The sequence below is a fragment of the Vicia villosa genome, linkage group LG3 (assembly GCF_029867415.1).
Source record: "Vicia villosa cultivar HV-30 ecotype Madison, WI linkage group LG3, Vvil1.0, whole genome shotgun sequence".
NCBI classification, from domain to species: Eukaryota; Viridiplantae; Streptophyta; class Magnoliopsida; order Fabales; family Fabaceae; genus Vicia; species Vicia villosa.
Window position 1 is genome coordinate 63,215,835 of NC_081182.1, and position 72,089 is coordinate 63,287,923.

The 72,089-nt window shown below is 37.6% G+C and overlaps 1 non-coding gene and 1 pseudogene across 1 annotated transcript; both read right to left on the minus strand.

Annotated features, from left to right (window-relative positions):
- Nucleotides 1–13,880: 13,880 nt before the first annotated feature.
- Nucleotides 13,881–13,997, minus strand: LOC131593664 (U5 spliceosomal RNA). The gene has a single exon (XR_009281054.1). It is a non-coding gene; the product is annotated as a U5 spliceosomal RNA (small nuclear RNA).
- A 1,207-nt stretch (nt 13,998–15,204) lies between these two features.
- LOC131661671 (TMV resistance protein N-like) lies at nt 15,205–41,221 on the minus strand (annotated as a pseudogene).
- Nucleotides 41,222–72,089: the final 30,868 nt, after the last annotated feature.

Here is a 72,089-nt window from a genome sequence, read left to right on the forward strand (position 1 = left end):
CCGAAATGTCATCCGAAGACGATAACTATTCTCAGTGGGATCCATCATTAGAAGTAGGAGACACTTAGAGCATACATTGGCAAGTTTACTAAGGAAACTGTTGACATAGGAAGTAAACATGGAAATTGGGCAGGTTGAGGATAGATTTTTAAACATACATTTCAAGTAATAAAGTATAAATCAAAATGTCAATGTATTAACCAAACAATTAATATTCTAAATTATCAAAAATATTCTAAATTATAAATGTTGCGGGTTTGAAGACGGGTTTGGATTGATTCTAAGTTTACTAAGGTAGTTGGATGAAAGTCAATAGATTAAGTAAAGAGTATGAGAATGGAGTGATACAATATCTTGATTTCACCGGAAAAAAACCTTCATAAGAATAATGGAATATTTTGGTTTCCTTGTAAAAAATGCTTTAATACGAAAAAAAAACATCCAAAGATAGATATATCCAATCATTTAGGTTGTGATGGAATTATTCCAAATTACATGAAATGGGTATGGCATGGTCAAGTGATAAAAAAGAGACCTCTGTCACATACATTTGAAGAAGAAGATGAAGAATTTATGAATGATACTTTAGAAGACATGATTCGTGATATTGGAGTAGATGCTTTCAAGAAGGATAATATGGTTAGAGACTTTGCAAATAGACACGGTAGATTCGTTGTATCTGAGATGTCAAAGTTTTACAAGAATGTAACCTGTGTTAAGACTATTTAATCTTAAGGCAAGATGTGGATGGACGGATAAAAGTTTCATTGAATTGCTTGAATTATTGAAAGAAATGTTTCTAAAAGGTAACACGTTGTCGAACCTTGGTTATGAGGCCAAGAAGATATTGTGTCCAATGGGTTGGACTATTTAAAAATACATGCATGTCGTAATGATTGCATATTATATAGGAAACAGTTTAAAAACTTGAATGAGTGTCCGAGGTGTAAGGAGTCACGCTCCAAGCAAAAGGATAATGGTGTTGATGACGATGATGGTGTAACTAGCAAGGGTGTTCCTTCCGAGGTGATGTGGTACCTATTGATAATTTCAAGGTTCAAGATATTGTTTTCTAATATTAATGACGCAAAGAATACTAGATGGCATGCAGATGAAATAGTGTGTGATGGAAAAATTTGCCATGTAGCTGATTCATTGCAATGGAAGAAGATTGAATCCTTTTTTTTCCAGATTTTTCCCTTAAACCGAGGAACCTTAGGCTTGGACTTGCCATCGATAGAATGAACCCTTTTGGTAATTTGACTACTAACCATACGTCATGGCTCATTCTTCTCGTAATTTATAACCTATCTCCATGGTTGTGCATGAAGCCCAAGTATATGATGCTATCAATGATGATTTCAAGTCAAGACAACCAGGTAACGACAAAGATGTTTATTTAACGCAATTGATTGAAGATTTAAGACTTTTATGGGAGGAAGGTGTTGATGATGATGATGATGATGATGCGTATACAGGTGATAGATAACTTTAAGTTGTGTGCCATGTTGTTTTGTATAATCAATGACTTTCCTGCATATGGTAATTTGTTTGGGTACATCGTCTAGGGACATAAAATGTGTCCTATATGTGAATTTGATACATGTCACCACCAATTACAAAAAGTAAAAAAGATAGTTTATCTTGGGCATCGAATATTTCTAAGACCTAATCATCCATACTGTATATTGCGGAAGGCTTTTAATGGAGAGCAGGAGTTTGGTATAGTTCCAAAGCCGTTAACCGGGAATAAAGTTTATAAAAGACAACAACACATTAATGTTGTCTTTGGAAAAAAACATAAAAAGCCCGCGAAGAAAAATATTTAGAGAGGTCGGTTTTGATCTTCCATACTGGTCTAGTGTAGATGTAAGATATTGTCTCGATGTGATGCACGTGGATAAAAATGTATGTGGTATTTTGCGAAGATATGGTTGTAATGGGTATACAACAAGAGTTATCCCCAAAAGAAATATGAAATAGAAACTATTTTCTCCCAACATGTCACACTCTGGCTAAAAAGAAAAAAAGTTTTTGCGAATGTTTGTAGAGTATCAAAGTTCCCCAAGGGTACTCATCAAATGTGAAGAAACTTGTGTCAATGAATGATCTCAAGTTAATTAGCTTAAAATCTCATGATTATCATGTCTTGATGCAGCAACTTCTACTAGTGGCTATCTGTGGCATTTTACCAAGAAATGTAAGGGTAACTATAACCAAATTGTTCTTATTCTTCAATGCTATATGTAGTAAAGTTATTGATCATGGAAATTAAGATGAATTAGAACATGAAGCTGCAATTATCGTATGCCAACTAGAGATGTTTTCCCCCCATCATTCTTTGACATTATGGTTCACTTAGTTATCCACCTAGTAAGGGAGATTAGAATTTGTGGTCCAGTTTATTTACGATGGATGTACCTGGTAGAGCGATAAATGAAGATTTGTAAAGGGTATACAAAGAATTATCATCATCCGGAAGCTTCGATTATTGAAAGGTACATCACAAAAGAAGTTATTAAGTTTGTACAAATTATTTGTCAGAAGCGAACTCTATAGGAATTCCAGAGTCTCGTCATAATGGATGTTATGATGGTAGAGGTATTCAAGGTTTAAATATTAAGACATTTGAATGAGAAGTAGTTCTTCAAGCACGTTTGTATAATATTGAATAACCTTAATGAAGTTCAACCTTACCAGACCTCTCACAAAAGTCTTATAAAGGAAAAATTCCCCCAGATGAACGAAATATGATTATTGATAGAGCATAACAAAACTTTCGTAACTTGGTTTAATGAAAGTATTTCTAAAGAGAGTGGTACATCATATACAATTTAATGGTTGTCACGTATGCCTAAGTTTGATGTATTTACTTGGAGTGCATACAACATTTCTAAATATTAATTCTATACAATATATAAGGATGATCGTAGCACCATGCAAAATAGTGGGGTTATGGTTGAGGATGAATCCATGTACTTTTCTAGTTCCAAAGACAACAATTTTGTACTAGCATATATAGCGTACATTGGGGTCATTGAGGAGATTTTGGAGATTGACCATGTTGATTTTAAAGTGCCTTTATTTAACTGCAAGTAGATTTATAATAACATTGGTCTAGAAATCGATGATTTAAGATTCACATAGGTTGATCTTCGAAAGGCAACTTACAAGAACAATCCATTCATCATGGCAATCCAAGTAAAACAAGTTTTTTATGTCACTGATCTTGCTAACACTAGATGGTCAATTGTTCTTCAAGGAAAACATCTTCCTGATAGTAATGATGAAAATCATTATTTGAACTATGAGACGCCTTGTTTAGCAACACATGTACGACAATCATCTGAAAAAAATTATTCAAATGATGTGCATGCTATTCGTCGTGATCATGAAAATGGGGAATGGAAAAACTAGTAAGTAAATGTTTTATATCACTTAATAATTTATAATATTAATTTTGCTCTTTTTTATTCCTTGTAATATAAATTTAAAGTTGTTATTGATTATCCTAATTGGTTTCAAATGTTGTTCAAATTATATGTGCATAACGACCAGTGAAAAATCCTATTGGACAACCTACAACTTTCCAATTTGGTTATTTCTTTTATTGGTTAATCATTTGTTTTAGTTTTGTTGTAAAATTATAAATTGTGTGACATTTTGGATTTGCATTTGGTGTAAACAATGAATATTTGTGGTACAATGTTTCATATTGAGAAATTGGAAAAATGTACAATGTTTTTGTTTTAGGAATCTGCAAAATATGGTTCTGTAATATAGGTTCATACGTTAGTACTAAAAAAATTTATCCCCTCGGTTTTTACCTAAAATCGAGGTAATAACACTGAATTATTACCTTGGTTATATACAACACTGATAGTTAATATTGGGCGTGCCATCTAGTTCTGAAAATACTATAAATGCATATGTTGTGGATTGAACCCATGTGAGATAACTTTACCCCTCAACTATTTAATAACCGAGGGTTTAAGTGGTAGCCTTTCATAGCGCCCTTCATTACCTCACCTCTTTAGCCGAGATTAAATTCATTTTGCGTCCAATGTTAGATGTTTTTTTTGTAGTAGCGACAATGATCTCACAGCGTGGAGACCGAAAAGAGATACTAATGATGGTAACAAGTGGTAATATTATTAGCTGATTAGAGGAGTGTATTACTAACCCATGAGTAGGGATGTAAATGGATATTCACGGGGATAGATAGTATGATATTCATGTCCGCCCGTTGTATAAATATGTTATCCATATCCACTCCATATATGTGCAGATATCCGCTAAACGGATAATTCACGGGTTTTAAGGTATCCGCGGATATTTACAAATGTCCATGGATAATATTTTTTTCCTAAAATTATTTTTAAATAAAATATTTTCAACTTCTTTTAAAGACACAAAAAGTTATTATCACATAACATCCATACATATCTCTCTTATTTTAACAACAAATTTTTTTCACATTAATTTACTTCATTTTCACCAAAATATAATATTCATACATTTTATTTCTAATAAAAAAATGAAATATACTGTGATTCTGAGTTATGGTGGAAGAGCATATTTGAACTGAGGTATAGAATCAAGAAGAAGTTTAAATATGAAATGGTCAATAGAATTTGTATGGAATGTAAAAGGTTTTCTTTAAAAAAACAAACTTAAAAAAATATATATGGGAAGACTAGTTTTTTAGAAGATGAAAAAGTATTTAAGTAATTCTTATACTTTATTAACGGATATGGATATCCACGAGCATGGATATCATTTATTCCATATCCATATCCATTAATAAATGGGTATTTAAATATCCATTTATTTTATCCGTAGATATCTATTAAGTTACCCGCCCCGTACCCGTGACGGATTTTATCCGTGTATATCCGCGGATACAATTTTTTTGGCCATCCCTACCCATGAGCGTGCATAATAAATATGTAATAACGAAATCTACCCCCAACAAGATTTCTTACTGTTAACACTGAAATATCCATTCTACTTTCTATCATTAATTTTAGGCTAAATTACCTCTGTGGTCCTTTAAGTTATTTAATTATAACACTTTGGTCCCTTATGTTGATTTCGCTACAACTAGGTCCTTTATGTTGGTTAACGTCTTCAGCGTTGCCCTCGTCCATAAATTTTGTTCCAAAAAACGTGATGTGGCACAAACGGTGCTTAGATGTCACTTAACCTTGCTGACTGTGTATGTTAGCTCACTTAAAGAGAAAGATATGGCTGAAACGTTACAATTAGAAGAACAAAACGTGAAACCCCCAAATTCCAGAACCCTAATTTTGAAATTCAGCATCAATGGCTCAATACAGTGGTAGTGGAACAAATGTGAGAGCTGAGAACTCCAATTCGCTAATTTCGAGTGCATCCCAATCAGGAATTGAACCAACATGCATGTGTTATCCAAAACTTCCCATTCTGAAGTGGATGTATTCAAGAAAATCGAGAAGAGGAAAGTTCTGAGCAACATGGAGAAAGCAGGGTTGTTATCCAAAGCTGAGGAGTGAGGTGTAACGTTATCTTTTATTGAGAAGTTAAGTTTGTTTTCTAAGGCAGAAGAGCTTGGTTTACTAAGCTTATTGGAGAAATTCGCCAATATCTCTCCTTCTGTTTTGGCTTCTCTGTCGCTTCCTACGTTGTTGCGGCTGTTGCCACGGTTCTGATTCCGGATTATTCTACTACGATTATTGTTCAGGACGTCGTGGCGGCGGCACTAGGTGTCAACGCGGTTGGGTTGTTTGCTGGGTCGGTTGTGTTAGGTGGGTTACAAGAGGCTGATTGATTTGTTCAGTAACACATTTTTTTACTGTGATTGTTTTTGTTGTAATTACATTGTAGTAATACTTTACTTCATTGTTCAATCAAAAAATAATTTTATTTCTTGTTATAAATGCTAGTAAAAATTAATGTGTTGACAGTTATTAAGACGTAATTATCCCAATAAGACGAAAATGAAAAAAAAATCACCAAAATAACAAAAACAAACGCCCAGACGAAAATGAAAAAAATCAGCAAAATAGCATATCTTTCTCTTTAAGTGAGTTAACAGACACAGTCAATAAGGTTAAGTAACACGTAAGCACCGTTTCTGCCACATCACGTTTTTTGGAACAGAATTTGTGGACAAGGGGAAGACGCTAGCCAACCTAAAGGACCTAGTTGTAGCGAAATCAACATAAGGGACCAAAGTGTTACAATTAAATAACTTAAAGGACCACGGGATTGATTTAGCCTTTATTTTATGTTATTTACTTTCACACTTAACAATCATTACACAATCCTTTTTCTCTACTTAAAATCTTAAAGACGTTAAACTATCTTTAAAATCACCGGTCTCTATGGATACGATAATTGTAAAACTTACTTTTGCTGCTAACGCAACAATGGTAGAAGAAAACAAAGATGAAGCAACAGAATAATAGAAAATAGAACATACATAGAACTAAGGAGCAAAATAATATAAAACAAAGAGAGAAGGCATAAAGAGGTCACACTCGAGAGTTATCATGGTCTGGCCTAAACCACTTGGCCTACTCCAATCCCTAAGAGTTTCCTTTGAGATTTCCACTAAAATTAAACTTGTATTTTTCACAGGTTCAACCCAAACAACCTTTCAAAACAACTTGAGTTTTTTCAAAGGATCAACCTAACAACCTTTTAACACACAAACATTGCTTTAACATGGGTTCAACTCAAAACCTGAACGTGAGTTTTTCATAGGTTCAACTCAATATCCTTCACTAGATTTTGTACACATGCTAAGCTCAACACCTTAACCAGAGCTTTTCAAAGGTTTGACTCAATAACCTTAACTTGAGCTTTTCACAGGTTAAACTTGCAATCTTCAAAAACTATTACAAATAAATCGCAAGGGAATTATGCCTTTGAATAAACACTTTAAAATAACACCAGTAGAACAATGTTAGGTTGCTACGACATATTTATATCAGAGTAGTAAAAAATCGTTCCATTGAGGACTATTTGTAGTAATGTTTTTATGTATTCAGTGATTAGCTAAAAATTTGTTAGCTTTTAGATGAGTTGGTAATTTATGTTTTTAGGAATTAAATAAAAGACTAGAACTAGGATCACTATTTTTATCTTTTAGATTATAGGTCATGTCTTCTTTCAAAGCATACACTTGTATCTGAAGTCACAGAAACCCCTATTTTCATGGTATGGTTCAATGATAAGACCCATTAAGAATTTCTATTTGCATTGTTGTGTGCTTTCTTGAATAGACCTAAACTATTTTCATATGTCGCTCTCCGTCTAATTTTTAGATTGTGATAGCAACCTTCACCTTTCATTCCATTGGTTGATATATGAAGTTACCTCTAATTTCATAGAAGCTTTCTCTAAGCGCATAAAATTCATATTGTAAAACAAAGTTTTGTAAAGAGTTTCTTGACTTTTTTCTTTATACAAGGTTCGTCATTTGGACATTCCTCATGACCCAAAATCTAAGTGAAACTACTCACACATGATAAAATGATTTATATAGCCTTAGACCCGTTATTACAGGAAATAATTCACAATTAGACCATGTCTTTCTTATCATTGTGGAACAGACGAAAAGACGAAAAGCCAAAAAACAAAACAACAGAAAAATGAAATTCCAAGACTCACTAAGGCCATTACGATTGTAATGCCAATTATGGAATACCTATATCGGTTGTTTTTTGTGCTATGTTTGCAGTTTTAAAAAGCCAATATTCCCTAGGGTCATTACGGCCTAGCTATAATGCCTTATGGTTCGTGCTAAAATCTCTTCTTTCTTGCTCAGACTTCTTGAGACGTTCAGAAATTATTTTGGTTTAGATTTTCTTTCACATGTATGTGTTCTTTATCCTTTAACCCTCTTCAAACTCTTGAAATATAAGAGAAACCAGAAAATATAAGGGTATTATACATTGTCTAATCGATTAAGAGGTCCTTCCATTCAATTATGTAACGTCTCATAATTGATAAAGGAATTTATTAATCAATTAAGTGGCGTAGAATTTCAAACTTTCCTAATTTAGTTGAATTAATTGATTAATACATGGATTTAATCAATTAACTACTTAAAATGACCCATGGATTATTTTCTTTTTTAGTCAATTTTTTCCCTTTATAAAGGAGGTTGGTCCCCATTTCAAAATACTCCGTTTTTTTGAATAGAATCCTTTCAAATATCTTTCTTCTCCCATTCTTTTGTTAATTTTATTTTTCACTATAATTGCCTTAGTGCCAAGAGAGTGAAAAGTTTCTTTTGAGTTATTGCTATGGTGTTGGGCTAAAAAAATTATTTAAGAGCTAAGTCTTATGAAATCTCTTTGTAATAGTGTTTGAAGGTTGCAAGCATAACATGTTAAAATTTTGGGTTTAGGTTTTGAGTTTAGCCTGTATAAAAGCTCAGGTGAAGCTTATTAAGTTGAACTTGTGAAAAGCTCTAGTTTAGGTTTTAAGTTGAGCCTGTATAAAAGCTATGTTTATTTATGGAAGGTATTTGGGTTGATCCTGTGCAAAAGCTCAAGTAGTGTTGAAAGGTTGTTTGAGTTGTATTGGACATATGACTCCATACACAAGAGAGGGTCGAACTGTGGAGGTTTAAAGAACATCGGTTGAAAATAAAATCGTTTGGAAAATCCAAGTTTTAAAATATTTATAAAACAAATAAGTAAATAAGCAGCGGAAAAGAGAGAAATGAAAAAAAATGAAAAGTAAGAGAGAGAGAGAGAGAGAGAGAGAGAGAGAGAGAGACCATAAAACTGTGGAGGTTTAAAGAATATTGGTTGAAAATAAAATCGTTTGGAAAATCCAAGTTTGAAAATATTTATAAAACAAATAAGTAAATAAGCAGCGGAAAAGAGAGAAATGAAAAAAATGAAATAATTGAAAAGTAAGAGAGAGATTGATATATATATATATATATATATATATATATATATATATATATATATATATATATATCACTCTCTCTTTCTCTCTCTCTCTCTCTCTTTTCAATTATTTCATTTTTTTCATAACTTATATATATATATATCACTCTCTCTCTCTCTCTCTCTCTCTCTCTCTCTCTCTCTCTCTCTCTCTTGTCATACTTATATATATACCGATTCGGTCTCATAAATTGTCATACTCATGTCCCCGAGAGTTCTTCTTGAGCGTATCCACTAACTTGAGAGTTTATAGAAGGGTGTGCCCACGAGCATGCTTATACGGTGAAATGAAGTTTAAAGAATAAATTACAATCAAACAACAAATTGAGTTTATAGTGGCTATCCTCCAAATCAAATATATAATTTCCATGAGTTGATCTCAAACTAAGATGGAGTTTTACAATAGTTATCCTCCAAACTAAGATGGAGTTTTATGTTAGCTATCCTCCGAATCAAAAATTAAGATGGATTTTATGTTGGCTATCCTCCAAATCGAATCTAGGTTTACATGGGATGACCTTCAAATAGAATTGAGATTTTACACTGGCTAATCTTGAACCAACTAAGATTGTACACCAAGTTGAACTCAAGAACCAATATGAGATTTTACACATACTAATCTTGAACCGATATGAGCTTTTACACCGGGATGAGCTTAGGAACCGTTGTGAAGATTTTGCTGGTTGATCTTCATGAACCAAAAGAGACCTTTTCTTACAGAAAAACTCAAACCAAAAGTAAACTTCCTAAGATAATCTCTCAAAATATACAAGAGCTTTAACTAGTTCACCTTATAACCGAACAACTTCTTATATAAGAAATATTTCCTCAAAAGATAAAACACTCTTGGTAAATAAAATTTAAGCTCTCACCCAGAACAATCATCCTTACTTAGACACAAGAACTATCTCGAAGCACTAAGGCAAAAAAATATGTGAGAAAAATGAGAGATTGAGAAAGTAGGATCAAAACCTTCTAGATGATTTGAAACGATAAATAAGCTCTATATTTATAGGTTATATTATGATTTAAATTTGGAAACAATCCATGGGTGAAATAAATGCAATAATCGATTAGGTCAATCAACTATTAAACCTCAATAATCGATTGTTCAAGCCACAAATAAAAGTTTTTGATATTTAGCAGATACTTATTACCAAGAGATTGTCCCAAACAGTTATAGACTTAACAAGATAAAAATAATCGATTAATTGATTAGGGATAGGCTTAACAAGATAAAAGTAATCGACTAATTACTAAGAGATTGTCCCAAACAATTATATCTAGTTATAAAAAGTCCTCCAATTGATCAGATAACCCCTAATCACTTAGATAGGCTTTAAAAACATTTTTAGGTGGTTTTCACAAATAGAGAGAAGCTTCTCAATGGTTTTTATTATGAGTGTGATTTTCCATAGTATTTCAAGATGTACCCTTGTGCCTTTACTAGACACTGGCCACTCAGACGGACACGACCAGGCGAGCTTTCACACTCCATCTCTTTCTCAACTCTGAAGCTTTAAGTCTTGGCATAATTATCTTCGATTTTAGCATCACACAAGAATCTTAAATCTTATAGATTGATGAGGCTTAGAATTTTTTTCAAGTCAATTACCATCATCAGAGAGTTGAGAAAGCAAACCATCATCGAACCTTGAAAAAGAAGTCTTCACTTGAATGTCATTTGACCATAGTGTTGATTTCAAAGAGATTACTTGTTCTTTAAGAGAATGTTTAAAAAAGATAGCTTGATTCAAGAGGATAGATTGATAAAACATCATGAGCATCTTCGACCGCAAGAGCTATCTTCAACAAATAAGGACTTCACTAGATATCGTTTTATATTAGGTGTTGTCATCATCAAATCTAAATAACCAATTAGTTGATTACAACTTTGTTATCAATAAACTCCACCATCTTGGATCACCTTGACAATACATGCAAGCACATAGATCCACAAGTTGATCATGTAAAAAGCTCAAGTTTGATCTTAGTGAAAATATCAAGAGGAAACACTTGGGTACTGGAGTAGGTCAAGAGGTTAAGGCCAAACCAGGATAATTCTTTGCTGTGATCTCTCTATATCTCTTCTCTTTTTATTTTATATCATCTATATATTCTGCTGCTTATTTACCTTTTTCAACATTCTACTGCTTATCTCTTTTTTCTCATTTCTTTCTTTTCTACGATGCTCAATCTATGTTTTCTAATTTATTCTAAAAGTACATATTTTAATATTAAAAGTTTTTATAAACCGAATTTTTGGAAATTTCAAATATCACAATTCATCCCCCCAGTCATGTTTGGAGTCTATTGGTCGACATACTTAACCATTAAAAGGACATTGTTCAATGCCCATGTAGGGGGACAACTTCTCCTTCCTTAAGGATAACTTCTCAAAATGTTTGGTGTACATAATGCCGTATGAGCTTCTTCCATCAACGAGGATCTTTGATATATCAAAGTTGGTCATACTAGCCGTAATCCCCAAAAGAAATATCTCACTAGGGATGCTTCCCACCTTCTCACTATCTTTGAACTCTAAAATGAGTTTCTCAGGCTTTTCTCCTAACGAAGGTTCTTCCTTCCCGTATAGTTCCATCAACTTTACAATCTTTCTTTTCAAGGTTCTGTTGGATAACAACATCTTTGACTACGAGAAATCTTTGATGATAGATGTGATGAAGTGATAGCCCCTAGATATAGGTGTCATAAACCCTCGTTTTCCCTTCTTCATTATTGTCTTTCCCTTTATTGATGCCTTCAACAACCTTGATTGTCTTCTATGGTGATGTGCCACCCCCAAGGAGTAGAGTGTTTCCTTCGTGGAAATTCCTTTTATCTATGTTGTCTCCGAGGATAATCTCAATGTCTCTTGTAATCTCCCTTCCACATATCCTCCTTGGCATATCTATCAAGTCTTCCTTTTTATCAATTCTTTTATCACATCCTTCAACTAGATGCACTCATACATGTCTTTCTCGTTACTCTTGTAAAATATGCAAAATAAAGATATTTTAGTCTATGCTGACTCTTTCACGAGGTGGGGAAAATTTACCCTGATTTCCTAGAACTCGGTGTAACACATTTATGCATCGTTCTCTCTTGGGAAGTGTTCAATGTGGAGTATTCAAAAAATCCAAAATGTGATTCTTTGTGCCTTTCTTTATCTCCATCCTTCGGACATCTACCTTCCCCTTATTTTCCACTCCTAACATTTCCTGGGACTTTATTTGTTTCTATGTCTTCAACCAAAATCTTCTCTTCGTAGTTGATATATGGTTGGAATTGAGTGACAAGGTCACTAATTTTACTTGTTCATTTCAAATCCCAGCTTTTTTTTAAACATACAGCCGACAACAACCCTTTCTCGAAGATCAAACACTTCCTGCAATCATTTGTTCTTCCTACTAGACATGGAAACCAAACTCATACCCATGGGTACCCGTCCAAACCTGCCTCGTGTTTGACGGGGAAAACTCGCTTTGATTGGGTTCGAGTTTAGGTTTCATTTTTTTCTGATTTAAAAAATGGAGATAGGACGGGTAAATAGGAGACTTCTTGGGACAATGGTCCTCATGTGGAATGTGGCTGCTATAACCGCCTATAGATTCATGTGGAGGAGAGTTGTAGACACAATGACGACAATGATGTTTTTCTAGCAAGTATGGCGCTCTTTTTGGCTGCGGCACGCTGTCAACGATCGTAGCTCTCAAAGCAGCTATAGAGTGGCTGTGTTGGAGCACCTCTATTTGAGTTGTGATTATGAGACGTATTTTTTTTGCTAGTTCTCTTCTATGCGTAGGAGTCTTTTGTTGAGGAGGTTTGCATTTTGCTGTTGCACTAAGTTGTAAATGCTCGTCACGAGTTCGTTAGCACTATGTTCTCCCAGTGTTGCATAAAGTTGTTGGAGGTTTTGCAATAGATTTGGTCCCGGAGATTGAACGGCGGTGAAAAAGGAGGTTGTTGTAATGGAAGGAACGGAAGTTGTTGCTTGAATGACAGAAATTTTAAAGATTCTGTATGATCAGTTGAGAAATTAAAATTTGACGTGTTGTTGTGACTAGCGAGAAAATTCAAGTGTCTACAAATTAATGTCTTGTGATAAAAAGGAAAAGTAACTAAAATCATATAATTGTAAGGATAAAGCGCTTGACACTAAAGAGTAAAAGACTATTTTCAAAACTATGACACTTTAGTATAAACCGCGTTAGAACATTTAAAGATTTCAAAAATGTGTTACATTGATTTAATAATATCTAAAAAAAAATTTAAAGACTATAGTAGAGTGACATTTTTATGTTTTGATTGAATGAATAAATTTGCTAATCCAATTGGCTAACTTACCAAACATGTTCCAGAGGTATACTAAAAATAAGGGAATAGTAAACAAGATTTATTTTTCCAAATCTTCAGAATAAATTGATCACAAATTTTCATCATTTATTTCTCTTGTAAAAAAATTCAACGTGGATTAAAGTGTAAGCACACTCAAATAAATCTATTTGAAAGTAGGTCCTAAAACACTTAATAAAAGAATTTTTTTATAAATAAATAATTGTTTATTTTATTTTTTTGTGGATAAAGTGTATACCGTTAAATTATTGCTTTTCTTATCTTTATTAATTTTATTTAATAATTATTATACATTTTCATAAGATATTATTTAATCTTTAACTGCCTAAAGATAGATAAATAATATAGTCTAGTATTTACGTACAGTAAAATATAATTGTAGCAGTAGTATTTTTCAAATAGCAAAGATTTTCTACAGGTGGATTTATATATTCTAACCAGATAAATCTTATATCACATCATATATCATATTATAAAAAATAAGCGATGATTAACAAATTTAAAATATGATTGCAGAGCTCTCAATAGAGAACTCATTAAGCAATGATTAACAAATTTAAACTAGGATTGTAGAGCTCTCAAAAAAGAGAACTCATTCAAAAATTATCATATGCCGCTTTGGGTGACGCACACACGGTATTCCTTAGTAAAAGGCGAAAGAATAGTTCGCTTTGTGTTCATCACACGGCTCCGTGAGTATATAAAGGTGAAATCCTTTTGCTTTATATGCGAACAGCATTGTTTAACTTGTCAACTAAACGATGTGGGCTCTAGACCAAAAAACACAGATACACTACTACACCAACCCTTATGTTTCTTGTCAGCCTATACCTCCACTTTTCTTACTCCAAACCACAAATGGAATTTTAATCTATTCTTCTTCATCTCACATTCATATCTTTCAAACCGTTCTTTATTTCCTTTTTTATTTAAATACACAAAGGACAGTATTCATTGCTGCTTGGTCTTTCCTCTAAGGAAGAAAATCACCAATGCGGTGCGTGTTTTACGACAACTATTCAAGGGAGTCACGCCACTGCTTAAACTCAACAGCTAGCTTCTCATCTCATGCTGCTCCTGCATTACTAATATATGCATTCAACAACTCTCAATTTTAACACTTGACCCTCAAACAGCAACAAAGTTACAAACTTTTAAACCCTGACAGCCACATAATCCATCTCTTAATCATATATTTGTTCCATATTTCTTGTCCAATCTTATCTCTACGTATGAATATAAATGTTTTATGTTACACTAACATTAACATATGAATTTTCATAATAACAACAAGACTGTAAGAATAACATGTTAGATATATATAAAAGCAACAACCCTCTAACCAAGCCTGCCAAATGACTCAACCATCATTGATACCAAAGCCAGCACACTTAAACCAAGTCCTTGTTTAATATTGTGAAACGTTTTCGCTTGCAAGATAAAGAACAGTGGAAGATAGGTTGAGATGGATAAGTAACTAAAGTTCAATAATGGCAAATTGAAAAATAAACCTACGAGTATTCTCATCTCTACAATACGAAGCTTTCTTATGGATTGTTCGTATGACCATTGTCATCTCATCTTGACTAGTTAAATATCATTGTGAGATGCAATAAATGATGTAGGATGAAAAAGTGGTGTACAAGGAAGTTAAAAATGAGATTCGGATAAACAAGCTTTCACTTTTAAGACTTGACCCAAAATATAACTGTTGTTGGATGTATTTGGTAGAAGAAAATATGACAAAATATCAAAAATATGCAGGGTAAAGTATTCATAATAATACTTAGAACTTGCTTTCTGGTCACTCCACAAATGAACATTGCTCATGCCCAAATGAACATTGAAGAACTACTAATTCTATTGATTCCAGATAAACAAAACACGATCTTTCTAATACAATGTATTGTATCCTACTTATGTGAACTTCCAATCTAAAAAGGTCCTTAACAGCCTCTGCGCCTCTAGAGTTCACGCCATCATCTTCCCCCGATCATGGCTTCATTGCTTCGTACCTGTGTCAAGGTCCGGGCTCTTTAAACTGTTCTGGTCGTAGGCTACGTAAATAACTATTGTGGCTACTGAGTCGACAAAATTGACATACTTCCAATGGACCACAGTCTTGGGATATAGAGCACAACGCAAAAAATTACTTCATCTAGTTAAGTAAGAACAAAAGTGAGTCTGAGAGAAATTTGTCCTCGTTGGAAGCTGGTATATTGGAAATGACAACCGTTGGCTCACATTTAATCTATGACTGCTTTGTAATTGTGGTGTAATGACCTTCAATACAGTTTTGCGGGAAACCCGATGTGACTTAAATGGTTTATTCTGGACTTCATTTGTTGCGGTGTGCTTTTTAAAGCCGAAACCTTGCACAGGCAGAGGGAATACTGTAGCAGCTACCATCATTGACATAAAAATTAGCATGCTTAAACCTAGTCCTTGTCTAATACTCTGAAATATTTTTCCCTGCAACAAGAGATAGTGGTAAACATGTTATTTAAAGAATACCATGAAAACTTTATAAGTAATTGCGTGTGAGAATTAGAGGGTTACTTACCAAAGAGAAATTTTCATTGGATTTTTCTATGTTCTCCACATTCTCTCCCTTCAATTCATCCACGGTTGATTTGCACATACCACTGACATGCTCGGAATTTGAAGGTGCCATAGAAAGTTCACCGTTGTTCACCTCTTTAAGTTCTTCAAGATAATCTTCCTTGTGCAACACACGCCATCCGCACTTGCTAATCTTGCACCCTTCCACTTGCACTTCAAAATGCAACAAACTGTTTTCCCTGAAGTCTGGCTTCCGATGCTTGCTAAAGGATTTGTGCATGGTCTTTCGCTCCCCTCTTGTGTGTCGCCGAATGTAGATAAAATCACCACTCCCTACCATTGTGAACATGTACAGTTTATTGCTTGCCGTTGAACTAGCGAAGAGAGATAAGGATTGTGAATAGGAATTAGTTTAAATGTATTTATTTAGTGTAATTACCGATATAGCCCTGTAACCTTTATATATACGAGAAATAATAATGAGAAAAGTATCAAGCCAAGAATTATTGACATGGTATCAGTAGGTTTTCGATCAAACCTGTGAGTTTTTTTTTAGGTTAATCTTGCCTTTATTCAGCGACACCCCACTGGGTCGCTCTTGAAATCGTCTCGGTAGATCTCGTTTCTCGGTACTTGAAATCATCTCGGTTCTCGGTAATCTCTTCCAAGATTGCGATTCTAATCTCGGGTGCTTACAAATCGTGTTTGCTTTGATCGTGTTATCGTATCGGTGTCGGCAAATATTCTGAATTAGGGTTTTGACTCTGTGTCGGCAATTATTCTGAATTAGGGTTTTGACTCTGTGTTGGCAATTATTCTGAATTAGAGTTTTGACTCTGTGTCGGCAATTATTCTGAATTAGGGTTTTGACTTGGTGTCCGCGAGTATCCTGAATTGGGGTGTTGATTTGGTGTCGGCAAGTATTTTCTTCAGTGTTCCGTTGGTGTTTCTTGTTTCACGTTAACAAAATTGTTACGTTAACAAAATTGTTCTTAAGTCATCTCTGATATTATGGCTTCCGAAGAAGCGATAGATCATATTTGTGTTCGTTTTACCGGAAAGAATTATCTTGTTTGGGAATTTCAGTTTCGGATGTATGTCAAAGGGAAAGGATTATGGAGTCACTTGGACGATGTCTCTTTGGCACCGTTAGAGACAACTGACTTAGATGCATGGGAAATAGAAGATGCTCAGATTATCACTTGGATTCTCGGTACTATTGATCCTCACATGATTAATAATTTGCGATCTTTTTCCACTGCCCAAGAAATGTGGAACTACTTGAAGCGTATCTATAACCTAGACAATGCGGCCAAACGTTTTCAGTTGGAGCTAGACATTGCCAATTACAAACAAGGCAATCTGTCTGTTCAAGAATATTATTCTGGTTTTTTGAATTTGTGGACAGAACACTCTGCAATTATACATGTTGATGTTCCCAAAAGTTCTCTCGCGGATGTCCAAGAGGTCTACAATACTAGTAGGCGAAATCAATTTCTCATGAAGCTTCGTGCAGAATTTGAGGTTGTCAGAGGTGCCTTGTTGAATAGGAATCCCGTTCCTTCTTTAGATACATGTGTCGGTGAACTTCTCAGAGAGGAACAGCGTCTTGCTACTCAAGGATCCATGTCTCGTGATGTTGTCATTTCTGAGTCTGCTATGTTTGCATATGCTCCTCATAGTAGAGGTAAAGGTCGTGATATTCGACATGTCCAATGTTTCTCTTGCAAACAATTTGGACATTTTGCTCAGAGTTGCAGTAAGAAGTTTTGTAATTATTGCAAGAAGCGGGGCCATATTATCTCTGATTGTCCCACCCGTCCTCCACGATCAACACAACGTTCGGTGCAAGCATTTTCTGCTAGTACAAGCTCTGCAGTTGGTCCTTCCATCACCAATCCATCTAATGGTGGTGCTCTCCAACCTGAAATAATCCAACAGATGGTACTTTCCGCTCTATCAACCTTGGGAATTCAGGGTAAGTCTTCGAATGTTTCCCGCCCGTGGTTTCTTGATTCTGGTGCATCCAATCACATGACCGCCTCTTCTGAATACTTGCACAATTTACATTCTTACCATGGTAATCAGAAAATTCAAATTGCGGATGGTAATGCTCTCTCTATCACGAATGTTGGTGACCTCAACTCTGATTTTCGGGATGTGTTTGTAGCACCTGGACTTGCTTCCAATTTATTATCTGTTGGTCAATTGGTTGATAATAATTGTAATGTAAATTTTTCTCGTGATGGTTGCCTTGTGCAGGAACAGGTGTCGGGGAAGGTGGTTGCGAAGGGGCCTAAAATGGGAAGACTGTTTCCACTTCAGTTTATTTCTAGTCATTTATCTCTTGTTTGTAAAAATGTCTTGAATTCTTATGAGGATTGGCATAGAAAATTGGGTCATCCTAACTCTGCTGTTTTATCTCATTTATTTAAAAATGGTTTATTGGGAAATAAAAGTGTTGTTTCTAATGCCTCTCTTTCATGTTCTGTTTGCAAATTAGCTAAAAGTAAAACACTTCCTTTTTCGTCTGGTGCTTATCGGGCTTCCTCTTGTTTTGAACTGATTCATAGTGATGTATGGGGTATGTCTCCTGTAGTTTCTCATGCTCGCTATAAATATTTTGTCACATTTATTGATGATTATAGTCGTTTTACTTGGATATATTTTCTTCGGTCTAAATCTGAAGTGTTTTCTATGTTTAAGAAATTTCTGACATATGTTGAAACTCAATTTCATGAAAGTGTTAAAAATTTTCGCTCTGATTCTGGTGGTGAGTACATGTCTCGTGAGTTTCAAGAATTTCTTCAACAAAAAGGCATTTTGTCTCAACGATCTTGTCCCAATACCCCCCAACAAAATGGGATGGCAGAACGCAAGAATCGTCATTTGCTTGATGTGACCCGCACTTTACTTCTTCAAGCTTCTGTACCACCCCGATTTTGGGTGGAGGCTCTTTCCACAGCTGTCTTCTTGATCAATCGTCTTCCTTCTACGGTTATTGATCTCGATTCTCCCTTTTTTCGTCTTTTTAAAATTCAGCCTAATTATAATGATTTACATACCTTTGGATGTGTTTGTTTTGTTCACTTACCTCCATTTGAAAGGCATAAGCTTGGAGCGCAGTCTGTTCAATGTGCGTTTATGGGGTATAGTCACTCTCATAAGGGATTTGTGTGTTATGATGTCACTAACCATCGTTTTCGTATTTCTAGGAATGTGACATTTTTTGATAATCAGTTTATGTTTCCATGTGTTTCTCCTGTCATGAATGATATTGTTACTCTTCCTAAGTTTTCTATTATGCATCAATCTATAGAACGCTATAAACCAGGTCATGTATATGTCAGAAAACACAAACAGCAGGTTCCCACACCCCTTCCCGACGCTGAACCGCCACCTGATCCTGTAATGGTTGAACCACGACGTTCTGGTCGAATATCTCGAGCACCAGATAGATATTCACCAGACAGGTATGATTCCTCACATACTTCTCTGACTGCCACACTCTCTAGCATATATATTCCTACTTGCTATTCACAGGCTGTTAAAGATGTACGTTGGATAAAAGCAATGAATGAGGAACTTCAAGCTCTTCAAGAGAATTTCACATGGGATATTGTCTCCTGTCCTCCTGATGTTAAACCCATTGGCTGCAAATGGGTGTATTCTGTGAAATTGAATTCTGATGGGTCCCTTAACCGTTTCAAGGCTCGCTTGGTTGCCTTAGGAAACAAGCAGGAATATGGAATTGATTATGATGAGACATTTGCACCGGTTGCCAAAATGACATCTGTCCGTACGGTACTCTCTATAGCTGCTTCTAACGGGTGGACTCTTCATCAATTAGATGTGAAAAATGCTTTTCTTCATGGTGACCTGGCGGAAGATATTTATATGACTCCTCCTCAAGGTTTATTTCCGTCATCTAAGGGTGTGTGCAAGCTCAAACGCTCCTTATACGGTTTGAAACAAGCGCCTAGAGCATGGTATGAAAAATTTCGCTCCACTCTACTTGGGTTTTCCTTTACTCAGAGTCAGTACGATTCTTCTCTATTTATTCATAGAACATCTACTGGAATTGTCCTACTTCTTCTGTATGTTGATGATATGATTATTACTGGTTCTGATCATGCTTCCATTCAAAGCCTTAAACAGCAGTTACAAGCAGCGTTTCATATGAAAGATCTTGGTAATTTGCATTATTTTCTTGGTCTTGAGGTTCATTCTACATCCAAGGGCATATTCCTCCATCAACACAAGTATGCCACAGATTTAATTTCTATGGCTGGTCTGCAATCGGCTAATCCAGTAGATACTCCTCTTGAGGTTAATGTTAAATATCATCGTGATGATGGTGATCTGTTGCATGATCCTTTATTGTATCGTCAACTCGTGGGTAGCCTTAATTACTTGACTATTACTCGCCCTGACATATCATTTGTTGTTCAACAAGTAAGTCAATTCATGCACTCTCCTCGCCACCTACACCTGGCAGCAGTTCGACGTATAATTCGTTACTTGAAGGGAAGCTCTCATCGTGGTTTATTCTTTCCTACTGGCGTTCCTCTTAAATTGAGTGCTTATAGTGATGCCGATTGGGCAGGGTGCCCTGATACTCGACGATCTGTCACTGGTTGGTGCATGTTTCTTGGCTCTTCATTGATCTCATGGAAAAGTAAGAAACAAGCGAGAGTCTCTAAATCTTCTACTGAATCTGAGTATCGTGCCATGTCTGCTGCTTGTTCTGAAATAATTTGGCTTCGTGGTCTTTTGGCTGAACTTGGATTTCCTCAAATAGAGCCAACTTCACTTTATGCTGACAATACAAGTGCCATCCAAATTGTTGCGAATCCTGTTTTTCATGAACGCACCAAACATATTGAAGTTGATTGTCACTCAATCCGTGACGCTTATGATGACAGAATAATATCACTTCCTCATGTCAGTACTCAGTTGCAGATTGCAGATATTCTTACCAAGGCTGTTCCGCGTCCACGTCATCAGTTTCTTGTTAGCAAATTGATGCTCATTGACAAGCAGCATCAATTTGAGGGGGGATGTGAATAGGAATTAGTTTAAATGTATTTATTTAGTGTAATTACCGATATAGCCCTGTAACCTTTATATATACGAGAAATAATAATGAGAAAAGTATCAAGCCAAGAATTATTGACAAGGATGAGGCATCTTCAGGTTCTAAAGTATCAAAGTTCCAACGCATGCGCATTTGTCTGGTAGAGGTTTTTATTGGAATACGAAACCATACACAGATTAATAGCCAAATCACTATTATCAATAGGATTAAATAACCAATACATTGATTTCCCTTCAAATCTGGTTTGGTATTGTCAAGCAGCTTTTCTCTGGCCCGTAAGCCTTCATCAATTTCCTCCAACGCCACAAATACAGCAACTGCCCACTCATTACTTGAACGACAATCCGTAGGGATCTTTAAGGTTATTGATGCAATTGAGTCAACTTCTGACACATATGATGAGCTCAAGGGAAAAAAATTATGATTATCAAATCTCGAAGGGATCTCCGTGTACACAGGATAAGGATGATCAATTATCTGTAACAATAAATTTGTCCTTGTTAACAAAAACAGCAGAAATTCATGCATACATTACAAATAAAAAGTGGACACCTGATTCCAATCTCTTGAAGCACATACCAAAGACCCGGGTGAGAGAAAGAGTTCTTTGTTGCTTGATTCAAACAGCTTCCATATCTTTTGAGGATCCAATATTTTAGATTCCTTTGCATCAGAATCTGTTGAGTACAAGCATGCATGTGGTGGAAGCAATGGTATAGGATGAAGCAGAGGACAGTCTTCCAATTCAAGATAGCGAAGCTTTGAAAGATTAACAAAGTAGCAAGTGGGTAGGCAAATCATTCCCAGATAGAATTAGTCTCTCCAATGATGATAAGCCATCAATGTCTTCAGGAATTGAATCATCAGTGAGATTACAATAGCTCAAATCCAAAACAGTTAATGAGGAAAGACCTGAGAAAGTAGAAGGCAATATTAAGCCTGTGTCATCTGAGAAATACCTTAGCCGACTCCTATATGGCCGACTCACATTCTGTCGAGAGTCGGAAGCTGGCAAGCCACATCCACTTAAAGATAATATTTTGAGATTCCCTAATTGAAGTAGGGAGGGGTCTGAAGCAACTGGAAAACTCATCGAAACAAATACAATGAAGTCGCCATCGAACATCTATTTATCCTACAATAAGGAATGGAAAATATCGAAGAAAACCAAATAACAAGCAATGGTCTCAGAGAAAGGGTAAGGGTGTCTGTTACGTGAGGGGAAGGTATTAGCACCCCTCACGTCTCCACAGGATCCATTCTTGCTAGTTTCTAATCTAAGGGTGTGTGTGTGTATCATGCTATGTGCTAAGGGAAACATGCAATGGAAGATATACAAGATAGCAGAAAATATACAAATAGGAGGGAAACAAGATAAGAAGAAAAGGCCGAACAAAATAAAGGAAAAGAGAAAAGATCGCTCGCTAGGGTGTTCGTACCCTGTGCCTACGTACCTCCAATGTGCAATGGAGAAATCAGAGCGCCGTAGTTCGGCCCAAAAGTTTTTGTTTCTATCTCGATTCGCGTCTCCTAGAGAAACGGAACCGAGCACCCTAAGGGAGCATGCAAACAAGGAGCGTCACAAAGATCCTAGCAAACATGGCATGTGAACAAGCATCACAAATAAGAACATGCGAACAGGCATCGCAAAAAACAGACATGTAACAAGCATACACGAATGTGAGTGTGTGAACAGGCATCACAAGTGATAAAGCGAACAGGCATCGCAAACAACATGTAACAGGCATACATGTGCAAGTGTGAACAAACATCACAAAAAATGCGAACAGGCATCGCAAACAACATGTAACAGGCATACATGTGCAAGTGTGAACAGGTATCACAAAGATATCATACGAACAGGCATCGCAGATAAGAAGATAGTGAACAAGCATCACAAAGATATCATACTAACAGGCATAGTAGATACAAAAATAGTGAACAAGTATTACAACCATAAGGCATACAATCGAGTTCCGCTCGAAAAACAAACAAACTACTGAAGTAGTAATCAATGCAAATGCAGCACACAAACGAGCTCAACTCGTAAAGCAAGCAAACTACCGAAGTAGTGACCTAGGGACAAGGGAAGTGCTTTAGCTAGCGGGGAAAGCCACCCGAAGCTGCTATCAACGGGGAAAGCCACCCGAGATAGATACACTATAGACATTTAGCTAACGGGGAAAGCCACCCGAAGCTACTATCAACGAGGAAAGCCACTCGAGATAAACACGCCACAATCTGTTAGCTAACGGGGAAAGCCACCCGAAGCTACTGTCAACGAGGAAAGCCACCCGAGACAGGGACACCACAGACCGTTAGCTAACGGGGAAAGCCACCCGAAGCTATTGTCAACGGGGAAAGCCACCCGAGACAGGCGGAAAGTAAAAAAGAAAGAAGCGGAGAATAATAAACAAACAAAAACAGAGCCTCTTTCGAGGGCTTGGCCAGATGAATGTCTACCCTACTTCTCATGTTAAGAATGATGCTGCATGCCTACCCTGCTTCTCATGGCAAGATATGGTGCGCGAAAGAGTAAAAAGGACAAAGGGGATACCGAGCGGATAGCAAGTCCGCAGTGAGCTAGCAACGCAAGCAGAACTAAGAAACTTCGCGTAATCTAACATCCAGCAAAGCCAGGAGTCCAGCATAAGCGTAGAAGCGACGCGGTGTGAAAATAAATCACAACCGCTATGTGGTGCGTATCAAACACAACCACACAAGCAACCTGCAAGAAATACAATCCAGACAATACAGGAATATACATCTCAATGAATGAGAGATCGGGTGAATCGCATCGGGAATAAGTTCGTGTCCCACAAATAAAGTGGAACACGATGCAAATCAAGTCGCATCAGAAGCGAATTCGTGTCCCACAAATAAAGTGGAACACGAAGCAAGTCGAATCACAATCGAAGGCTCTCTCGAAGTACCTCGCACATCTCAACAACTGAATCAGTAATAACAAGGAAGCATGCTATAGAAAATACTAGCAATTAAGTCGTCCTAAGAAAATTCTAAAACAAAACCTAACAAGATTAAATTGTTTTTTTTATGACATTTCATCTAAAAAATAATAGAACAAAACTATGTACAAAATATTAAATCTAACATGAAAAATAGTACATGTTTTTATTATCTCTTCTTATCAACCAAAATTAACAAAACTCAATGATTTTATATTCTCTTATTATGTCAACATCTAACAAAAATGTCCATGGTTTTATATTTTGTTACACTAAAAAAATACTTGAAACAAACTAGTAAAAAAAACAAATCTAAAGTAGAAAATTATGCACACAGGGGGGTTCATGTGAAATCAGGTGGTGCTGGTAAAGATGAGGGCGCTAGGAGCCCAATCAGGAGGCCCAGAGCCATTTTGTTTCAGATTTTTGGCCAAAAAAACATGGTGTGATGGGCTCGGATGGGGTGTATACAGGAATCTTGCTGAAGGCCCAAAGTTGTTATTGATTCAATTTTGTTTATCCAGATTTTTGACAATTAATCCTCAGATTTGTTCTATTTCCAAGTTAATCAACATGTTAATCCTTAAGTTCTCAATTATTCATATTAACATCACCTAATCAAGCTAACAATCACAATTAACGTAAAATTGAATCAAAAGAGGATTTAGGTTAAGAAATGTGACACTCAACTCTCCCTCTTTCACGACGGTGCGGCGGCGGCGCGACGTCCTCAACCTCCGACGAGGACCTCTCCTTCCGTTCCTACATCTCTTGTCTCACTGTTCAAAAGCAGACGGTGGCCGATCTTAGTTCTCTCCGGCGAAGACCTCTCAGGGCCGCGAATAGCAATGGCGCGGTGGCTCCGTTCTCGAATCTATCTCTCACGATCTCGTCTTCTTTTTCTTTTCGTTCACGATTCGCGAGGATGATGAGGACCGTTGAAGCGTTATTGTTGCAGAGTTGTTACGATGCGTTGAGGATGATGATGTTCAATTCCAGAAATCCAGAGATAAGACTCTTTGCGAAATAAACGCACAATGTGCTTCCTCAGGTGAATTCTTGATCTCTATAGAACTACTTCTCCTCTTTCTTCTTTCTTGTTTTGTTGCGATTCACGTATTGATTATGATACGCGTTCTGTTGCGACGCTGGAGATGCGAATTCATTGACAGTGATATGATCGAAGAGAAGAAGAGGCGATGAAGATTGATGAATCGTAGAGAGGATTCAGAGTGGAATCTGAAGATTGTTGTTACCGTTTTTTGCAGGTTCTTGGATGAAGAAGCGAATTGGAGTGTGAAGGAGGAACTCGATTCAGATGTTGAAGATGATGAATCGGTGATGAATTCCGGATCGAGAAAAGGTTTGTTATCGATTCGATTACAAGTTTCTCTTAGCGTTTGTTGAAGATTTCTCTGAGTAAATTTCTTTGGTAATTTCTGTTAGGTTGTGAAGATTGAAGAGTGTTCTTGCGATTGAAGGTTGAAGAAGAATGAAGATGATCTAACGTTGATGAAGGTGATGCGATGCAGGGAGGATGAAGATGAAAGATCAAGAAACGGTTATGGCCCTGATCTTCTGAGTTTTGGTTCCAGCTTTATTACCGATTCTCTTTCTTCTTTCTTTTTTCAGTTTCTTGTGTGAACTCTTTTCTGTTATGGTCCTTTCTTGTGATGAAGATGAAGATTCAAAGATGAAGGTTGTGGCTCTGAGATGTGAAGGTCGGTTAGAGTATGGAGAGGTTGAAGATTGTGGAGCAAAGTTTTTTGAAGAAGCGATGGAAGATTGAGAGGTGATTCGGTTCAGGGAGAGAGGTAGGAACGAGATGAAGGTTCTCAGATTTTTTTTGTGATTCTTTTTTTTTTCTTTCCGATTCTGAGTTTCTGTTTTGTATTGCTGTTGAGTGATTTGTTCACACCGATTTCGGTTCCGTTTGGATGAGGTGAAGCTCGGTTATGGTTTGAGAGGCACGGTTCCGTTTTTTCTCTTGCAGAGGCTGCAAGCTGCTCTTTATGCAGGGGCTCAATTGGAAGCTTATCATAAGCATGTCAACACTAACATTCCGCTTTTACAAAAACTTGGCTCTAGTGATTAAGATAGGATTTAGGGGATTGAAATGAAAATCTTATAATGAAGTTGTAATGAATGTTTGTATGAATCTTGGAATGTATGGACATTTTTGAGAATTTTTATTGTAATGAATGATAAATGGATATTGTATGGATATTGTAACTTGAAATTTTTGTATCTCGTAACCATATGAATACACCTTCCATCCTTGTATGCTTAAAACTATTTTGATCCAATCTTGAATTGTGAAGTATTTTTAAATTTAAATCATCACTTGAACGAACTTTACTTCAATGCAATCCTAACTCGAATGAACCAAATTACTCCCATCAAAAACGACAAACAAAACCTTGATCGCCACTTCACTTCTTTATGCCATGATCCGCATTCGAACTCTAATCCGATATAACAATAACATCTTAAGGAATCTTTAAAGAATATAAGAATTGAAGCACACAAGAATATCCTGACATGGAATCCAATGAATCTCAACGATTGCAGACACCATGCATGAGAAACTCCTTATTATTTTCCTTCGATTTTCGAACGACGAAATAAACGTCATTTATAACTTATAGCTCATATAAAGAGGGCAAATTTTGGGGTGCAACAGCTGCCCCTATTCAAACTTCTTGAACCTGACGAGTGAGAAACGAAAGTTTCGAACCGTTGAGGTGGAAGGAGATTGAATACCAGAATGAACTCGAAAATTTGCACTCTTGATCAATAGAAGATCCTGTCTTATAATAAGACGGAATGTACCACCCCGCAAGCAGGGAGAAAAAACTTCAATTGACCTGGATAATTAAATAAGCTCCGACTTGCGATAAGAAGGAACGGGCACCCACAGGTAGGGGAAACACTTCAATTGATCTGGGTATCAAGAGAAGGAACATCTCGAATGATCTGGGCATCAGACGTAGCAGATGTCTCCGAACTTGCATCAGGATAGATGTCTTAGGTCGATCTGGGAATCGAGGGAGATACATCGGTTGAATCGAACATCAACGGGTAATAGGTATCTCTGATCTGGGAATCATGATCTGGGAATCAGGGCAGACATCTCTTCTGATGCAATTAAATCATCAGGTAGATATTCCAACTAATCTGGGAATTAGCGGCTAGCTCCTTCGTAAGACCACGGGGATCCGGAGGCGGTTCCTTCAACTGAACTGGTAATCAGGATAGGAACAATATCTCTTCCGAACTGTGTACGCCGGGGAAAGAATGCCTTTAAACTGATCTGGACATGATGCCAGAAAATAAGTAGGACAATCTTCATCTGAAAGACAAAGTCGATCAGGCAAACATCTCCATCTGATCTGATGATATCAGTGGCTTGCTCCTTAGTAAGATCACGGGAGATCCGGAGGCGGTTCCTTCAACTAATCTGAAACTGGATATTAGGATAGGAACGGATGTTTCTTCCGAACTGTGTACGCCGGGTAAAGAAATCGTCTTCAACTGATGGTTAGGCAGCAGGACTGGGCAAACGAATTTCTTCTTCTGAACGAACTAAATCGTCAGGGAGTAGATATTTCCAACTGATCTGATGTATCAGAGGGCTTGCTCCTTCGGAAGATCTTGGGAGATCCGGAGGCGGTTCCTTCAACTGAGCTGGATATCAGGATAGGAACAAATATCTTCCACCGATCTGGGGGCATCGGGAATAGGAATGTCTTTGAACTGATCTGAGCTGTGTCAGAAAATAAGTAGAACAATCCTCTTCTGATTCAAAACATCAGGATAAACGCCTGTAATGACTAGGCGAATATTGCTCTCTAGGGAGCATTTGAATCTGGATAACTTTCCTGCAGAAAGAAACAAATATGATATGATTTATGCATGATGCATGTATGAATGTGTATGGAATAACGTTCCCGAGAAGGAAGACGCTATATGCTTTTGAGAATGCAATGCAAATGATGCATGATTCGGACGCTACTTAGGAGAACAGCGGAGGAGCACTGAATTGCTGAAGAAGTCCTGGAGAGAGTATGGAACTCTGCGGGGAGGACAAGACGAGTGACTAGAAGTCACAACAACGAGCTGGCAAAGATGGATCGAAAATCTGCTGGAGACGACCAAATTTGGATGCGAGCTCTGTTTGGGGAATAAATCCTGCTTGGGGATATGAACATCCCAATTAACTGCTTGGGGAATACCCTGGCAACTTCATAGGAGAAGCAAATTCTCGACATTCTGGGGATGTGGAGATAAGGGCAAGTCATGGAGATAACTCTGATGAGGAGTAACCAACTTGCTTGCGTAGGACGCATTCCGCTGGGGAAGTCCTAGATGAGAACATATCCTGCTGAGGATGCAAATGAATCTCGGTTGAGGAAAGAAGCTCAGTGGGGAAGATGAATACTTCTGCAAAGCGAGCGGCTGAGGAGATGAGAGATCCGTTGGGCATAAGGAACTCGGCATAAGAATCTTTTGCTAAGATCACTCCACTGGGGAATAAGATGACTCTCTTGGGGGAAACGGGTCAATCCGTTGGGGAGAGAAACGCTCTACTGGGGAGAACGAGGAACTCGGGAAAGGAACCTCATTAAGAGCTAGCTGGGGAATCAGACACCATTCCATCATGATTCAACTGGGGAGAAAGCATTCCGTCGGGAATAAGGCTTCTGGAGCATAGAGAATGCATTAAGATGTGCTTTACTGAGGATATGAGAATCCTGGAGCAAAGAAAACCTCATCTGGATGTACTCAGCTGGGGAATGAGAATCTCTCACTTGGAAAAATTCGCCAACACACTGAGGGTGTACTCGAAAGGATGTACCCGCGAGATAAACAGATGAAAATGCCCCAGGATATAGCATAACATCTTCACGAGGTTTCCTCACATGATAGAGAATAGTGATGCTCACCCACAATGGGAAAATGCAAGAGCAAACAGATTGTCAGACATCTGAGATTGAAACTTTCCAAACAAGCAATGGATGACAAGCAAGCAGTGATTAGAACACCAAACAAGTATCGACCAGAGCATCCAACAGGCATTGGTTCTTCAAGAGAAAGCCACCAGGAAGTGGGATCAAGGGGTCGAGCAAGTGTTGACTTCAAAGGGACCAAACAGGCATTGGCTTTCATAGTGTTCGGCATATTCATATTGATTGTAAGGATGCCAACAAGTAATGTACTTTCAGTCTCTGATGAATGTTAAGGATGACGATCCTAACTTCTTGAAGGTCTTTGAGTTCATAAGTTGCTTAGCTCACACCTGAACTTTAAACTGAACATCTCTTGATGAGGAAAGAATGACATTGTATATTGCTTTGCCCCAGCTTATAAGGACTTTGAAGAAATTCGTTATGTAAGAACTTCTTGAGATTCGTGCTATCATAGAAAACTTGCCCCAGTATCATGACTTTTGAAACCATGCCCCTGCTTGACATGTATTAGAGGTAGCTTCGACTGCGCTTGGGTGAAGCCCCTGATTGCTTAGCACTTTGAGAGATTCTTTGAATCTTGACCTGATTGTCTCATATTGATTGAAAACTTACTCGATAGAGTAATCAAATGCTTTTGTGCCCCTGAGGGTGATCAGACTTTGAGATATTGCTGCCTCTGCTCAACGGAGTTCGGAAGACAACTTGTCCTTCGGGAGGATAAAACTTTTCATCAGAAGTTCATGATGGAAACTCCCTTGATGCCAAGCACTTGTTTATATGCAAAGAATGTTTATTATGAGAAATATAATTCTAATGCAAAGAGTATGTTTGTCTCGAAGTTTAAAGAAACTTTTTGAAAGGATGTCGTAACATCAATTTTTATGAAAGAAAGATGGTGTGATACCAACCCAAGCATCCAGCGGATCTCCTAGGAGTCAGCTTACCGTATTCTCGTGTATAGTCTGCTTTCGAATTAACCCTGCTTCAATTAGGACTTTTCAGGGTTGTAACGTGGCCAGGTTCACGGTTTAAGAAAAAGGATTTTTAGGCTCAAAATTATTTGGTGCCCATCCCCTTCATGATGTTCTCCAGTCCTAAGTTCAGTTAACTTGATACGAGCATTCATCTTTCAAGAGGTATTGGAAATGATTGGGGAACCAATGAGGCGTTCGGACATGGCAGTCACTTTACCTTTCGTTTTTTTGTGTCTGATCACACGACTTTGTTCTTTTGATGAGGATTCTTATTTTGTAATCCTTGTTTTTTGCTTTTGCTTTGCTCTTTTTTTTTGTTTCCCTAACTTTTGCCTGGACAAATTCTTTTGAACTTTGATTTGGATGTCCAGCGGGATGCCTTAATTTTTGCCTAAGTCACATGCTTTCAACCTGTTGACTTAGCGGGCTTTCTTTCCTTTTTTCTTCATTCTTTTTTTTTGAACAAGTCGTGTGATCCTGGATCTGATTTGTTGGAAGTGATTGTGACTGCCTGAGTCATTGATTGATGAAGAATTACCATTATGGTATCGTCATATTTTGACTTTCTGATGTGATGGATAAACCACAGCGGCTTTAATGTTGGTCTCGACCTCCTGACGTGAGGGATAATTTTGATGTCTCGACCTCCTGAGGTGAGGGATAACTGTTGTGGATTTGGCTTTCCTCAATCTGTTGAAAGATAGCCATTGTTGTATCTTTAGATGTGTGCTCCTGATGAATTTTGAATGCTCGATCAGGTTAACTGAACACTACCCGCCCCTGGGTTGAATGTTAGGTTTTTTTTATTTTGAGAAAAGAAACTCCTACTTCGAAGGCTCAGAGGGGTTAACGAGGGTTTCACTCCCTTATATCTCCAGTGTTTGGGAATTTGAAACAATGCCTGTACATCATCAACAGGGTTCTACTTAAAAGCATACCATTTGAGGTTTTTGGTATTATGTTCATCATTCTCCCTTCAGAGTTATCATGCTTTGTTAACAAGAGTTGAGTATCACAAAAAGCATAGAGAAACATATAAGAGCAAAAACGAATGGATTTTTTCAAGACAAACATATCCAATGCATTATGATTATAGTTCAAAAACAAACAAGTTTTACATACAAACAGTATTGCACAAAACAAGATAGCTTAAACATGAACATGAATGATGAATTAGGAATTGCCAATGTTGAGGAGATCTTCTCCGTATGGACTTATTGCTTCAGAAGATCCAATGAGATAGAGGAGAACTTCAATTCTGGACCTCAAGTGCAAATGTGATAGCCTTTAAGTCAATCAGGTATTGAACCTTGTCTCTGAATGACTGACAACCTTCAATCAGATAACCAAATGCCCCCATAGTGGAAAACGCACCAAGCACTAGCATATGTTCTTGTATAACACTTCAGATTACTTCCTGGAAGAAGAGTTTGGTGAAGCCATACAGAAGTTGCAAGTGTCCAGCCTTAGGGATTTGAGTCGTGCAAGTGGTGCACAAACTCAAGATACAAGGCGTCTTGCTTATCCCTCGGTCGGGAGCCCCAAAAAATAGTGACTGGAGTTTGTAGAATGCTTTAGGGATTTGAGCTGCCAATGATGCGAGCTCAAGAACACGGAGTCTTGCTTATCCCTCGGTCGGGAGCCCTAAATATAGCGACTGGAGTTTATGAATGCTCTAGGGATTTGAGCTGCCTGATGATGCGAACTCAAGAACACAGAGTCTTGCTTATCCCTCGGTCGGGAGCCCTAAATATAGCTGCTGAAACAGAAATAACCATCATGAATGGAGGAACTTTGTGTTACTATCGGCGAACAACAATAGCCTTTGACGCTTGGCCACCAAAGTCATTACTTGGAACACACAATAGTTGTTGGGAAGGAAGCCTCTAGAAGTACCAATTGCAAGTTATTCTCATGAGTTACTTCTCGAGGAAGAACAAACATTCTACTTGCAGAAGATGAAATGGGATTGACCAGTAGAAACCATTATGAATAAACTCAAACATCTCTGCATCGAGCAAGTCTTGGAATCTTTGTACCTCAACACCTTGTAAGGCTTGACATTATGATCAGGTTCCCCGAGAATGGAAAACACCAAGTATTATCATCAAAATTAGGGGAGCTATCTGTGGTGAGAAACACCCAAAGCGACGAATCTTAACCAATTGAAATTTCATCAAACAGGAAAGCAATTGAACACCAGGCATGGGGATTACATCAACTTGCTTCTTACTCTTTCCGTCTCTGTTGACAAGCAAAGACTATTGACAAGGAAACTCCAAGATGAGCAGGTGACTCAGGATGTGAAGCAGAACCTTGAGAATAAGAGGTGTCTATATGAGCCACTTTTGATTACTGTTGAGCAGAAGATTCTAGCGAAGTCACGCGGAATTTGTAAGTGCTTTAGGGATTCGAGCAATGCAAATGGTGCAATGCTCAAGATAGACAATGTCTTGCTTATCCCTCGTGCGGGAGCCCCAAGCAACTTCAAAGACTTGCAGATCCTAACATCATAACCAGCTGCCCCAGAATAGAACTCACACCTAGTGTCATTGTCATCAAGCAGAGAACCTGTAAACATCCACATGACACGGAGCTTAACCAGTTGCAAATAAAGCAAGCATGGAAGCAAATGAGCATAGGACATGGGAATCAAATAGACTTTTCTCTTGGTCCTCTTTTGTCTCTACTAAGAACTTACCCCTTGAATTCATGAGAGAAAAAGGGATTAACCGCTGGCAAGGAACTTTCGAAACCGCAAAGTTGTGAAAGAGATCCACGATGTGCTCCCTGAGTTTTTCCTAAGAGTCCTTGAGCACGGGTCACAACTTGCATGTCTTCATGGACAACCCAACTGGACTTTCTATTTGGTAACCCCACAAAGATGTTCCATGACTAATCTTTGAACACACAATAAGAACAAGTTGAGTCTCTGAGTCTGGTGAGAGTACCAAGTCTGAATAAGAAATCCTCGATTCTGAACACCTGTTATGCATGAAATGTATGAGATGCATGATATGCGTGCAATGCCATGTTCGATCATTTCCAAGGAATCCTCATGTTTTGTTTTTTTTAGAAAGCAAGAGATGGAAAAGCTCGACACGAGACTTAAAGATATGATTCCTTAGAAATGGAAGGAACACGTATGCTAGTATGCTAGTTATTTTTTGTACATCATTTTTTGGAAAGTAAACATGCAATGATGCAAAATAATGGAAACCACAATACTGGATATAGTTGCGCAGCCGCGAAATCACACGACATAGGTTCAAAGGTCCGACATAGTTTCAGATCAACAAGAACCAATTAACCGTTGGTAGAAGCATTTCTGTTGTACCACTTCTGAATAGAACCAAAAGTAACAGGATCAAAGCTCCGCCGTCGTTTCAGAATACCAAAATATCGGGCACAATGAGAACAGACCAAATAAAGGTCCGACCCCAAATCTGGAGAAGTAAATGGTATGTAGGAGCCACGGTTTCCTGTCCCATCCCAAACCTCACAGGTAGAAATCCTAAACACACACAGGATGTCCCTAATGGTCGCCAGGAATTTCGAACAAACAATGAGAGCGCCTGCCTCAGGCAATAAGCATGCCGGACAAGGATCACCTCACCGAGTTCTCTCCTGGTTGTGGTATGTTATGCCAACTCTACGTGCCAGGCGCCACGAGAGCCAACATAACTATCCACTCTAATCTAAATGTGTACTTGGTCTGGGTAATGGACCTTTTACCTCATAGTAACATCCCGCCCGCCAAGGAAAACAACCAGCCAGCACAACAGTATATCCAGAATATGGAAAGCGGTAAACACATAGATGCAAATGCATGCAAGCAGTATATACAAATGATGCGAGTAATAAACACACAAACAACCACAGAAGAGAAAGCGGTAAACACACAAATGCAAATGCATGCAAGCAGTATATACAATGATGCTAGCAGTAAACACACAAACAACCACAGAAAGGAAATCAAGCAAGAACTAGGAACGACACTCGGATATTCCCCAGTGAAGTCGCCAGCTGAAGCAACTGGAAAACTCATCGAAACAAATACAATGAAGTCGCCATCGAACATCTATTTATCCTACAATAAGGAATGGAAAATATCGAAGAAAACCAAATAACAAGCAATGGTCTCAGAGAAAGGGTAAGGGTGTCTGTTACGTGAGGGGAAGGTATTAGCACCCCTCACGTCTGTGGTACTCCACAGGATCCATTCTTGCTAGTTTCTAATCTAAGGGTGTGTGTGTGTATCATGCTATGTGCTAAGGGAAACATGCAATGGAAGATATACAAGATAGCAGAAAATATACAAATAGGAGGGAAACAAGATAAGAAGAAAAGGCCGAACAAAATAAAGGAAAAGAGAAAAGATCGCTCGCTAGGGTGTTCGTACCCTGTGCCTACGTACCTCCAATGTGCAATGGAGAAATCAGAGCGCCGTAGTTCGGCCCAAAAGTTTTTGTTTCTATCTCGATTCGCGTCTCCTAGAGAAACGGAACCGAGCACCCTAAGGGAGCATGCAAACAAGGAGCGTCACAAAGATCCTAGCAAACATGGCATGTGAACAAGCATCACAAATAAGAACATGCGAACAGGCATCGCAAAAAACAGACATGTAACAAGCATACACGAATGTGAGTGTGTGAACAGGCATCACAAGTGATAAAGCGAACAGGCATCGCAAACAACATGTAACAGGCATACATGTGCAAGTGTGAACAAACATCACAAAAAATGCGAACAGGCATCGCAAACAACATGTAACAGGCATACATGTGCAAGTGTGAACAGGTATCACAAAGATATCATACGAACAGGCATCGCAGATAAGAAGATAGTGAACAAGCATCACAAAGATATCATACTAACAGGCATAGTAGATACAAAAATAGTGAACAAGTATTACAACCATAAGGCATACAATCGAGTTCCGCTCGAAAAACAAACAAACTACTGAAGTAGTAATCAATGCAAATGCAGCACACAAACGAGCTCAACTCGTAAAGCAAGCAAACTACCGAAGTAGTGACCTAGGGACAAGGGAAGTGCTTTAGCTAGCGGGGAAAGCCACCCGAAGCTGCTATCAACGGGGAAAGCCACCCGAGATAGATACACTATAGACATTTAGCTAACGGGGAAAGCCACCCGAAGCTACTATCAACGAGGAAAGCCACTCGAGATAAACACGCCACAATCTGTTAGCTAACGGGGAAAGCCACCCGAAGCTACTGTCAACGAGGAAAGCCACCCGAGACAGGGACACCACAGACCGTTAGCTAACGGGGAAAGCCACCCGAAGCTATTGTCAACGGGGAAAGCCACCCGAGACAGGCGGAAAGTAAAAAAGAAAGAAGCGGAGAATAATAAACAAACAAAAACAGAGCCTCTTTCGAGGGCTTGGCCAGATGAATGTCTACCCTACTTCTCATGTTAAGAATGATGCTGCATGCCTACCCTGCTTCTCATGGAAAGATATGGTGCGCGAAAGAGTAAAAAGGACAAAGGGGATACCGAGCGGATAGCAAGTCCGCAGTGAGCTAGCAACGCAAGCAGAACTAAGAAACTTCGCGTAATCTAACATCCAGCAAAGCCAGGAGTCCAGCATAAGCGTAGAAGCGACGCGGTGTGAAAATAAATCACAACCGCTATGTGGTGCGTATCAAACACAACCACACAAGCAACCTGCAAGAAATACAATCCAGACAATACAGGAATATACATCTCAATGAATGAGAGATCGGGTGAATCGCATCGGGAATAAGTTCGTGTCCCACAAATAAAGTGGAACACGATGCAAATCAAGTCGCATCAGAAGCGAATTCGTGTCCCACAAATAAAGTGGAACACGAAGCAAGTCGAATCACAATCGAAGGCTCTCTCGAAGTACCTCGCACATCTCAACAACTGAATCAGTAATAACAAGGAAGCATGCTATAGAAAATACTAGCAATTAAGTCGTCCTAAGAAAATTCTAAAACAAAACCTAACAAGATTAAATTGTTTTTTTTATGACATTTCATCTAAAAAATAATAGAACAAAACTATGTACAAAATATTAAATCTAACATGAAAAATAGTACATGTTTTTATTATCTCTTCTTATCAACCAAAATTAACAAAACTCAATGATTTTATATTCTCTTATTATGTCAACATCTAACAAAAATGTCCATGGTTTTATATTTTGTTACACTAAAAAAATACTTGAAACAAACTAGTAAAAAAAACAAATCTAAAGTAGAAAATTATGCACACAGGGGGGTTCATGTGAAATCAGGTGGTGCTGGTAAAGATGAGGGCGCTAGGAGCCCAATCAGGAGGCCCAGAGCCATTTTGTTTCAGATTTTTGGCCAAAAAAACATGGTGTGATGGGCTCGGATGGGGTGTATACAGGAATCTTGCTGAAGGCCCAAAGTTGTTATTGATTCAATTTTGTTTATCCAGATTTTTGACAATTAATCCTCAGATTTGTTCTATTTCCAAGTTAATCAACATGTTAATCCTTAAGTTCTCAATTATTCATATTAACATCACCTAATCAAGCTAACAATCACAATTAACGTAAAATTGAATCAAAAGAGGATTTAGGTTAAGAAATGTGACACTCAACTCTCCCTCTTTCACGACGGTGCGGCGGCGGCGCGACGTCCTCAACCTCCGACGAGGACCTCTCCTTCCGTTCCTACATCTCTTGTCTCACTGTTCAAAAGCAGACGGTGGCCGATCTTAGTTCTCTCCGGCGAAGACCTCTCAGGGCCGCGAATAGCAATGGCGCGGTGGCTCCGTTCTCGAATCTATCTCTCACGATCTCGTCTTCTTTTTCTTTTCGTTCACGATTCGCGAGGATGATGAGGACCGTTGAAGCGTTATTGTTGCAGAGTTGTTACGATGCGTTGAGGATGATGATGTTCAATTCCAGAAATCCAGAGATAAGACTCTTTGCGAAATAAACGCACAATGCGCTTCCTCAGGTGAATTCTTGATCTCTATAGAACTACTTCTCCTCTTTCTTCTTTCTTGTTTTGTTGCGATTCACGTATTGATTATGATACGCGTTCTGTTGCGACGCTGGAGATGCGAATTCATTGACAGTGATATGATCGAAGAGAAGAAGAGGCGATGAAGATTGATGAATCGTAGAGAGGATTCAGAGTGGAATCTGAAGATTGTTGTTACCGTTTTTTGCAGGTTCTTGGATGAAGAAGCGAATTGGAGTGTGAAGGAGGAACTCGATTCAGATGTTGAAGATGATGAATCGGTGATGAATTCCGGATCGAGAAAAGGTTTGTTATCGATTCGATTACAAGTTTCTCTTAGCGTTTGTTGAAGATTTCTCTGAGTAAATTTCTTTGGTAATTTCTGTTAGGTTGTGAAGATTGAAGAGTGTTCTTGCGATTGAAGGTTGAAGAATAATGAAGATGATCTAACGTTGATGAAGGTGATGCGATGCAGGGAGGATGAAGATGAAAGATCAAGAAACGGTTATGGCCCTGATCTTCTGAGTTTTGGTTCCAGCTTTATTACCGATTCTCTTTCTTCTTTCTTTTTTCAGTTTCTTGTGTGAACTCTTTTCTGTTATGGTCCTTTCTTGTGATGAAGATGAAGATTCAAAGATGAAGGTTGTGGCTCTGAGATGTGAAGGTCGGTTAGAGTATGGAGAGGTTGAAGATTGTGGAGCAAAGTTTTTTGAAGAAGCGATGGAAGATTGAGAGGTGATTCGGTTCAGGGAGAGAGGTAGGAACGAGATGAAGGTTCTCAGATTTTTTTTGTGATTCTTTTTTTTTTCTTTCCGATTCTGAGTTTCTGTTTTGTATTGCTGTTGAGTGATTTGTTCACACCGATTTCGGTTCCGTTTGGATGAGGTGAAGCTCGGTTATGGTTTGAGAGGCACGGTTCCGTTTTTTCTCTTGCAGAGGCTGCAAGCTGCTCTTTATGCAGGGGCTCAATTGGAAGCTTATCATAAGCATGTCAACACTAACATTCCGCTTTTACAAAAACTTGGCTCTAGTGATTAAGATAGGATTTAGGGGATTGAAATGAAAATCTTATAATGAAGTTGTAATGAATGTTTGTATGAATCTTGGAATGTATGGACATTTTTGAGAATTTTTATTGTAATGAATGATAAATGGATATTGTATGGATATTGTAACTTGAAATTTTTGTATCTCGTAACCATATGAATACACCTTCCATCCTTGTATGCTTAAAACTATTTTGATCCAATCTTGAATTGTGAAGTATTTTTAAATTTAAATCATCACTTGAACGAACTTTACTTCAATGCAATCCTAACTCGAATGAACCAAATTACTCCCATCAAAAACGACAAACAAAACCTTGATCGCCACTTCACTTCTTTATGCCATGATCCGCATTCGAACTCTAATCCGATATAACAATAACATCTTAAGGAATCTTTAAAGAATATAAGAATTGAAGCACACAAGAATATCCTGACATGGAATCCAATGAATCTCAACGATTGCAGACACCATGCATGAGAAACTCCTTATTATTTTCCTTCGATTTTCGAACGACGAAATAAACGTCATTTATAACTTATAGCTCATATAAAGAGGGCAAATTTTGGGGTGCAACAGGGTCCATTTCTCCAATAGCAGTCCTACTCAAGTCAAGATTCTCCAAAGCCGTGTTTTGCTTTATACCGTCTGGCAGGCTACAAATTTTTGAGCATCCTGATATATTGAGAATTTTGAGAGACTTCAGGTTACTAATGCTGTTGGGAAGGCACACAATATTTTTACAATGCATTAAATTAAGCACTGACATGCTTATCATATTTTTTCCAAATTCAGGAAGTCGTGAAATGTTTGAGCAATCAGATAGAATGAGCGTTTTCAAGGAATCCATTTCCAATGTACTTGAAAAGGTTTTCAGATTCGCACATCCTATCAAGCTCAATATCTCGAGCTTTTTGTGCTCTTTAACAGATTGGTGAACTTCAACAAGGTCTGTACAATCATTAAGATGCAGCTCTTCAAGGTATGGAACTCCAGAGACATTTGGAGTTTGACGAAGATTTTTGGAATTACCTAAATCGATTACTTTCAGCTTCCCAAAATACTGAACAAAACAATGGAGAAATGGATAAGTAGTATTTGAAAATGCTAGTTATAAATGAAAACTCTTATTTGAAGCTCCTTAATTACCTGAGTTCCTTTCCACAGTTGTTTGACTTTACTATTGTTCATCTGTAAGTGAACAAGCTTATCCAGTTGAACTCCAAGTGGTAGAGTATGCATTGGATATCCCCGCCATATAAGCACTTTTAGTGAGCTAGAAAGACATTTCAGACCAAGTGAAAGATGCAAATCACATAATATAATGAGTAACCTAAGATTACACATCTTTGAGAAGGCCTTGGGGTTCCAACGCGCTACAAATGACATAGATGGTGATGACTTCAAAACAATACCTTGAACAAGTTCAGTTCCCTGTTAAGCAATAATTGTCAAATAGGTAACACAAGATATAGACAATGAATGCAATGCAATAAAAGTAATGTAACACTGAAATTGGGAATAACCTTATTTGTCCTTAGTACTTCATCAATATCCTCTAGAGACCACAATCTACTCCGTTTGTCGGGATCATTAGGAGATTCTAGAAAAACTATGGTTTTACCCATTTCTTCTAGCATATCATGCATCCCAATAACTCTTCCATCGAAGGTTATGAGTGATTTTTCTATAAGAACATTTATTCCAAGTGTTGGATGAAAGCCACAGTTTTCCAATATCTGTATCACTTTATGTTTATACCATCCCTTAAAAAAACAGGCAATATCTAGAAATAAAGTCTTGTGTTCATCTTCTAACATGTCATAACTAATTCGAAGTTTGTTTAGGATATCATCATGTGGAACTTGTTTGATTTTGATCAAAGCATCTTCCCAATCAGATATCCTTCTTCCGCAAAGAAAAGAACCCAACACTTCAAGAGCCAAAGGAAGACCTCCAGCATATTCGACCACACTTTTCGATAACTCTAAATAATCTTCTTCCGGCATGTCCTTTTTAAAGGCTTTTTCACAAAAAAGTTGAAGGGATTCACTTTTATTCAAGACTTTACTCTCATACATTTCAAACAATACAGCATGTGATATCAAGAGGTGCTTATCCCTAGTCGTAACTATAATTCTACTCCCTCGACCGAACCATTCCTGGCTTCCAGCCAAATTCTCAAGTTGGCTTTTAGAACTTACATCATCAAGGACAATTAGAACCTTTTTGTTGGATAAAAGGTTTCTTAAGCTGTCCTTTCCTTCGCTTAATGTTTCAATTACCATTCCTTTTATGTTCAAATGAGAAAGAATTTTATTTTGTATATGTAGCATGCCGTCGTTTCTTTCCCCCGAGACTTCCCTTACATTAGCAATGAAGCAACTTACATCAAACTGGCTTTTGATTTTTTTGTAAAGAGCTGTAGTAAGAGTCGTTTTGCCTATCCCACCCATGCCCCATATCCCTATGAAACTAACATCCTCCGATCCTATGTTCAGAGTTGAATGTAATTCTTCCAATCTTGCATCAATTGCAACCAGTCCATCGTTATAGGATGGGAATTTGAGTTCCAGTTTTTTCCATACTTGTGCAACAACTTCTTCAATGAGTTTCGTTTCATGTCTGCATTGAACAATAACCATAACATATAATCATCGCATAAATCAAAATCATACAAGAACCTATTTACTTTTCATGTTTCTGTTTTCATATTTACTTCAACAAATGAAAGGCATGCACTTACTGATCCTTAGAATCCCAGCCTGACAAATTGGCGACCTCTCTCAATGCATCTCTCCACTTTTGCACCTTCTCTTTGCTTTCAGCAAATTTTTCTTCATGTTTCCTAAAAGCCTCAGCAAAACTCGCCCTTTGATTTCTTACATCGGAGGGATCCACGCCATAGAAGATAGGGAACACTTGTTGTCCTGACAAACGTTTGGATTCAAGAATCTTGACTAACTCATCCAAACACCAAGCTGAGTTAGCATAGTTTTTGGAGATTATGACAACTGCTGAAAGAGATTGCTCAATGGCATGGAGTAGCTTTTGTGAGATTACTTCACCTCTTGCAAGTTCTTCATCATCTCTGAAAGTTATTATACTCTTGCGCACCAAAGCTGCATATAGGTGATCCGTGAAGCCTAATCGTGTATCTTCTCCTCTAAAACTCAAGAAAACATGATACTTCCATTTTGAGTTTTGTGAACAATCTCCCATTGAAGAGGTTTAAGATTCAACCTATATAAATGGAAGGATATGCTAATTTAAATTGAATAACCTGAAGAAAATAATAACAAGTTATTCAAAGCAAGAGTACTCACCAATACCAGCTTCAAAATGATCTTCAGCTTAAAAATGGGTCAATGTCTCGAAAGATGAATATGTGCAATAGTATATCTAAAATATCCTAGTTCTTGTAAAAACCTGACAAGAAATTAACATTAGAATAACAGTAGATATTAATGAGTGGAGTCACAGACTAAACATTGGCCTTAGTCATCACATGCTTAAGAATAAAATAATCATTGGGACCACCCTTTTGATTGGGAGCTTCCAACAAAATCCAACTTAAAATCTATAAGCAACAACAGTGAAGTGCATGAAAAAAGTGATATGTTCACCTAAAAAAACACGGCCACCATTAGAATGAAATATAAGCAACAAAATAGAACAAAGTTATTGAATTATAGACTATATTCCACATTATTTGCTTGTAGATAGATATATATCTTTAGTATATATTTCTGTTAGCTAAGGTGGCAAGTCCTTATTGGTGACTAAGCTTGTATATAATACACCTTTGTAATCCTTTATGGTTCAATGAATGTAACAGTATTTTTCTATTATCTCTTCTTCTTCTACCTCTGTGCGTACTTGATACTTTCTGTTACAGAGTTTTTGTGCATTCTTCATCTTTTATCCATGGGATCCTCCATTATCAACATGGTATCAGAGCATACAATGCTCTGGTAGCCATTGTTTTTCTCTTTTCTTCGCGAATCGTCTTCGTCGATTCCTTTTCCCTCTTCTTTTTCGTTCTTGATTGCAATGGCGAACCAGAGCTATGTCGACTTTTCTACCAATTCTGCAAACTCTTACTACCTCCATCCAAACGAAAATCCAACACTTGTTCTTGTGACTCCGCCTCTCAACGACAAGAAGTATCACATTTGGGCACGATCTATGCAAATCACCCTAATCTCCAAGAACAAGGACAAATTTATCGATGGAACCCTAACCAAACCTCCAGTTTCTGATCCATTATACGCGCCATGAATTAGATGCAATACCATGGTTCTTGCGTGGATTCAGCGCTCAATCTCCGAGTCGATTGCCAAATCGGTTCTATGGATTGATAATGCCGCAGGAGTATGGAAGAACTTGCAGATTCGGTTTTCACACGGCGACATCTTCCGCATTTCAGATATTCAAGAGGATCTATACAAGTTTCGTCAAGGTACTCTCGACGTTTCTAACTATTTCACTCAGCTTAAGGTGTTGTGGGATGAGTTAGAATTATCGTCCTATACCTTTCTGTTCTTGTGCTATTTAGTGTTCTTGTGGTGCTATAGCATCCATCAAGAAATACAGAGAACAAGACTGTGTTATCAGGTTCTTGAAGGGCCTTTCTGAGAAATTTGCACATTCAAAATCGCAAATCATGATGATGAATCCACTCCCTGACATCAATTATGCTTTTTCCCTGGTCATTCAACAAGAAAGGGAGATTCATAGCTCCATCAATATGGATTCTCCCACGGTTGGCTCCAATGAAGAGGTAGTTGTTTTACAGGTTCAGACTGTTGAAGGAAACTCTAATGTTAAACAGGGTAACAACAAGTATCAGGGCAAGTATCAGGGTTCCTATGGCTCTAAGGGCACCAACAGGATCTGCACCCACTGTGGAAGAACAAATCACACTGTTGAGACTTGTTTCCAGAAACATGGGTATCCTCCAGGTTTCAAACACAAAGCCAAGGTTCCTGCAGCTGCCACAATCAACAATGCCGCTGAATCTTCTCCTCAGAATTCAGCACCTTCTGCGTTTGCTTTCACTCAGGAGCAGTACAACGGCATTTTGGCTTTACTCCAACAGTCCAAACCCAACCCTACAGTCAACTCTGTCTCCACATCCCCTTTTGTCATGCACTCTCATGCTTCCAATGTGAATGGTAAGAACCTTAATCTTTGGATATTAGACACAGGGGCTACTGATCATTTTACTTTTCATTTTGATTCTTTTATTCAACACAAAAATATAGATCCTATTCCTGTAAGTCTGCCTAATGGATCTCAGGTTGTAGCTTCCAATCTCATCTCTATTGCTAAATTGATAGATAGCAATGAATTCTTAGTTCAATTCACTGCTGATAAATGTCATATCCTGCATACTCTTTCCAAGGAGATGATTGGTATAGCTAGCTTGCAAAGAGGACTGACTCTATGTCCTTGACTCCACAGCTCACCAATCAACTACTCCTTCTGTTGTTTTCAATTCATGTACTCTTTGGCACTTAAGATTAAGCCATTTACCTAATAATGGCTTGCAAGCCATCTCTAAAATTTTTCCTTTCATTCCTTGTAATCAAGATATTGTACCTTGTGACTCTTGTCACTATACCAAACAAAGAAAGTTGTCTTTTCCTAATAGCACTTCTTGTTCCTCTGCTCCTTTTCAAATTTTGCATGCTGATTTACGGGGACCATTCTCCACTATATCTACCTTAGGCCATAAGTACTTTCTTACTCTAGTTGATGACTATAGTAGACACTAGGTTGTATTTCTCAAAACCAAGGACCAAACCAGAAAAAGCCTTACTCAATTCCTAGCCTACATCAAAAACCAATTTAACACTACCCTTAAATGCCTAAGATCTGACAATGGAACTGAGTTTATAGCCCTTTCAGATTTTATTTTATCCCAAGGTATTGTTCATCAAAGAACTTGTGTTGAGACACCCCAACAAAATGGGGTGGTGGAGAGAAAGCACCAGCACATACTAAATGTTGCTAGGTCTTTGTTTTTTCACTCTAACATCCCTCTAACCTTGTGGAATTTCTGTATCCAACATGTCATTCACATCATTAATAGATTACCCTCCCCCTTGCTCAAATCTAAATGCCCTTATGAACTATTGTACAATAAACCTCCCTCTATTATCCACCTTAAAGTGTTTGGCTGCCTTTGTTTTGCTACATCTCTTCAGGCTCAAGAACAAAATTTGACTCTAGGGCCAGAAAAAGTGTCTTCCTTGGTTATAGAGATGGTACCAAAGGATACGTCCTATATGATGTAACCACTCATAGTATTTTTGTCTCAAGGAATGTTGTTTTCTATGAAAACATGTTTCCTTTTAAACTTCCTCCTGATATTTCTGCTAATAAACCTGCAGGCTCATCCATAAGTCAAAACTTAGATGATCACCCTATTCCCGTTTTCCACACTCCATCTAGTACTGATCTGTCATTTCATTGTGATGTGTCCACACCCATCGATGACTGTACCAACTCTCCTCTTCATTTAAATCACTCTAGCCCTAGTTCTGCATCCCCTAATAACCTGTCCCATTTATCATATCACAATTCTGATATATCCTCTCCCAATGACCTTCCCCACAGTTCTGCTCCTAATATTCCTCCTCCTGACAATAGTACCAGTATTAATGACCACACCCTTTTACCCATTGAATCTTCACATAATAGTCCAACTTCTGATGCTCATAACCATGCATCTTTAAGACAGTCATCAAGGACACATCATCCTCCCCAATATCTAAAGGGCTACCATTGTTACTCTTCTATTTCCAAATCATCTTCTAATCCTCTTTATCCTCTATCCTCTGTGCTTACCTATGATCAGTGTTCTCCTGCATATAAACACTTTTGCTTTTCTATATCTTCTAATCCTGAGCCCAAAACATATACTGTTAAGTGCCAAATTGTAGTTATTTTGTGTATGTAAATAGTGGCACTTATCGATACTTTTTGTTAATACCGTTCGAATAATACCCCGTTTTGTGTATAAATACGTATACTTTGTGAATATATGTATCTTCATATACTTTTATACTTTTTGATAGTTTTCTATTCATTTTGTAGGTATTGAGGCGTATTTGGAGCATGAGCAATAACATGGCGAAGACACTGCTTCAAACGCGCGATTTTGAGCGGCGGAATCAATTCATTCGGCGAATAAAGATCAAAACCAAATAATAATAAATCACCAATTTGGTTGATATGTTGTCATTTTTAGATAGAGCATGAAATAAGCTTTTCAACGCTTCGAACCGGGCGCAAATCGGAGTTACGGTTCTCAAGATATGACCAAAACAAGATTTGTTGTTCTGTTGAGCGGGCTAAGCGGGCTTGACCGTGCTAAGCGCGGTCTGGGAGCATTTTTGAGCAAGTTTGGCAGAGAGTTGGGCGCTTAGCACGGGTTTTTGGCGCTAAGCGCGGTCTGGCGGCTTAAGAACAATAAAAAACAGCCCGCTTAGCGCGGTCCGCGACTTCAGTTTTGGTATATATGTTGTAAAATCATATTTTTTAGGTATGTTTTGGGTATTTTTGAACCCCAACTCATCAACCTTCAATTTTTGGTAGATTGAGCTTAGAAAACAACATTTGTGGCTTGTAATCGGAAGATTCTTGGTCGGGAGCTCGATTGATCGTGATTGACACCGCGAAAGATTTGGTTTTCTTCTCCTCCTCTTCTCTTTGTAACCACTTTTGTTGGGTTTGTTTGTAAGTTTACTCTAAACACATGGATGTTTGTTACTCTTTGTACTAGTTGTATAATATATTTGCTTTACAAATCTTAATCGGTGTTTCCTTGATCTTTTTGCTTAAATGCTCTGGATTTATGTTGTTGTAGACATAGACATCACAAATCTTGATTAGGGGGATATCTGTTAGCTTTTGATTCTAGACATAGGATTGGGGTTAACATCCACATAATATCTGAGTTTAATGTCTCTGTGTTGTTTGATCGGTTGAGACATCGTCGAAAGAGCAATATAGTTAAATTTCCGTCGATGTTGCAGAAATGGACATTGATGTGAGGGATATGTGGTGATTCTGACGAGTATTGTAGATTGAGTACGGCGGAGTGATAAATCTAAGTTTGTGAGGAGTAGTTTAGATTCAAACCAGATAAGCTATTCTCTATCAAGAATTAATTCTTTTTAGGTTCATATATTATATTTTCCTTGTTTACTTTCAACCCATTTTAACCCAAACTCATAGATAAGAAACCGTCGAACGGCAGTTCGATATCACCAATCTCTGTGGACACGATAATTCCCGGATAAATATTTCCAAATCTTTTGTTGCTTGCCGCTTTACCGTTCCAACAAAATGGCGTCGTTACCGGGGATTGGTGTTTTTATTGAATTCGCATTGCGATAGTTTCTTTGTTTTTGAGTTTTGTGAATATCGTATATTTGTGAATTTCCTTATACTTGTATACTTTTGTATAGTTTATTGTATAGATACATGTTTTAATTTTGTTTGGTGGACTTATTAAACAAGTTGAACTCGGATAGTTCTTTAATTTCAAATCTTCACTTTTCAACTTGTTTAGTTGATTTCACCAAACTTTTGTAAAAATAGTATTTTTACTTATTGTTACGTGTTTGTAAATACGTGTTGTTTACGTATTGTTGTATATTCTCTTGTTTCGTAATGTTTGTTCGTGTGTGGTTAGGATACTTTCTTTAGGTTCACGTTTGGGCGAAAGCGTAGGCGTGTCGTGAAGAAAGCTACTACCGTGCACAATAAAAGGCGTCGAGCTAACGACGTAAAACGAGCGCTTGTTGGGAGGCACCCCAACGGTTTTATTTTTCTATTTTTCTGTAAATGAGTAGTGTAGGTGTTAAGTGGAGGTTGCATTGGAAATTCCGGTTTTCTGGTTTTTCTGGTGTAGCGCGCTTAGCGCGCTCACCGCGCTTAGCACAGCCTGGGAGTTTTGTCCAGTGAACTCTTTTTAATGGTTCACTCGGCTCGGCTTTTTCCACTTCCACCAAGGCCTTATAGAGTAGTAATTATTAGTAATATGTTTTAATTCTTTTGTTGTTGTTTAGACTCAAATTTTGGCTCGATTACTTGAAGTCGCATTTGGTAATTCTCCAATTTTGATTGATTCAACATGCCAATTGTGCGGTAATGATTGTTCGAATTTGTACATAGCAAGGTACTCGTTTATCGCTTTCTATAGCTTAACATGTTTAGGAGACTTTTCATTTGTACATTTTTCATATTATTCATTCTTTTTGCATAACTTGTTCATGACTTGAATCACATTAGTTTCCCCTTTTTTACCATAAATGTGAGGTGGCTTTCCATTGTATACATATGCGAGTGACCGACATTTCTTGTTTTAACTGGATATTATTATGTTTAATCTGTCGTTTGTATTGATTTTGTGAATGCACGAAAGTGATCAAGGCACTTGTTTGATTTTGAGCACAACTACCTTAGCCAAGTATCAATTCACCTTGTGAGTGTGTGACCATTCGTAACCCCTTTGCACCTTTTCGTCATTGTCCATTTTGTTTTTGAACTTGAGACATAGTTCACATTTTTTATGGATTTTGATTATTGTTTTTCTTGAACCTTTAACTATGATGTTTAGTTGTATTTTTACCTTGCCTTAGAAAGTAGGGAGTATTCACTTTATATTGTGGTTGAATTCAAGTTGGGGAGAGGATGTTTGTTTGTTTATGTTGTGATTGATGTGAGGTTGAGGAAAGAAAAGAAAAAAATGTGAAAAAGAAAGAAAAGAAAAAGAAAGAAAAAAGAGAAAAGAGAAAAAAAATTGAAATAGAAAATAACAAAAAGAGTTGGGAATAAGATTGTGCTAATAAGTATTGGGTTTGGTGTGAAACATGTGATGAAAAAGAAAGTTTGATTGAAATTCCTTTGTTTGGAACTTTGTGGAAGTAATTACTCCCTTAGGTTTAGGCAAGTTTTTGTTTTGATTAGCTTTAGGAATTATCACTTGTTTGTTAACCGAGCCACATTACAACCTTTAAAGTCCTTGTGATTCGTGCCGTTGCGTTTTCGATACTATTTTTGGATGAACGCATAATTTTGTCTATTGTTCGCAAGTTTGTCGGCACTACTAAAAATATTACATTTGGTTATAAGATTTTACATCAGGTATAAATAAAACTGATGGGAAAAAGATATGTCAAAGAATTTTACATCAGGTTTTAAAACAAATTAATGTGAAAAAATATTAATTTTGGGATTTTACATCAGACATTTAATGGAGCTGATGGGAAAAATAACTTAAAAAATAAAAAACAACTACACGGTGGCATTGTTGTAAATAAGAGGAAATATTTTATAAAGTCTCTGACATCGGTCCAATTCATAACCGATGGGAAAAGTCTTTTTAATTGGACTTTTCCATCGGCCCAATTCATACCCGATGGGAAAAGTATTTCTGAAAGGGCTTTTCCATCGGCCCATGTGAAAACCGATGGGAAAAGTACCCCACTTTTTCCTAAACCCTAGCCTCCTTTCTCACAAAACATTATTTCTTTTCTGCGTAACTTTCTTCACTCCTCACAGCCTGCGTAACATTTCTTCACCTCCACTGCTGCCACCTCTGCGCGACCTCCCTCAACACCTCCGCGCGCGACCTTCGCCTCCGCCGTGCCGCTACGACCTTCGCCTCCGCCGCGCCTCTACGACATTCGCCTTGGTTACCCAACTTCAAATATTTCTCACTCGTCCTTGGATTGAAAACAACCCACTGCAGCAGCGGCAAACACCACTCGCACACTTACTCTCCCTATCCTCATCTGCAACTCATTCATTATTCCCTTCCAGTGAGTTATCTCTCTTAAACTTTCCAATTCACATCATAATTCTATGATATTCACGCTTTCATTTTCCTGTATTTGCTCATTTTGTTACGGTTATATGAATTTCGTATTCACCCTATCGTTTCAAAAACACCGAATTTCGTATTTGCTCAGTTTGAGAAATGCAACCTAAAACTTTTTCCGAATTTCGTGTTAACAAGGGTTTAAATTGTTGTTGTGGTTGAGAACATGGTTACAGTTATATTACTATCAATATCGTTGAAAATTCTAGACAAATGTGTCTGAAACCCCCAATACCTTGCATTGGGGTATGAAACGGTGAAATGTTCAATGCTAGAGTGAACGAGAAAGTAAACTTGTGTTAATTTGATTGGGTTAGTGTGAAGATGATGATTTTTTTTTGTTGTGGTGGTGTTGTTTAATTGTGTATACTGCTGGAAATTCCATGTGTGTTGTTGATTTGTTTCAAGTGTCAGTTAGATGAGTTGTTCACAGTCCAAGTTTACCTACATGACAGTATGGTTTGTGATTGGAAAAAGTGTGATTAAAATAGACTCAATGCTGAAAATTGGTTTGAATATTTGTCTTGATGTTAATTAAGCAACTAATGGGGGTACTGTGTTGAGCTTAATTGGGAAATATTAGCATTGGTGTTTGTTTTGGGAGTCTATTTTAGATTGTGTATAAGCTGAATGTTTTCTCTATTGATGAGCTTGTCATAAGTTGTTATTCTTGCATTAGAAAGTTGATAAAAAAGGCTTGGACAAAATGGTGAAGTTACTTATGGTTGTTGTGATGCTTCTATTCTTGAATTAGAAGTTCTTATGCATAATTGTTGATCCATGAATGTTGAAGTTGTATGACATAAACATGTTTGGTGGATATATTTGAACTCGTTGGAGTGTGGTTAATTTTTGGTTGATTCATGAGAGATTAAAGTATGCTAGTGCTTGAGTTTTACTTCACAAAAATGTTTGAGAAAATATATAAACAAAGTGTGTTTGAGTTCTAATTTTTGTGTGATGTTTAAGTGTGATTTCAAGATGTTTTGGGACTGTTTTAAAACACTAATAAACCAGAATTTTGATTGTTAATTGTTGTGTTCATAGATAAATAAGAATTGCTCGAGGTGTGGTTGATGGATAATTGTTGTAAATTTTCAGTGTTGATTGTTGTTGAATTTTGTTCAAGAAAACTAGTAAAAAATGTGTTGATATGAACTAAGATAGTGCTGGAAGTTTATGGTGTTTTTGTCTATGTTTTGGCACTTTAAAATGCATAGAAATCATGGTTGCATAAGCATATAAATGCTGGTTTTTTCGGTGATGTTTTAGTGTTGATTTGTTGACTTTTTAGTGCTATTTCATTGGTTTAATATTGGTGGAAAATTAGTTCATGTCATGTTTAGGTGAATTGTGCAATGGTGGGTTTGATTTTGTTGGTGGAAATCACTTGGCAATACTTGATGTTTAATTGTTAATGATTCTAATTGTTAAGATGTTGCATAAAAGAGGTGTTGGCCGATGCTTAAGTTACGTATTTGGTTTTGATGTTTGTTAAAAATGTGATAAAACTAATGTGGTTGGGTTTTGTTTCATGATTGTCTAATGTTTGTTTTGTGCTAATGCTTGAGCTTATCATATGAAAATGCTTCAAAAAAATATGTGGATTAATGGTGTTAATACTTGTTGTTTTGCTAAAAAATCCTGTTTCAATGCAATTCTTTCACTTGCCAATTGTGTGTTCTTTTGTTTCAATCACCATGAATCATTGTCTTGTGTTTATGTGTGTTTTTATGACTTGTTGGAACTGTTGTAGAGGTGTTAAAGTGCATTATTTTTGTGGCTAGATTGTGTTGTATTTTCACTACTTTTAACTCATAAAAAACTTAGTTTTGTTGAAAGAAATTTGGTCTAGCGTTTGGTGTATTTGTTTAGTGTTGATCCAAGGTGATAGTAGAGTTTGTTTATAGGTTAATTGTTGCTCTTACTTGCTGAAAATTTGCTGCTATATGCTAGTTTGTTCTCTTCTTTCCCAATTTTACAAAACGCACGCGGTACGCCGGTTTCAATTCAAAAATGTCATAACTCTTGAATCGTGTTGAATTTTTGCAAGTGTGAATAATGTTTCTTGAGTGGAATAATATTTTCAGAGCTGATGGTGCATTTTATTTTCGGTTTCGGCCAACTTTTTTTAAACGTATGTTACATTATTTAAAATATATACTAGTATATGTTACTAGTACTCCCTCCCATATACTAGTATTTGAAATCCTGTGTAAAATTACTTTGCTCTCTTTGTTATTTTTTATATAAAAACTATACTTAGAATTGATTCTAAGTATTAATTAAAAGAATAGTTTAGTGAGCCTAAAGTGTTGTCCCTCATAACATATGCTATAACCATTATTTGATATTATATAAAAACTATACTTAGAATTTATTCTAAGTATTAATTAAAAGAATACTTTAGTGAGCCTAAAGTGTTGTCCCTCATAACATATGTTATAACAATTATATATATATATATATATATATATATATATATATATATATATATATATATATATATATATATATATATATATATATATATATATATATTACAAAATGAGTTCATACGAATTTCACCAATGTTTGAGTTGTTCTTAAGTTTACGTTGTAGGTATGGATCGTAGTTGGATGAGAGCTAATCGATTAAGTGATGAGTACGAACATGGGGTGATGGAATTTCTAGAGTTTGCTGAAAGTAATGCTAAAAAAGATCTTCCTCCTCCTAAAAGTAATGCTGAAGATAGTCACCCTACGCTATTTTTCTGTCCATGTGTTCGTTGTGCAAATAAAGAACCAAAACTTAGTAAGAAAAAAATCATGGATCATCTAATTTGTGAAGGGATTTGTCAAAACTATACAAAATGGATATGGCACGAGGAAGTGGTAGAAAATTCAAATGTGTCCCAAAGAGATAATGTTAGTGTAGAAATGGATGATCGTCTGGAAGACATGATGTGTGATATTGGACAAGATTCGTTTAAGAGGGCACATGCGTATGATAGTTTATGCAATGACAAGGATACACCTTTGTACCCGGGATGCACAAATTTTACACGTTTGTCAGCCGTGTTAAAATTGTTTAATCTGAAGGCAATTAACGGGTGGACCGACAAAAGTTTTACCGAATTGCTTGAACTATTGACGCAAATGCTTCCAGAAGGTAACGTACTGCCAAGTCGTTATTACGAGGCGAAGAAAATACTATGTCCGATGGGTTTGGAGTATGAAAAGATACATGCATGTCCTAATGATTGCATATTATACAGAAAAGAGTATGTAAACTATAACCATTGTCCGAAGTGCAAGGCGTCACGCTACAAAAAGAGACATGGTGAATCTAGTGATGATGATGAGGTCAAAAAGGGTCCTCCCGCGAAAGTGGTATGGTACCTACCAATAATTTCAAGGTTCAAGAGATTATTCGCTAATGCAAACGATGCAAAGAATCTTAGATGGCATGCAGAAGAAAGAAAATGTGATGGACAAATCCGCCATGTAGCTGATTCTTTGCAATGGAAGAAAATAGATTCTTTGTTTCCAAATTTTGGCAAAGAGTCGAGAAACCTTAGACTTGGACTTTCTACTGATGGAATGAATCCGTTTGGTAATCTAAATACTAACCATACTTCTTGGCCAGTTCTTCTGATGATTTACAACCTATCTCCTAGGTTGTGCATGAAGCGTAAATATGTGATGTTATCCATGATGATTTCGGGCCCAAAACAACCAGGAAACGACATAGATGTTTATCTAAGTCCACTGATCGATGATTTAAAAGTGTTGTGGGAGGAAGGGGTGGATGTTTTCGATGCGCATTCTGGTGAACAGTTCAATATGCGTGCCATGTTGTTTTGCACCATCAACGATTTTCCGGCATATGGCAATTTGTCTGGGTATAAAGTTAAAAGGCATAAAGCGTGTCCTATATGTGAAAAAGACACATGTTACCATCAGCTTGAAAAAGGAAAGAAGACTGTTTATCTCGGGCATCGAAAATTTCTAAATCGTTATCATCCATATCGTAGATTGCGGAAAGCTTTCAATGGGGAACAAGAGTATGGTGTTGCTCCAAAGCCCTTAACTGGAGAGGAAGTTTATCAACGACAACAGGGCATTACTGCTGTTTTTGGAAAGTACCAAAAGCGGCCTATTGCGAAAAATATATGGAAAAAGAGGTCGGTTTTCTTCGATCTTCCATATTGATCTAGTCTTGAGGTAAGACATTGTATTGATGTGATGCACGTGGAGAAAAATGTATGTGATAGTGTAATCGGAACACTTCTCAACATTCAAGGTAAGACAAAGGATGGTATTAATGCTCGTCTAGATTTGGGCGTGATGGGTATACGAGAAGAGCTAACTCCACAATATATAGGTACCTACTATGTGTTCAAATTAAGCTATCATTACCTTTTGATGTTAAAATAGCATTTTCATAACTTTAATTGTTGAAATTCTTGATGATAACATTATGTAGGTAACAAGACGTATTTGCCTCCTGCCTGCTACACTTTGTCGAAAAAAGAGAAAACAAGTTTTTGTGAGTGTTTAGAAAGTATCAAAGTGCCGCATGGTTACTCATCAAATGTCAAGAGGCTTGTATCGGTTAAAGATCTCAAATTAGTTGGCTTAAAATCTCATGACTGTCATGTCTTAATGCAACAACTACTACCAGTGGCTATTCGTGGGATATTGCCTAACAATGTTAGGAAGACTATAACTAGGTTGTGCCTGTTTTTCAATGCAATTTGTTGCAAAGCCATTGATCCATTAAAGTTAGAAGATTTGGAAAATGAGGCTGCAGTTATGTTGTGCCAATTAGAGATGTTTTTTCCTCCTTCATTTTTTGACATTATGGTTCACTTGATTGTTCATCTAGTAAGGGAGATTAGATTATGTGGTCCAATTTTTTTACGGTGGATGTATCCAATAGAGCGATACATGAAGATACTAAAAGGGTATACGAAGAACCCACACCGTCCGGAAGCATCGATAGTTGAGAGGTACATTGCAGAAGAAGCAATTGAGTTTTGTTCTAACTATTTGTCGGAAGTGAATGCTGTAGGGGTTCCCAAGTCTCGTCATGATGGAAGATGTGAGGGTGTGGGTACACAAGGTTTAAAGATCAAGAGCTTAAGTATTGATGTGGTTGTTCAAGCGCATTTGTATATATTGAATAACACGGATGAAGTTCAACCTTACTTATCTGCTCACAAAAGCATCATAAAGAAAAAGTACCCCAAGATGAGTGAAAGAGGGTTGTTAAAAGAGCATAATAAGAGTTTCTCTGAGTGGTTTAAAGAAAAAATTGCTGGTGATGATAGTGCTTCAAAAAAAATTAAGTGGTTGTCCTATGAGCCTAAATGCAACATAATAACTTGGAGTGGATATGATATTAATAAAACTTCCTTTTATACAAAGGCAAAGGATGACCGTAGTACCACACAAAATAGTGGGGTTATGATTGTGGCCGAGTCCATGCACTTCTCTAGTGCTAAAGATAAAAACCCGGTTATGGCATCTACACCCTACTTTGGAGTGATTGAAGAGATTTGGGAAGTTGATTATGTTGTGTTTAAAGTTCCTGTATTTAAATGCAAATGGGTTGATATCAATAGTGGTGTAAGAATTGATGAATTTGGAGTTACATTGGTTGATCTTAGCAAGTTAGCTTATGCGGACGAACCTTTCATCATGGCATCTCAAGCAAAACAAGTTTTTTATGTCACAGATCCTTGTAATAAAAGGTGGTCCGTTGTTCTACAAGGAAAGGTGCATGATAGTGATGAAAATCAAGATGCGAATCTTGATATTTCCGAAACTCCTCCTCTCTCAACAAATGTGCCTACCTTCATTGAAGAAGATGTAGAAGATGATGTGCATGCTATTCGCACAGATCATGAAGAAGGGATATGGGAGAACTAGTATGGTGTTTTTTATAAGTTAATTCGACATTTCTTTGATTTCTAATTGTTTTAATTTTATGCCTAATTTTATGTTTAATCGTTTTTATCTCGTGCTTAATTTTATGTCTATTTGTTTTTATCTTGTGTTTAATTTGATTTCTAATTATTTTGTTTTTGTTTAAACAGATACATGGCTGATTCAACCGAGAAGTCCTCTTCATCTGGTAATCCTAATAAAAAAAGAGTTAGAGGTCCAACTATGATGACACAAATTGACAAAGTTCATCAAACGGGTGAAAAGATAAAGGTCGAGTTTGATCAAAGAACTTATGAATGTACGGGTGTTGGTAAAAATGCTGCAAATTTTAAGAGTTACATAGCATCTCTTGCTCGGCAGAAATGTTCTATTTTGAAAGATGAGTGGAAAGACATAGAAAATGGAACAAAAGACGCTATATGGGCTGATGTTCAGGTATTTTAAATTCAACACTTTATTATATTTTATTATCACATATATACTAACATATGCCATATACTGTATGTGTAGATTCATTTCACTATTCCAGATTGGTGTGTTAAAGACAAGGATGGTAAAATCAAGGATCCGTTGAAGAAGGAGTGGATTAAATATGCAGGAGAGAGATGGAGAGGTTTTAAGACACAACTCACAGACGAGTATGTTAATAATCCCAAAAAAGATCGCGCTCCTCCATATGTCAAGTATAATTTTATTAAAAAAGAAGTATGGGAAGAGTTTCTAAAGTCTCGAGATACCGAAAAATTTAAGGTTAGTAGGAGTTATATTTGAGTTTTTTATGATAGCATTTTTATTATGTTTAGTGGTAACTGTTTGATTTTATAATTAATAGGAAAAAAGTCGAAAGGTTAGAGAGAATGTGGCTAAGAATGTATACCCACATGTATTATCTCGTGGAGGGTATCGCATGCTCGAGGAGACAATTAAAAATGAAAGGATATCATCAAGAGATGATTCTACATTAGATGATAATGGTAGTCCATCTCCACCGTCACGCCATGAGTTATGGAAGAGAGCACGACAAAAGAAAGGAGGAGAATACACATCAAAGTCTACACAAGCTGTTGCGGAGAAAATTGTAAGTAAAACTTGAATTTGAAATATATTTGCGGATTGTCATGTGAGCTTGCCTAGTCGTTGTGAATTGACATGTTTGTGATGACTAATTGATGCACAAAACTTGGAATTAAATTGATTGTCATATGTCATACATACTTGAAGTCATGTCTCTATGTATCAAACTTCGATGTCTTGCTTGCTTACTCTTGTGCTAATTGTCATGAACCAAATTCTTGTGATGATGTATAATTTTGTGGACTAAAATGTGGATTTTGGTGACTTTCTCTTGATTGTTTCGTGGCTGTACTAGGGTTGTTAGAGTCATAATTTTTGTTGCCTAATTTCGTTTTGTATCCATCCTTGCTTGCATGTTCTTAAAGTGTTGATTCATATGATAAAATTTCAAAATTGAAGCATGTTTCCATGAATTTCTACACAAGTGTGCATTGCTGTCCCATATTAAATTTAGTTGTGTTTTTTGCATTTTGTAGGATTCTCTGGTTGAAGAAGCTGCAAAAGGTGACTTTGTTCCACATGGACGTAACGATATCCTAACAGCAGCCCTTGGAACATCTGAGCATGGCGGCCGTGTTCGTGGTGTTGGAAGACACCATAAACAAAGCACTTACTTTGGACGGTCTTATTCACGTCAAGGACAACACGTAGATGTGAATGAACAACTTGAACAACTTTCATCAAAATTGGAAGCAAAACTTAGAGCTGATTTTGATCAAAAGTGCAAGGCGTTGGAACAATCTTTTATGGAGACACTTAAGTCTATGGGTTTGTCGCAAAGTACTGATAATGCTAAATGCGTTGAAAAAATGGAATTAGTCGAAGCAAGCGGAAAAGGAAGTTGTTCAGCTGCAAAAGGAAGCACCAAAGAGGTTGAAGTTGACGATGTTCAGAGATTGTTACTCATGGTTCTGAAAATGGCTGACAACCACTTGGAAATGGATTTAAGTCATTGTAACTCTGCCATTCATTTTTATATGTCAGCTAAGTGTATCAGAGAGTTGTTGATGGGTTTTCATTGCCTTGACGTGTCTACTCTACAAGTTTGGAGCACGTGAGTACATTTTCTTCTTTTATTACTTTCAATAGGTTATATCTCCATCACTTTGAATCTAATGTTTATTTTAAAATTATTCAGGTATATTCATCGTCTATGTATTGATAATTCCACATCAGAAGTGTATGGAATTATGGATCCTGCTATGTGTATATATAATGATGATGTGCCGAAATCTTTAGTAGATGTTAGGAAATACGTACAAGAAAAGTTGATGTCGCAAAACAAAGTTTGCTACTTACTACCACTTGTTCATGCGTAAGTTTTTATGAAATTCTGTTTTCTATTTTTTAATTTTGATAACATAGATATTTTATTTGACTTTTTGTATTTCCATACACATGTACAGAGAACATTGGCAATTATTTGTCTTGTGTCCAAGAGAGAATACTGTGGTCTTCTTTTGTTCACTTAATTGGGATGTTGATAAAAACACGAAGAAAATTATTTCAACGTAAGTTTATCTTTTATGTGAATTTTGTTATAATATAGTATATATCATATATATGTGGCTGAATATGTGGCTGAATATGGAGTTTTATTTGAATCAGTGCTTTTGAGGTTCATCAAATTTCAAATGGCAATAGAAAAAAAGGCTATTACATGGCTTAAGCCCGATGTAAGTGTGATGTAAATTATAATTCTATATTTAATTTTATGATAATTATTCATTAATTATGTCTTTCATTTTGTAGTCAAGGAAACAACATAACAATACTGATTGTGGATACTATGTGATGAAAAATATGTTGGATATTGTCTCTGCCAATATAACTGAATCTTGGATGCAGGTAATAAAATAACTCTAATTTGTTATTTACTTTGCGTTTTGCAACTTAATAGGAATTTTCAAAGAATAACTCTATATTGTTATTTATGTATTGTAGGTATTTAATGATCCTACAGAATTGACACAAGAAGATTTGTATGATTTGCGACTCCGTTGGGCAAAATGTTTCTTTGAGTTATATAAAGGATAACTTTATGTTTCTCGTGGATGCGTGTTGGTTTCTCAAGTGCGCGAAAGTACTTTATGTTTCTTTGAGATAATTATCTTGTAGTAGAAAATCGTGTGTAAACCTTTCTTATCATTTTGAACACTTGTTTATTCTAGATTAATATTTTTGTATATTTTGACGAACATATATATGCATCTTAGCTATTTGGTCTGTGTGTTGTGAGTAAAAAATATATAGCGACCTCTTTGGTCTGTGTGGTATATGAATCTTATATTGAAAATTAGGTACAGAAAAAATTACAGGTTAAAACAGGAAAATAGGAAAAACAGCCATTATGTGGTAAAAAACATAAGACATTTTACATCGGGCTTTACTAAAACCGATGTAAAAAGCAGTCTATTACATCGGTGTAAAATTATATCCGACGTAAAATGTGGCTTATGTTTTTCAAATAAAAAATTTCAATATTTTTCACATCAGACATTTTCCCTAAACCGATGTGAAAAGCAGTCTATTACATCGGCCACGTTTAGAAACCGATGTAAAAGGTTGCGTATTTTTTTTTAATAATTTTTTTTATTGTTTTTCACATCGGGCTCTGACCCGATGTAAAATGTCTCAGACTTTTTACATCGCCTGTGTTTACATCGGGCCTAGAACCGATGTAAAAAATCTTTTTCGCCCGATGTAAAAACTATTTTCTGTACTAGTGCGGGTGTGTGGTAAAGTCCTCACCTTTCGGTGTTTTTCATCTACCGATGAATTTTTGCTAGGTGTGATTCGTGACTGAGCTTGTTTTGTTTTAGAATGTTTTGTATGATTTTTGTACTTATGATTCGTTTCTTTTTCATGTTGTCGTTGTAGGATTGTGGTAAGTATTTACTTTGTTGGTACGTTTTTGTTTGAATCGTACAATTGTTTCGTTTTTCCTAATCGTGTTGATTCTTGATTCTTTGGATTTTTACTTTTGCGATTTGAGTGTTTGGCCTTGTTTGAGGACAAACAAATTCAAGTTGGGGAGAGTTGTTAAGTGCCAAATTGTAGTTATTTTGTGTATGTAAATAGTGGAACTTATCGATACTTTTTGTTAATACCGTTCGAATAATACCCCGTTTTGTGTATAAATACGTATACTTTGTGAATATATGTATCTTCATATACTTTTATACTTTTTGATAGTTTTCTATTCATTTTGTAGGTATTGAGGCGTATTTGGAGCATGAGCAATAACGTGGCGAAGACACTGCTTCAAACGCGCGATTTTGAGCGGCGGAATCAATTCATTCGGCGAATAAAGCTCAAAACCAAATAATAATAAATCACCAATTTGGTTGATATGTTGTCATTTTTAGATAGAGCATGAAATAAGCTTTTCAACGCTTCGAACCGGGCGCAAATCGGAGTTACGGTTCTCAAGATATGACCAAAACAAGATTTGCTGTTCTATTGAGCGGGCTAAGCGGGCTTGACCGCGCTAAGCGCGGTCTGGGAGCATTTTTGAGCAAGTTTGGCAGAGAGTTGGGCGCTTAGCGCGGGTTTTTGGCGCTAAGCGCGGTCTGGCGGCTTAAGAACAATAAAAAACAGCCCGCTTAGCGCGGTGGGCGCGCTTAGCGCGGTCCGCGACTTCAGTTTTGGTATATATGTTGTAAAATCATATTTTTTAGGTATGTTTTGGGTATTTTTGAACCCCAACTCATCAACCTTCAATTTTTGGTAGATTGAGCTTAGAAAACAACATTTGTGGCTTGTAATCGGAAGGTTCTTGGTCGGGAGCTCGATTGATCGTGATTGACACCGCGAAAGATTTGGTTTTCTTCTCCTCCTCTTCTCTTTGTAACCACTTTTGTTGGGTTTGTTTGTAAGTTTACTCTAAACACATGGATGTTTGTTACTCTTTGTACTAGTTGTATAATATATTTGCTTTACAAATCTTAATCGGTGTTTCCTTGATCTTTTTGCTTAAATGCTCTGGATTTATGTTGTTGTAGACATAGACATCACAAATCTTGATTAGGGGGATATCTGTTAGCTTTTGATTCTAGACATAGGATTGGGGTTAACATCCACATAATATCTGAGTTTAATGTCTCTGTGTTGTTTGATCGGTTGAGACATCGTCGAAAGAGCAATATAGTTGAATTTCCGTCGATGTTGCAGAAATGGACATTGATGTGAGGGATATGTGGTGATTCTGACGAGTATTGTAGATTGAGTACGACGGAGTGATAAATCTAAGTTTGTGAGGAGTAGTTTAGATTCAAACCAGATAAGCTATTCTCTATCAAGAATGAATTTATTTTATGTTCATATCTTATATTTTCCTTGTTTACTTTCAACCCATTTAACCCGAACTCAAGAACTAAGAATCCGTCGAACGGCAGTTCGGTATCACCAATCTCTGTGGACACGATAATTTCCGGATAAATATTTCCAAATCTTTTGTTGCTTGCCGCTTTACCGCTCCAACATATACTCAAGCCATTAGGAGTGACTGTTGGAAACAAGCCATGAATAATGAACTACAGGCTCTTGCAGAGAATCAAACATGGGAGGTTGTTGAACTTTCTCCAGGAAAGGTTCTAATAGGTTGCAGGTGGGTATACAAAATCAAATATAGGGCTGATGGTTCTATTGAGAGGTATAAAGCTAGGCTGGTAGCTAAGGGGTACACTCAAATGGAAGGTGTAGACTATTTTGATACCTTCTCTCCTATAGCCAAGATCACCACTGTTAGAGTTTTGTTGTCTATTGCTGCAATAAAAGGATGGAATTTGGAACAGTTAGATGTAAATAATGCATTTCTTCATGGTGATCTTCATGAAGAAGTGTGTATGACACTTCCACCTGGCCTTTCTTCTTCTGTTCCCTCTCAGGTATGCAGATTAAAAAAATCCCTCTATGGTCTCAAACAGGCAAGTCGACAGTGGTACTCCAAACTTTCAACTTTTTTAATTGCCCTTGGATACACTCAATCACAGGCTGATCATTCTCTTTATGTTAAATCCACCAAGGATTCTTTCACTGCTATTCTTGTTAATGTAGATGATATTGTGTTGACTGGTAACTCCATCCAGGAAATCCATCATGTTAAACACATTCTTGATGATAAATTCAAAATTAAGGATCTTGGTCAACTAAGGTTCTTCTTGGGGTTTGAGATTGCCAGATCTTCCAAAGGTATTTTCATGAACCAAAGAAAATACACTTTGGAACTCTTGGAAGATACAGGTTTCCTAGATGCCAAGCCATCCTCCATTCCCTTTGATCCCAATTTAAAACTTTCTCCAACTGATGGTGATATCCTACCTGATCCTACATCATTCAGAATGTTGATAGGCAGGTTAATCTATCTCACCAACACCAGGCCTGACATTTCATTTGCAGTACAACACTTGAGCCAATTTGTATCCAAGCCACTTGTTCCTCACTATCAGGCTGCCACAAGGGTTCTCAGATTTCTTAAATCCTCCCCTGCTACAGGTATCTTTCTCTCAGCCTCAAGTTCTTTAAAATTGTATGCATTTGCTGACTCTGATTGCGCTCGATGCCCCTCCACAAGGAAATCTATTATTGGATTTTGTGTTGTTCTTGGTAACTCCTTGCTATGCTGGAAATCCAAGAAGCAGAATACAGTGTCAAGATCTTCAACAGAGGCTGAATACCGTGCCCTTGCCTCTCTCACTTGTGAGCTTCAATGGCTACAATTTCTCTTCAATGATCTCTTGATCAAGTTCTCTCAACCTGCCTCCATCTACTGTGACAGTAAATCTGCTATTTACCTTGCCCATAACCCTGCATTCCATGAACGGAGCAAACACATTGAGCTAGACTGCCATGTGATTCGAGAGAAGATCCAGTCCAAGCTCATTCACTTGCTACCTATCTCCACCAAGGATCAGCTAGCAGATGTCTTCACTAAGCCCTTACACTCTCCTGCATTCTCTTCCATTCTTACCAAGTTGGGACTTTGCAACATCCATAGTCCAACTTGAGGGGGCATATTGAATTATAGACTATATTCCACATTATTTGCTTGTAGATAGATATATATCTTTAGTATATATTTCTGTTAGCTTAGGTGGCAAGTCCCTATTGGTGACTAAGTTTGTATATAATACACCTTTGTAATCCTTTATGGTTCAATGAATGTAACAATATTTTTCTATTATCTCTTCTTCTTCTACCTCTGTGCGTACTTGATGCTTTCTGTTACAGAGTTTTTGTGCATTCTTCATCTTTTATCCATGGGATCCTCCATTATCAACAAAAGTTGTCAAAAAGAAAAATGTTTCCCATCTAGTTCAGTTAGAAAAAAAGTGGCTCTGAGAGAAACTCAACCTCCTTGGTGGCAGGTATATTGGAAATAACAACTGCTGGGTCACTTTTCTGTTACGATGATTCAGTTGCAATTGTGGTGTATTGACCTTGAAGGGCGAATCATGCATAGTCATATGGAGAATTGTAGCCCCAACCACTGTTGATTGCGCCGACCTTTCTGGGGGTAAAGACGATCTATAATGCTTTACAACAAGACTAGAAAGAAGGCGAATGCAAGGCCATGGAAATTAATGTGGTCTTCCTTGTCGTTGTTTACGGTGATTTCCGGTAAACAACCGCTAGTCTTCCAAACTATAAAAAGTATACTTTGGTTACTCGCAGGATCGACTAGATTGATCCTTGGACATAGTCAAAAAGCTTGTCTTTGGTGATAATTTGGTTCATATTCTGTCAGTTATTTGGCTTCGAAATAAGAAATAAACAAACAAAATGTAAAGACTGATAATTGCCTTGTTATACACGTAAATACAACTTAGGCGAAAGATGAAACAAAGATAAACTTGCAAGAAACTTACAGTACAGGAACGTAAATTGCAGAATGTAAATGCTTTGAAGTAAACTTAAATGAAAGATAAAAATGCAAGAATGTAAATGGCTAAAATGTAAAGAAATATAAAAGAAAACTGGAAAGATACTTGAATAAAGATGAATACAAATGTATTTAAATTGGTGGTGTCATACGTACATTTCTCAGCGAACTCGTTCTCTTAACACTTGATACTTGAGTGATTTGTGAGTGATTTGTACAAAATGAACACACTGGATCCTGATATTAAGATCCTTATTTATACTAATTTTGACCCTAACGGTCCTACACTAGCGAAACGCCACGTTGCTCACATGCATACGCTTCGAATCCCTGGGGCGCCATCTGTCCTTGTTCGGTTACACAGACTATTTCGAAATTCAAATCCTCCCGCCTGAATTCTCTTTCGATACGTGGCAACGTGATCAAAACCGAGAATGCTACGAAAACACGCCAAGCTTCAGTACCCTTCGTATTTTGTAAAAACGCTTAAGTCTTAAAGACAATTTACTTCGAACTAGCTTCAATTTCCATTATCTTTACTTCAACTTAAACAACATCCTCGAATCATGGCCATCAGGAGCCATTTTTATTCTCAGAAATGGTCATCAGAAACCATTCTTCTTCGAACTCTAACTCTTCAAAGAATATTCTCTCCAAACGAAATCTCCAGCTAACAGTCGTATGACTAAAGCAATCAAAATCCCACAATGCAAAAACACCCACACAAAGAAAGTTGAAAAAAACCACAAAATGGGAAAAAGAGACATGCGACCTCTTGGTAACTAGTCACTCTAGAGGCTGCGGTGGCTCCGGTCCACATCAACCTCGATCCAAGCCTTCACCTGGAGCAGGGAAAGGGCACCGGTCCTTGGCCGGGTGTTGCACCCCAAAATTTGCCCTCTTTATTTGAGCTATAAGTTATCCAAAACGTTTATTTCGTCGTTCGAAAAGGAAGAAAAATAATAAAAAGTTTTCATGGGTTTAAGAAGATATAGTGTGAAATATGGTTTAAACAGTGGAAATACGAGAAAATTCACAAGTCCGATTTGGAAAGTGATATGAGCTTGGTTCTCGCGTGGCCCCTACTGTTTCGACGTTATCTACAACTTCCGTGTTTGACTCAGAAATCAATTCCATAAGGAAGGTTGTCGAATTTGCAAATTAATCGATGTTTCACAGTGAAAAATGGTGCTGAACCGCAGGTTTTCGGACAGTAAAAAATTCATATCTCCTAATCCGCCAGTCGGATTCGCTTGAAAATTTAACTGGGGATCCGTGCCATCATTACCAAGATTTCATATGTTCGGATCATCGGCCGATTATGCACCAAAAGTGCCCAGCATTTTAAGGAACGTCGCAATCTTTCGGTAAAAAGTGTGTTTTCGAATACGTCGCGACGAGTTTGAAAATTCATAACTTCTTCGATTTTTATCGTATGGAGTCCATTCCGGCGGCATTTTCTCGGAAATTTAGTTATCTTCGATTCTTCGTCACACGTGCTAAGTCAGCCTTCGAGCCGAAGTTTGAGTTTTATCACATTCTTTGAATGGTACTCGCAAAATTCTGCACAGTCGCACCAGATGAACCGATTTTTCTCGTCATTCAAACGCGCATAATTTCCTCACCGTTTGTCGGATTGAGACGATTCTCGCGGTTACGAGTCACAAATTTGGTCATCTTCACAGTGATGTTCGTTTTATTTCCGAATTTCGCACTGATTCACGTTTCCCCAAAAACGAGCAAAAAAAGAGATACGTCGGGGGCATTTTTGACATTTCACCATTTAAACTATATAAACAATTTTCCCTCCTTTTCTTTCATAATTCCACTTTTACCAAAAATCACACAAACAACATTCAATTCTCTCTCCCTTCTCTCTAGAATCAAAATACAAAAAATAAAAAAACTCAAGAACGTGATGATGAAGATGATGAAGATCACCTAACTAAAACTCATTGCCTCGCCGATCGTCACCTTCTCATACTGCCGCTCTATACCGCTTGCCGATTGTCACTCCTTCTCCGTGACGTCAGTCAACGAGGATCCAAGCAACGCTGTCCGTCATCACCGTTCGACGACGCAACGCTGTCTGTCAAGCTTCTCTCGATCGTCGCCGTTCAAGCTTTGTTTTCGCAGCACTTCGTTCGGTTAGTTCTTCTTCAATTCTTGTGTTGACATGCTGAAGTAGATTTAATTATAGTTGTTGATGGAAAGAGTGATGTATAGACCTTATTTGTGCTTTGTGTAGTAGTAAATTGGCGTTACTATCAGTTGAGGTATCTTGAGAATTGGTGGAGTTTTGATAATTTGTATGCGTAAGGCTTGCGTTGTTTTGGTTAGGAAATTTGCGAAAACGATGATGAAATTAATTGGCGGATGGCGTTGTTTAGTTAAAATTGTGTGAATCAATCAAAGCTTATATGAGAATTTGCTGTGCTTGAACCGAATGATGCGATGAACTGTGAAATGCTTCATGTTAAATCAGAAATGATACAGAGTATTAATAAAAAAATATTGTTGGTGTGATAATGCTTGAAGTTGATTCGTGAAGGGAATAGATGGAAATTAAGTGTTGATTGATACATTGATTAGAGAAGAATATTATTGTTGAAATATGCATTCCATGTGTTTGCCTAAATGATTGTATGATTTTATTGTTTTTTGTTGATGACATTTAGTGTTAGAATAAAGCATGCTTGTGGTGCTCATAATCATTTAATCTTGTTGTTTTAAAAGTGTTGGTTTGAAGAAATTCATGAAAGTTTCGGTGGTGATTAAATGCTATCATTCTAAGCTTGTGCGTGAGTATGGTTAATGAATGTTCGGTAACAATATGATTGTGTAGTGTCAATGGAGTTCAAATATACATGCTGAAAATTGTGGTTGTGTTTGATGGATAATTGTTGGAAATGATAATGATAATTGTTGCATTTGTTGTAAGTTCTAGATTGTTGCAAATTAGTGATTGAGATAATTGTGAGATGATGTGATAAGGTGCTGGGAATTGCTTCATGAAGAAATCTGAATTGGAAATGTAGTTTGTCAATAGAGGGAAGCATGGTTTATGTGTGTATTTTTTTTAGTTAAATGTGAAGTTTGATCTTACTTGATGATGTGCATATGCTGGAAATTTTGAGATGCCATTGCTTATACTAGTTCATGGAATAATCACAAACTATTAGTTGAAAAATGCTTGAGGAGGTTGTCACTGTTTGTGTTGCAAAGAATGTTGTTATGAAAGGTCCTATGTGCTAAAGGTGATTCGAAATGCTTGTTAATTGTGATATGGTCTCTTGTTGCTATTCTTGAACTTGAAGCCTTATGCATATTCCGTGGATTCTTAAGTCCTTTGTTTCGTGGAGTTACTTGTTGGATGATTTACAAACTTAAGGTACAATATTAAGGACTTGTTGTTTGTGCCACTTAAAAAAAACATGTCTTATGCCAACATTCCAATTTGTGTTTTGTATGCTCTCTTGTGTCCATCACCATGTATCAATGTCTTGTGCTTATGTGTGTTTTTGTAACTTGTTGGGACTGTTATAGAGATCTTAAAGTGCAGAATTTTGGTTGGCATTGTTTGTGTCACATTTCATTTATTTTGCCTTATGAAAGTGCTTGGAAACTATGGAAATAAAATGTGGATGGGTTCTAATTGTTGATATGAGATATAACATGGTTTGTGAAGTTAATGGGGACTGTTTTTGAACATGAAAATGCAGTTTTTGTTTTGTTTATGTAGTTGTTGGTGCACTTCAATCATTTTGTTGATTCATGGGAATGTAGAAACTAAAAGAATTTGTGATGTATTTGGCTTATGATTGAGTTGTTGATACAAGGTGGACATAGAGTTTATTTGAATGTTGATTGATGCCTCAAGTGCTGGAAATTTTTCTGCTATGCTTAGCTTTGCTTGTTTTTTCCAATTTTCCATAGCGCGTGGTGTGTCGGTTTCATTTCAAAACGTCATAACTTTTGAACCGTGATTAATTTTTGAGCATGTGAATAATGTTTTTCATACGTAATAATATTTTCGGAGCTGATGGTGAGTTTTATTTTTAGTTTCGGCTGACTTTTTTTACCGTTTTCGCTACTGCCCCTGTTCCGAAAGTCGTGCTTCCGAGCCGACTTTGTAATTTCTGATTGCATATTTGACTTCTTTAGCACGTTTTAACCTTGTAATAAAATTTTGGCTTAATTCTGACAATTTTAGTTTTCACTGTTTTTACCCGGTTTTGCCGTTTCGGTGTACCGTTGTGCATGTAAATACTTGTGTTGGCTTCCATAGTTTTAGTGTACATATTTGATTTGCTTTTGAATACTATCTCATGTTTCTTCTTATTCGCTTTTGTTATGTTTTCACTTTCAATTCCGTTATCCATTTCCAGTTCAGCTTATAATGCAATAACGCAATTCCGATTGCGGTGTCTTGTTATCTCTAACGTGTGTGCTAGTATGCAAGGCAACATGGAGGCTCTGGTCGATGCCCGCTCTCGTGTTCCGCTTTATTTGCGGGACACGACATTTATCCTCTCTCTGATTCGCGTTTCTACACGCATCCTTTATCATTATACTTGCTTGTCCGGATTTCTGTTTCCCTTGCAGGTGTATGGTATTCGTTGTGCCCGATGCACACGTTGGCGCGTGATTTACTTTCATCGCGCCGACTCTTGATTGCTTATGCGGATTTTAATCGGAGTGCTGACATGTTTGCTGTTGCTTTTGCTAGCTCGCTCGCGGGATCCTATTTCACTCGCTCTCTTCGCTTTGGTTTACGGATCATCATCCGTTTGGTATTGATTCCGTTTCATTTTACTTTTCTCGCACTTTATCGCTTTCTCGCATCATCCTTTAACATGAGAAGTAGGACCTAGACATGCATCTGGCCAAGCCCTCGAAAGAGGCTCTGTTTTTGTTGGTGTGTTTATATTTGTGCTTTGCGGCAGGGAGTCACGGTGTAATAAGTCCTATATGGCACTCCGTTAAGTCCTCATGGAAGGCACGCGGAAAGGGTTCGTAATCAACCCCCGCCTAGTCTCATCGAGTCTGTTTGGTATGCGCACGCCTCGCGTTGCTTGCTTCCGAACGTGCCAAAGATCTTGTTATCGAGTATGTCAGGTAAAGGGTTCATGCAATCGGACCCCCGCCTTTCTTATAGCTCGCGTCGCTCGACGTTGATGCTCGGTGTACGCACGCACCGTTTTCCTTTATGATCCGTGACGGCTTGGTTGCTGAGAGGGGTCCGCCTTCTTGTCTATGGCCCGATCATTTTCGCGAGGTCTAATGCTTGGTTGACTTGGGTTGAGCTGCTCCCCTTGGCTATGGCGGGACCGCCTTTCTACCACTTGGCCAGTGCCTTTGGTTTGTTTGCTTTACGAGCGGATGCTCGTTTGTGTGCTCATTGTTTGCTTCCCTTTTCCCTCGTAGGTTGATTAGTTTAGTTTAGACTGATACCCTTTGTATGATAACATTAGGTAGCAAGCTTTCCCCCTTAGTTTAGGTTTTCCTCATGCATTCTTTAAAACACAAACCACACTCTTTGATTTTCTTTTCTTAAGAACTTGTTATTTCCGCTCCATTCCCAAGCATAAGTCTCCAAAGGTCGAGCAGCGGAGTGTGAATGTAACTCGTTCACCTAAAAAACACAAAACAAACAGAAATTAGTTAGCCGAGCTACGGTTTCTCTGATTCCTCAAAAAGGATACGTAGGCAGCGGGGTAGGGCCCGTGCGAGCATAACTCTTTCTTTTCCCTACATTCTGCATTCATTTTAGTCCAGATTAGCGTAGATTTGTTACACACCCATAGTTTTAGACACATGCGTGGATACCATCGAGTACGATGGGCGCGAGGGGTGCTAGCACCTTCCCCTCGCGTAACCGACTCCCTTACCCTTTTTCTCTGGTCGTGAGACCGTTGTTTTGTTTTGTGGTTTGCTGGCATTCCCTTCCTTTTCAGGATAAATATGTTAGTGGCGACTCTGTTAATTTTCGCGGTAGCGACAGCTGGCGACTCTGCTGGGGACGTCTTGACCTGTTGCTGGTCCGGACTCAGCGAGTCGATCCTAGCGCTTGTGTGTTTATCATTGGGTGTTTTTATTGCTTTGCATATTTACCTGTCTGCATTGCATTCTATGTGCGCTTTTATTTTTCTGCATCATATTCTGGACTGTCTGGATCTCTGTCTGTTGGGTGGGTGTTTCAAGAGGTAAAAGGCCCAATACCCAGGCTATGTGTGAACCATAGGAACCCTAGGATAGAGTGGGAGCATGGTTTGTCTCGAGGTGTACGTCTCGGGATGGATTATGTGAACACGAGCAGAGTAGTGGTTTCAAACGGAGGTATTATCGTCACCCGCTTACGCGCTGTGATGATGCTTACCTTTGGGCGGACCGTATACTGCGTTTCATGACCTTACCTTGGCCTAGATTTTACCCGTGAGTGGGGCGGGAATCAATGATCATATTAACAGGTACATTGTTGGTGACCGTTGTTCTCGTTCGTGGGTTACCGCTGTTCTTGTTCGTGGGTTACCGCTGTTCTCGTTCGAGGGTTACCGTTGTTCTCGTTCGTGGGTTACCGCTGTTCTCGTTCGTGGGTTACCGTTGTTCTTGTTCGAGTGTACTATTGGTTCCTGTTCATGGGGTACTATGGTTCTTGTTCGAGTGGTAATCTATGTTCTATTCCAGTGTATTGGTGACTTTATGTTCTGGTTCCGATGGTAACTTGTTCCGTTGGTGACTTGTGGTTTGTGTGGTGGTCCGAAGCCATGCCGAACCTTTGAACCTGTGCCGTGTGATCTATTGGTATCCCAGATGTATCCAGTATTGTGGTTCCCACCACCTTGCATCATTGCATATTTACTTTCCAAAAAATGATGTACAAAAATAACTAGCATACACGTTCCTTCCATTTCCAAGGAATCATATCTTTAAGCCTCGTATCGAGCTTTTCCATCTCTTGCTTTCTAAAAAATCAAAACACGAGAATTCCTTGGAAATCGAATGAACATGGCATTGCATTCATATCATGCATCTCATATATTTCATGCATAACAGGTGTTCAGGATCGAGGATTTCTTATTCAGACTTGGTATTCTCACCAGACTCAGAGACTTGATTTTTTCTTATTGTGTGTTCAAAGATTAGTCATGGAATAACTTTGTGGGGTGGCCAAGATGAAAGCTCAGTTCGGTTTCTTTTTGAAGACAGGTCTTATTCTCATTTGCTTCCATGCTTGCTTTATTTGCAACTGGTTAAACTCCGTACTGTATTGATGTTTGCAAGTTCTCTGCTTGATGATGATGGCACTAGGTGTGAGTTCTATTCTGGGGCACCTAGTCGTGATGTTATGATCTTCAAATTCTTTGAAGTTGCTTGGGGCTCCCGCACGAGGGATAAGCAAGACATTGTCTATCTTGAGCATTGCATCATTTGCATTGCTCGAATCCCTAAAGCACTTACAAAGTTCGCGTGACTCCGCCAGAATCTTCTGCTAGATAGTAATCAAGAGTGTTCTACCGAGACGCCTCTCATTCTCAAGGATTTGCTTCACATCCTGAGTCACCTCCTCTTCTTGGAGTTTCCTTGTCTGTAGCCTTCACTTGTCAACCGAGACGGAAAGAGTAAGAGAAACAAGCTGATGAGAATCGTAATGCCTTGTATCTGAGTTACTTCCCCGCTTAATGGAATTTCAGTTGGTTAAGATTCGTCGCTTTGGGTCTTTCTTACCACAGATAGCTCTCTTGGGTTCGATGACAATACTCGGTGTTTTCCATTCTCGGGGCACCTGATTATAATGTCAAGCTTTACAAGGTGTTGAGGTATAAAGAGTCCAGAACTTGCTCGATGCAAAGATGTTTGAGTTTAATCATAATGGTTTCCACTGGTCAATTCCATTTCATCTGCTGCAAGTATAATGTTTGTTCTTCCTCAAGGAAGTAACTCATGAGAATCACTAGCAATCTGTACTTTCAGAGGTTTCCTTCACAACAACTATTTTGTGTTCCAATTAATGACTTTGATAGCCAAGCGTTAGAGGTTATTGTTGTTCGCTGATAGTAATACAAGTTTCCTCCATTCATGATGGTGTTTTCTGTTTCAGCTGCTATATTTAGGGCTCCCGACCGAGGGATAAGCAAGACTCCGTGTTCTTGAGTTTGCATCATTGGCAGCTCAAATCCCTAAAGTATTCACAAAATCCAGTCGATGTATTTGGGGGCTCCCGACCGAGGGATAAGCAAGACGCCTTGTATCTTGAGTTTGTGCATCACTGGCATAACTCAAATCCCTAAAGCTGAGCACTTGCAACTTCTGTATGACTTTGCCGAAATCTTCTTCCAGGAAGTAATTTGAAGTGTTCAACAGGAACATATGCTAGTGCTTTGGTGTGTTTTCCATTATGGGGCACTTGGTTATCTGATTGAAGTTTGTCAGCCATTCAGAGAAAAGGTTCGAGACCTGATTGACACAAAGGCTATCACATTCGCACTTGAGGTCCAGAATTGAAATTCTCCTTTGACGCTACGGATCTTCTGAAGCAATAAGTCCATACGAAGAGGATCTCCTCAACATTAGCAATTCCTAATTCATCACGCATGTTCATGTTTAAGCTTTCTTGTTTTGTTCAATACTGTTTGCATGCAAAACTTGTCTATTTTTGAACTATGATCATAATGCATTGGATATGTTTGTCTTGAAAAAATCCATTCGCTTTTGCTCTTATATGTTTTCTATGCTTGTTGTGATACTCAACTCTTGTTAACAAAGCGTGATAACTCTGAAGGGAGGATGATGAACATAATACCAATAACCTCAAACGGTATGCTTTTGAGTAGAACCCTGTTGATGATGTACAGGCATTGTTTCAAATTCCCAAACACAGGAGATATAAGGGAGTGAAACCCTCGTTAACCCTTCTGAGCCTTCGAAGTAGGAGTTTCTTTTCTATTCATGAAAAAACCCTCACATTTAACCCAGGGGCGGGTAGTATTCAGTTAACATGATCGAGTGTTTGAAATTCATCAGAAGCACACATCTAAGGACATAAAAATGGTTGTCTTTCAAAAGGTTGAGGAAGGTCAAATCCACAACGGTTATCCCTCACCTCAGGAGGTTGAGACATCAAAATTATCCCTCACCTCTAGAGGTTGAGACCAACATCAAAGTCGCGGTGGTTATCCCTCACATCATGAGGTTAAACGATGAGGATACCACAATGGTAATTCTTCATCTACCAAGAATTCAGGCAGTCACAATCACTTCAAACAAAGCAGAGGTAGTGCGGGATCACACGACTTGTCAAAAAAAAAAAGAAAGAAAAAAAAGGAAAAAGAGAAAGAAAAAAAAGAGAAAAAGAAAAAAGAGAAAGAAAAAAAAAGAAAGGAAAAAAAGA